The following is a 58,514-nucleotide window of genomic DNA, read 5'->3' as shown; positions in this document are numbered from 1 at the left end:
GATTGGACTGAAGAATCTGTCTCACATTTTTTAGGCTCTGCTGAAAGCAAAGAATTTAGAATAATGTCACAAACAAGTTAAAGATAAAGCAGGATAGTCAGAGCCAGAAAACGGGACGTGTATCACCCATCTCCAAGTTCAGGGGAAGTTTCAAGGCAGGCAGGGTTAATCAGTGCACAGAAGTGAAAAAACATGCAGCTGATTTTTAAGGAAAACTGTTAAACATATGAGTAAGATTATAAAGTCTCTTTAATTCTTTCAACACTGGATAGGTCATTTTCTTACTGGAAAACAATAAGGATCCCAAAAAGAAAAAATTAATAAAATGTGCACAGGATACACGTTTAAGAAAAGTTACTGGCAGAATGAAGGTAAGAAATTTAAATTTGAGTGTATGCATATATTTCCATTAAAAAAAAAAATTGTTTCCATGCAAGAAATTAGCTCTTAAGAGCTAATAAGTGCCTTTAGGTGCCTAAAACCTACTTTCCAATGTATCTGGTAATCACTCAACAAAGCAAAGCATTTTTCCTTTTGGTTCACTTCCTTATGACGAAATTACTGCACACAACATTAAACTCTTTAAGTACTGTTGCAAATAATGATATATTCAAAATGTGCTACATGACAGGTATTCCCACCTGTCCACAGCCTTTTATCATGCATGTGTTTTGGAAAAACACTGGGGTTTGAGCCTTTTTTGTCTGAATACCTTTGAGCTCTTTACCAGTACTGCCCTAAAATCTGTGGCTATGGCTTGTAATGTCAAAAGAAAGAGAGATTTTTTTAATAGATGAAAAATACCCAGTAGTTCAGTCCATCTCAACTGCTTAATAAGAAGCTTTTGTCTAGGGTATAGTCAAGCAAACTTAGAACAGAAATAGCCTACAATGCTACCTGGATTGTCAGCTGTTTCTTCACCCGTTGTTTCCATATCTAGATTTTCCTGTTTAAAAGAAACAGGAAAAATCAGACACAAACATGCAGAAAACCTGTGGGCATATCTGGTGCCTTTAGAGTATCATTTTCAAGGTACTCCATAAATACAAAAGATTAAATTAACACACAGAAATATACAATAGGACCACCACTGTGGAACTCAGGACTAATAACAAGGATTTCTACTCTAAAATAGGGTTTAGTAGATGGGAAACTTGAAACACTTGGCCAGATATAAAACTGACTGTAACAATAAGTCACAGATTAAGTATCCAGGAGTGTGATAAAACCCAGGACAAAGCAATTCTTAGTAAAAAAAAAATCATACTGGCATTTTAGTGATGATTTAGAAAGTACAATTGTCAATTCTGGTTGAAACAAAACAAAAAGGAATTCATATCTGACCAAAAACAACTATGAAAGCAGGCTATGGATATGTTTAAAATACAAAGTACCTGGCATTCAAGAGGACAGTGGACTAACTTGATTTCAGTTAATTGAAAATTTATTTAATTAGCAAAATTTGCTAATTTGATTTAATTCAGAAAAGCCAAGTCAGAGGAAATATGATTGATTACTGTCTATAATTTTACTGTGAGTTCCGCCTGGGACAGGGGACTACTTGAGCTCACAGGCAAGGCTGGCACAAGAATAAACACAGATAAAGCAGGTATCAGTGAATTCACTTTTTAGTAAGATTTGAATGAAAACCCAAGCCCTGAGACAGCTCTTGGTAAAATGCTGGGGGTTTTATTTATCCATTCAAAAATCCTAAGGCAATTCAGCAAGCATAGTATATGATGTGTTTCAGCATATCACTACTCTTTCATGTCTTCTGAAGATGGTATTTCCTCCACCTTAGAATGTAGCTGTGGCATGACTGTAACAGTAAGATGTTAAATTACAATTAGAGAGCATGAATAAAATATTAGTTTAGACTACACTATGCTTTGGAAAAAGGGGTTTTTTTCCAAATTAAATTAAAATGATAACTAAGTAATTTCTTTACAGTATGTACTTCTTCTGCGCCGTGGAACACCCCACAGTTTCCCATTCTTTGCTGTCTAGGTGTCTTTTCCATGTCATCCCTTTTTTTTGCAAGACTGCTTCTGCAATACTAAGACACAAAGTTGACGTGTAAGAGCAAAGACAGGTGAGTACAAAAAAACCCCACTGAAAACAACATACATAGTCAGCATGTTATTTTAATATAGTGTGCACAAAGCAAGTCATGGACACTTTGCCAGGTTTTTCAACACTAAGTAAAAATTGGGTCAAATGTCTAGTTTTTTATATAGAGGATTAAAAACAAGTGTTTGAGGATTTGCAAACATACATTGTTTTCAGTTAATTTTCCCTTCTTGCTAAACACACAGTACAAAAAGAATTTAATTTAGTAGGAAAAAAAAAGAATTTGGAAAATCACAGGAAGATAACAAAAAGAAATTATGGCAGTTTTTCATAGCACTTAAGTTGCTCAGCATGATGGCATTAAGTGATTTTTAGTTCACAGCCATCCTCAGACAACAGGTTGCTTAGTCTTCTCTTAAATGGAATTAAGGTCTCATGCTGATCTTCCATGAATATGTGTTAGAAAAAAAAAATATCTCCCTGCTGATATACTTTGAAAACCTTTCAGAAAACAGTATCAGTTTGGGCTTCAGTTTGGGCAGAGAGAATTAAGTCACAGACACACAAGCAGAAAGGCTAAGACTGCTTCACTTTGCTTGTATCCAACTTTCTGCCATTTCATTACAGGACATTATAAAATTATTCACAAGCATGAAAGATAAGTTAATTAAACATGAAGGCAATTCTTGTGCCAAGAAGATCAATTTAGAGGGCAAGTTAAATCTACTGAAAGTCACAACATGAAATGATCATTTCAGTTCACAAGGAGCCAGCCCATATATAAAAGATGCCCTGGCGTGAAGATCTCTCTACAACTGACAATCCCAAAAGGAAGACACCCATGGCCAATTTAAACATTGGCTGTGTCCAAAATCTTTACATGTGAAGCACCTGAAAAATACATCCTCCTGTGCACAGTCTTTGAATTGTAAATCTTTAGCCAAACCACAAGCAGAAGACCAACCTCACCACCTAACCAACTGCAGTGGAATGTTTATGGAGTGTTTGTCAGGTTGCTCAGCAGTGTCCCCTCAAAGTTCCAAGCTTGATCACGTTCAACCCCCAAGTGAGACTCTAGTGTGGAGGGCACCTGATGCCCAACACTTGGCAATCACAAAATGGCCTGGGTTAGAAGGGACCTCTAGCGACCATTTAGTTCAACACCCCTGCCATGGATAAGGACACCATCCACTAGGCCAGGCTGCTCCCAGCCTCATTCAGCCTGGCCTTAACACTTCCACAGGTGGGGCATCCACAAGTTTCCTGGACAACCTTATCACCCTCACAACAAGGACTTATACATAGTGGCACGTAGGGAGGTCTCAGCCCAAACAAAGCATGTGTTTACCACTTGCTGCCAGGAGCAAAAACATCTACCTCTGCTGACAAAAGGAAGTCTCGAGCCAATATTATGCCTGGCACAAAGGCATGCTAATAAGGCTCATTTTAGTACCTCTTCATGATGAAAAAAAACCTCAACTTACTTTGCTCTGCAATTGCAAAACAAAATAGACTGATTTATAGTGGTGTAAAATTTCGTTGAAGTCTACAGCTTCAATTGATCCCTACATCCTGATTTTCTTCATCCTTTTAGCAACCAGTATTACAGAAAATATAATGTGAAGATGGTTTGATAGGATTATATAGTGGGTTGATCTTGGCCAGAAGCCAGGTGCCCACCAAGCTACTCCCTGGGTGACAGGGCAGAGAAAATACGATGGGAAACAATTAGTAGCTTGAGATAAGACCGTTTACCAAAGCAAAAAAAGAAAAGCTAAAGTTTGTGCAGCTCAGCAGTAGCCAAAGCACAGGTGTGACTGCTGTGGAAAAATAAACTCTATCTCAGCTAGACCCAATACAGATTACTTTCCATAAACACAAATGAATTTGCATTAATTCTGCTATTCACTTTTAATCATTTATTGATTAGTTTCATATTAGCTGTTGCATTATTTTTCCAAGTATTTTTTTATTTCTTCTGTACAGTGGCTGGGCTTTGCCTATGATTTTTTTTTTGTTTTTATAAAGCAGTCAACACACATGGAGTTAACATGATGTATAACTGAAAGTAATTTTTAAAAATAGGCCTGATAATAAAACTTTTTTTAAGCTGTGTTTTTAAGGAGACAAAAAACAAAAGAAAGGTAATGCAGACACACATACAAATATTGTGACAGGAAACAAAAAAAAACAGCAGCTAGGGAGGTTACATGTCAAACTGGGCCAGTACAGTACTGAAAAAAAAAATCCACACTTTATCTTTATTTGTTGTGTAGTTGAACTTATAAAATATGCAAAATATTGAAATAATATATATAAATACATAAAACATAAATATAAAAACATAATATATAAATATATAAAAATGAAAATATGCAAAATAATTAAAATATTATTAAGTCACAGGAAAAAATAATTAAAAATATAAATTAATGTCTGATGTATTCTAGAACTAAAATAGTCACATTTTTATATAATATTTTCTGCAGTATGTTCAAAGCAGCTGAGATCCACTAGTGTCACTGAAACAAGCTGTAATATTAAAATATTGAAATGCCCTTGGCTACAGTAGTTAATATTAGTTAAAATATTGAATTCTGTTCTTCATAATTAGTGTTTGAAAATCTGGAATGATCCAGGAATAGGAAAACTTTATAAATTAAATTCTGCATTTGCTTCTTTGCGATTTCACATTCAAAAAAAAACTCATGCCAAAGAAAGGCTGCATTAAGAGAGTATCAGTGACTCATTCAGGAGATTAGAAATATCTGAGATTGCTTTTATTATGTTAATTAATGTCAGTTGTATGAATATCTTTTCAGGTCATTTAATGAGAGGGATTTTTTTAGAAGATTCCCATCTCACTTAGATCATGGAATAAGTGAACAGTTTGTGCTGAAGAAGACACTAAATGTGAGGTAGCCAATCCCTCATTTGCTTTAGATGAGTAATCTGATATAATGAATAAGGTAGGATTTACAGAAAAGTTGTCAGATTAAGGAATTTGAGTACTGCCAAGAAAAATTCAAACTTCTCTTTCTCTATAAAATCCAAGACCATACTGGAATAATTTAAATCATTATTTTTAAAAATTGTCATTAATTCTGTTTTCCTCATTTTCTATACCCTGTTTTAAATCCTCCCAGCTTGGGTTGTGGAAATTTAAAATCTCGTTGTTGTAATTTAACATTTCATACACTTTAGATCATAAAGGAATTGCAGCTATCCACAGTCAGAAGTTGAGCTCTAGGATACCTGCTCTTCATCTAAACCAAACTGACTGAGATAACTTGTCCTTCTTTCCTCTTTTAGTACTCTTGGAACTTAATTCTAGAGGACTATAAACAATCTAAAGTTATGAACCACTATGAAGTACCAAGGCATGGTATTTCATACCTTGAAATAGGCAAGGCTATGGTCCAAGGCATCCAAAGTCAGTGAATAATTATGGCTATACTTCCTTTGTTTCCATCTAAAACAGCATGGATGGATCCATGAATACACTTTATTTTGTATTACATTTTATTGGGACTTTCTAGTTCCCTCATATGTTTAAACTGCTAAATCTCTCAATTCAAAGTTTGTAGGTTTAACAGATACATGCTCCAATTACCCAAACATACCCCAACATATGTATTCACTAGGTACTGAACAGTTCACAGAACTAGTGTATAAACAAGCTCAATCAGATAAAGAAACTGCACATCCAGTTGAGCAACTTTCCCCTGATGCTTGCTTTTTCTACAGCACAATATTATTGTCACATACACTTTTTGTTCCTTATGAATTTCATTTCTATTTCCATGTTAATATACGTGCTTGAATAAATTATTTCATAAAGATCACCTGAAAATCTGTGGTGCTGCTAAGCACCATCTGCATTTATAAATCCCTGGTAGGTGCTTTGGTCACAATAAAATCTCTCCTTGATTTTATTACTCAGTAGAATTCAATTCTTAAAATATTACTGCTGGAAAACTTTGTTGAGTCCTGTGATTTTTTTAATTTAAATAGCAAGAGAAATGTTTTTTCCAATAGCAATATTGAAGGAAATTACAGATTGATTCTTATCCTGCTTTTAGCAGGATCCAATCTCCAGCTCAGCTTCTCACTTGTACAGACTTTACTCCCTACAGAATTTTAAATGTTCTAAATTTCACTTCAAATTTTCATTCTGTGTGCATTACCACCTGTGAGAAAAGGCATTTTCTTCTCGTACTTGTTTTCATTTGTGCTAAGTCAAATCTCCTTAAATGTTCAGTTTAATGTTCAGTTCGTTCCCAGCTTTACAGAACAGTACCCAATAATTTGGGCAGCTATGAATAAAGTCTTTATCCATCATTCTTATCCTTATTTTCTTATACATCAGTGCATTGAATGTTCTAGCAAGAACTTTTCCACCAATCCAGCAAACCAGAGCACCACTGTGTAAGGAAGATGTTAGGCTGGGGCCACCTACTGGTTGTATTGCTGAGCTTTCATCGACAAATTTGAAAAACTGCTTTACACATGTAATTCTATTACAGTTATAAAAACAACAGCATATATTAATAGATTAATCACCTAAAGTATGTGATGTTTCTTGTGCAATGGCTCTTTGCTTTTAAGATTAAATACTGCATGAACTTAATATGGCCCAATTATCAAAAGAAAAAAGAATTTATTGTGCTTCCATAAACAAAATAAAACAGGGAGGAAAAGGGGCCTCCTACTTCCCAATAACACCAAAAATAAAATGAAGAATAAAGTAACATTAATGCTAATATTTAAACAATTTAGTAAAGTAATCCACATATCTTTGGTAGTATTGCTATGATGAAGAGGGCAAGTCATTCTTATTGCCTTATTTAATGCTGTGTAAAATTTCATCCTGAATTTGTATATGTTGTTCTGAAATAGCTAAATGCTAAAATGCATATTTTTGGTGGATTAAAAAAAGATCTGTCATTTTTATGATGTTCCTTAAAGATTCTTACTAAAAATAAATTCAAACCAAAAAAAATTTAGCAGATGAACACTTTAGAAGACTAAAGCTTTTTAAACTGGAATTTCTAATGAATGAACCAAGAATAATCCAGACTATTGAGTCTGGAGACTAAGTCTATTGATATAATGATGCTGTTAAGTATGTATTAACTCATTTATTATTTTATAATACTGATAATTATTTGTGTTGTAATTTAGTCTTATTTCAACTGTCTTCAGGAGCAAGAGACAGCATTTTACAGATTTTACAAGTTTGAGTCAGACTCTTTGTACTTATTAAATTGCTACATATATACATTTATATATAGGTATGTATACACAGAGACAAAAATATAAACATACTAACTCCCTATGCCAAAGCCCATATAAATATATAAATATAATGGCTATATAAGTGTATAGATATATATGTATATAGGTATGCAATACATGTACATTGTATCTATATATATACATATGCATGCACACCTATGTATCACATATAGCTTGTATCTTTTATACTCTCAGTTAAACAAAATCCTCAGTTGGCTCTTAGTTATACTGGGATTAAACACCATTCACATTTGCCCTCTGCAAATCCATGAGCAGAAGAGGTTTCTAGCAGGAGCTCTGAGTAGCAAATAATTTTATCAAGAAATGCAAAGTGCAATATAAAATGTATAAAAGGCAGATAAACAATAACAATTCCCAGCATAAAAAGGAAAGTAAACGTGTTGCAGGCTTGGATACCAGGCTACTGGAGGTAAAACTGGGAAGAAAAATATTGCCACCATCACAGACAGAACTGGTAGAAACACCTGCAAGAGAAAGAAAAAAACTGGTTTAGGAATTACCTACTGTGATTTTAAACCTCATTCATAAGAATAAAACAATTTTTACCACACTAGAGTACCATTTCTCATGCTGCTGCAAGCTCACCCAGCACAAAAGTCATCTGACCTCAAAATACCTACAAGATAGGCATCTTTCCTAAAATACTTCTTCAGGCTTCTTCTATTGTCAAGGGGAAGAGATAAGCAGTACCTGAAATCCATTTGCTCACATATTATGGGCTCCTCAAGGATACTCAGGGCTGGGTGCTGTGCTGGCTTTGGTTGGGCCAGAGTTAGTTTTCTTCACAGTGGCTTGGTAAGGAGCTATGTTTCGGATTTGTGCTGAACACAGGGATGATAACAAAGATGATTTTGTTAGTACTGAGCAGACAGCACTTTACACTCAGCTACCTTGTCCTGCTGCTGTTTATCATGGTAATTTTCAAGCTCTGATCCACCTTCCTGTCAGTTTCTACTACAAAATTCATAAAATGCCTGCTCAATTAAACATTAATGCATAATAATCTATTTTTTCTGTCTACCTGGCTCATGTCAAACACTAAGAATTTTGATTCCTGAAATTATCAGCAGCAAGCTGTCACAATCTCATTCAAAGCGAAAATCTAAGTCTTGCACTCTATTAATACAGCTGCCCAAATAGAATAGTCTTTTAAGTTAAATTATGTGTTTTCTTGTCTCTGACCTCAATTTATTAATGCCACAACAAGACTGCTGTGGGTGCAATTTAACCTGAGCACAGGAGTCAAAGGAGGTAAAGGCCCCGCAGCTAATAACTCCTGCTCTCTGATACCACACTGTTCCTCCCTGGAGTGAAATAAAGCTCAGATTAAAGCCTTTCACCAGATCTACCACGGCATTGCTTGACCCTCCGTCATATCTCTGAGAGGAAAACTGTTCTGTACTTCCACACCTGCCTTAAATTCAGCCCTTCAGAGACTACCTTCTTCCTCCCTGGGTTTTACATTTTAACATGTACAAGTTGCCTTCTCAGATAGACACACTCCAGCTATTACCATCCCTCTTCACTTTCCAGCTTGGGCTTTGTTGCCAAGTCAAAGCTCAGACTTTGCAGTTTTTCCAGGTTCCTCCCTCCCTCCCTCCCTCCCTCCCTCCCGCAAAACACCCACGTTTCGCCTTTTTCTCTTCGGGAAGCGCGGGAGACCGCAGCTCTCAAAGCCACCGCTCCATATGGGACCGCAATCCCTCAACTTTCCCCCTCCGGCACCCAAAAGCATCTGGGGACCAAAACAACCGCGCGGCGACAACGACCTAGGCCGTGAGGGGGGGGCGGCGCTGATTGGTTGCACCTCGGGGAGGAGGGCGGGGCCTGGCGTAAAGGCTGTGTTGATTGGATACAGAGCAGGGCAGGGCGGAGCGATCTCTCTGATTGGCTGCGGAGCACTGAAAGTCAGTGCTGGCAGCCGTTGGCGCGCGGTTTGAAGATGGCGATGGCGGCCCAGGGTGAGCCGGGAGCGGCGGCCGGCGGCGGCAGCAGCTCCGTCAGTCCGGCCCCGCCTGCGGCCGTGGAGGCCGTGGCCGCGGAGTGGATGCTGGAGTTCGCCTGCTCCTGCCTGTGCCGGCATTTCGCGGAGCAGAGCGGGGTGGAGTTCTGGCGGTGGAGGGACGTTGCGCAGGGTGAGCAGCGGTGGCGCCGGTTCGGGGCTCTGGCACAGCCGCTCCCGGGACGGCCTGAGGAGGGCTCGAGTGGTATCGGCAGCACTCGCACACTGTGATAGTACAGCAGTGCTAGAAATACTTCAGAGACCTAGAGTCTATCAGAGATGAGATGAAATGAAATCTGGTGGCTGGATTTTGAATGGAAAAACATATTTAAAAAGAGAAATAAACTTTAGAGTGAGAATGGTTGGCAACTGGAAGTAAATGTGTAAGTCTCAGATGAATTTGATGGATTTATGATATTTTCATCTGTAAAAAGCAATTTAACTGAGGATACCAGGTTAGAGCTTTGGGGGATATTTTATCTTTGTATATGTTCTCAACTCAAGTGAACAGAGTAGTATGACTTGTTTAAACTTCTGCAAAAAATGGAATACAAAGGCATGCAGAATGATTATTAAAGAGATTGATATGGGATATGGTAAGAGATAAGAAATCAAACGATAACCCAATAAAGTGCTTTGAATGGGGGGCTGCTAGATTAAATTATTTTCGTTGCTTCTCGATGGCCTTTGCACTGCTACTCAGAGGGAGAATTGTTCTGAAGTTTCTTGAAGGTGGGAAGCAGAGACACTGTCAATGCAAAAGCAGATTGAAAATATCTCCTGAGAAGAACTGGGAGAACTGAGTATATCAGTAGAAACTATTAATTAAATTGTACAGAATTCAAGACCGTATGGAAATTAGAAGTAATAGCAAATTTTGAACTTGTTCCTACTCTGTTTTGCAACAGAGGAAAGAGTTTGGCAGTGTAAGATTATAAAGTCAATATTGCAAAAGTCTATGGGAAAAGGTAAGCACAGCCACAAGACTAAGAGAAAAGTGGGTGTGTTTTTTTCATAAAAACACAGAGCAATTACTCTTGCGTGCATCAAAGGGAGACCCTGCAGAAATAATGATTGTCAACAAGAAACTCAATTCAAACTGAAGCAATTGCAGAAAGATAGGAAGGTAGTGGTTCCAGATGATACCCAGTGGCTCCTTCGAACCCCAACAATTCTGTGATTCACTTTTCACTTTGAATGGTTCTGTATTATGGTGTGAAGATGAATTACTATAATCCAGCACATTAGCATAAGAAATTCACAGTTACCTTCGTGATGGGAATAAACTCATTATCGCTCCCATTTTAAAATATGTAATAATCCTTGTGACCTTCCAGCCTTGCACGGAGGATTTCCCTTGTAAATTTACATTTCTGAGTAAGCTTTCCCTGTCGTTTTTACTGCCATAGTAAGTTGCTATAGCAACATGTGCTACCAGTCTGCCTGTGGCTCATATTTTGTGGGCATTCTCTGGAAGTGTTCCTTGGAGCAGACAGCTGTCTTTTGTAGTAACGTACATCCCAAAAAAATCCCTAAATTTGATACTACGGTCTTTGAATTGGATGACTATAAACTGTGAATAATTCTGCTGTTTCTTCTGGAAAGGATATCTTCTTCTGGTCAAGCTCTTAAATATAATAAAATATAATTAAATATAATAAAGTTATTTTAGCATGGGAGAATACTAATTAAGTGTGCTTCATTGGTTTCTTAAGAAATTCAAAATTTGGTGAAATCTGATAACACACTGTCTAGTATATGTCTAACCACACTGTGGCAGTGTGGGAGCAATACTCACTTAACTTTTCTTTTCCAGCTCTTATTAATGGCCTCCCCCAAATACCTCCGCATCAGAAAAAAACAGTATACCTCTGCCAGCTTTTGATAAGAATTGCACAAGGAAAAAGCCTTGGTAAATACTCAGGTTCTTTTCTTCATTTGTTTAAAAATAGTTGCATGAACTTTTACAGAGGTGTATTAGATATGCTTAAACATAGCCTTTTCTGTGCATATCAATATATGTATATATTTATATAGATATGTCTATATATAAATTAATTGAATAAATTTCACATTCTGGACTGCCTTTATTACACATGTGACTGAGCTGTCTGCAGGACTGGTGTTATTCTCTGCTGACTGACTTAGCTGCATGGAGTTTGAACAATCATATACTTCTTAAATTACATGGGGGTTTTTTGTCAGAGTAGTATTGACAAAAGAAATACACTGGAAAGAACTGACTAGCTCTTAGTGAGCAATACTTGCAACTCAGGATATGGGTTAGAACTCAGGATATGTGTTCTTTTCCGCACATTTAACTTTAGAGGTTAAAGTAGGACAGACAGCAGGAATGAGAACATGGATGAAAAGGATAACTGCCCATGTTTCCTACAGAAGACTGTAAGACTTCCAGCTGGCAGCAAGTCCTTGGGGCTCTTATTCACTACCATACCTTCTCTTTGGCTATATTTGCAATTTATTGGTTTAGCCAAGATGATTTTGTTTGAGTTTCTGTAAGGCAAGGCATTAACTTTTTTTTTTTCACTGTTTGATAAAACTTTTTGGAATTTAAGGACTTCAGAAGCAGTCTTGAAAGCCTGAGCATGGGAAAAAAAAGTGTATTCTAGCCTAGCAATGTCACAAAGTCTTGTTTTTAGACAATTAAATTTCCTATGTTGCTTATGAGTATGAGTATTACGTCATCCTGATTTAATTTAGCTTGAGAATCAAATTCTAACATTTAAAATAGTTCATCAAATTATTTAAAATAGTATACAAACTATGATTTTTTTGTGCTAATGCTCTAAATTATTGTATATAACACTTGAGAATATGCATTCATTCATTCTGTTTTTATCTTATCAGTAGAGAATGATCTGTGTGGTGAGGAAGATTGCATGTGTGTAGTAGGTATTGCATCAGGTGTAGCTGTACAATGTACATCGAAAGCTAATATATGGTAGCTTTCCTATTTTTTCTAGTTATTAAAATATTTGATCTATGCTGATCACACAGAGTAGGCTGTTTCAACTCTAAGAGCTAAATACTTCGGTTTTACACTATTAAAATGAAAAATATGAAGTGTCATGTTACTTGGTTAAGACAATAATTAGAGAAAGATGTGTTTTTGTTTTAGTTGTGTGTATATATATGTACATAATCCTGTTTGAAATGTCGTTGTTTGACATTGTAGCAGGTATAAAATAATTTTTCTCTCTACATTGAGCAAATTGTTTACCTTCTGTCTGAAAAATACTTAGTGAAAGTAATAAGTTAAGAGAGATTCTGCCAATGCCATAAAATGAAGGCATAAGTTCAGTGAATATCTTGAATTAAGCTAGCAAAAAAGCACTTGTGCACCTGCCAGCTCCTCCTGCATCTGTTACATTGGCACAGCCACTTGTGCAGGTGTGCAGGGACCAGACTGGGAAACTGCTTGAGGGTGTTGAGGGGATAAATATTTGGCTAGGCTAGATTTCTGCCACTACTGGTCACTGAACCTTTGCTGGGAGTTTGGACAAGCCTTGGTGCTGGCACAGCAGTACCCTGGTGTGGGAGGCTGCTTCTGCTTTTTCAGTGACACTCATGTACATCTGAGTTTCCCTCTCAGTTTGAACACTTCAAATACAACAAAAAAGTTAAGACATGGAAATACTGGTAGACTCAGGGAAAATAATAAACCTACTTAGCATGGTGATTATATAACAAAATCAATAGTATCAGTATCAAATGTTGTGATATCTGATGCTAAGTTTAATGTATCATTAGTGCCAGCCCAAATACCTAATTGCAAGTGGTACTTTAAGGGAACAATGATTAGCTGACATAATACCCCCTGAAAATGCAGCAGTAATGTTATTAGCAAGGGTAGGAAGAACCAGTCTCTCTGAAAAGAAGACAATTGCTTCAGGTTTCTTAAACACACCTGAAAATTGAGGGAAAAGGAATTGAAATTGTGTACTACGTATCACTTTACTGCATATAAATAATATAATCTGTTTAACTTTATTCTTTAACTTTTATAAGTACTTTGGTTTTTTCCTCCTCTAAGGATTACATTTTGAAAATGATCAAAGAATTTCACCTTTGGAATCTGCTCTGTCTTTCTGGACTTTACTTGAAAGGGAAGAAATGAAACTGGAAAAGCTTCATGAAGATATTCGTCGTTTGATTCAAATTCAGGTCTGTGCAACTTACTCATAATGCTTCAGGATGCTACCTACTCATTGGGAATGAGTAGCTGGAATGCTGCCTGGCAGGAAAGGACCTGGGGGTGCTGGTCAACAGCAGCTAAACAACAGCCAGAATGTGCCCAGGTGGCCAAGAAAGCAAATTACATCCTGGCTTATATCCAGAACAGTGTGGCCAACAGGACCAGGGCAGTGAATATCTGCTATGCTCAGCATTGATGAGGCCACACCTTGAATCCTGTGTTCAGTTCTGGGCCCCTCAGGAAAAGAAAGACTTTGAGGTGCTGGAGAGTGTCCAGAGAAGGGCAACAGAGTCTGGAGCATGAGCCCTACAAGGAGCAGCTGAGGGAGCTAGGAGTTGTTTAGCCTGGAGAAAAGGAGGCTCAGGGGGGACCTTATCACACTCTACAACTGCCTGAAAGGAAGCTGTAGGGGCAGTGGTGGTGGGGGTTGTTCTCTTCTCCCAGGTGACCAGTGACAGGATGAGAGGAAATGGCCTCAAGTTGTGTCAGGGGAGGTTTAGATTTGGCATAAGGAAAAGCTTTTACACACAAATGGTTGCACAACATTGGAACAGGCTGCCCAGGGAAGTGGTGGAGACACTATCCCTAGAAGTGTTTGAAAAAAACATGGATATGGCACTTGAGGACATGGTTTAATGGTGAATATGGTGGTGGGTGCTAGGTTTGTGGTTGGACTTGATGACTTTAAAGGTCTTTTCCAACCTTAAAAATTCTAGTCTATCCTGCTAAAACAGAGCCCTTTTTACAAAAAGCTTGGGCTATTAGCACACTGAATGGAATTTTCAGTTTTAGTACAGAGTAAATTGATCTGCACAGGGGACCTTTTTCTATCTCATATGGTTCCTGTTTGTACCAGTTCGAATTTGTTTCAAAAGCTGCCAATCTGAAAAAGATGTCAATTGAAATAAATTCCAAAACCAATTTCAGAATTGTTAGAAGTAGATAAGTGTCAGTAACCCTTAAATATATAATCATCTGAATTTTGGGAGTCATAGAAAACTGTAGAATTGTGAATTCTCTTGTTTTTTCTGAATCTCAGGTGGAAAGTATTTAATCATACCTTGTAATTATGTTTCTTGTAGATTGTAGCAGTCCATATGGAAAACAGATACTTCAAGGAAGCTGCTGAGGTTCTTGAAAGGCTGTTCACAGACTCTGAATCAGATAAGGTAGTAACTTGCTTAAATTGCATTAAAAGCTCTTGATTTTCAGAGGAGAAAGAGGGGAGTCAGTTTTCAAAGCTAGCAAATCCTACCTGCATAACTTCAATCTCATTATTGTCTATGCAGTCACTTTCACACTTTTGTCACTTTAAAATATAAAAGGAAATTTCTGTCTAGGAGACAGATAGAAATACTGGATAATTTGTGGGAGTAAAATGTTTTTAGCAGCAGCTGTTCTTCATCCCCTCTCCCACTTCATATGAGGAGTGAGATGGCACTACAAATTCTGGGAATTTGATAGTGCTGGCTATTAACAGCCAGTTTGCTGATTTCTATTGTAGTGGACTCTGTTACCTCTGATTAGTGTTCTATGTACCAAAGCATCCCAGGGAAGGAAAACTCATTAGCTTCTGTAGTATAGACTGAATGCTATTATGCCTCTGCCTGGAAAAGTCAACATATATGTCAGTCTGCCTCCTGGTTTGAAGTTGACTGTATCATTCAGAAAGTTACAAGCTTGAGTGAATATCTCTTTAATATAACAGTTAGTGCACACACTTGAGTTTGCTAAGGCAGAGAAAAGAGCAATAGAAGAGCTGCAGGTGAAAAGAAGTTAAAAATGCTGCCTATATCTTCAGCTGGAATATTAGGACACGTGTTCTTCGTAAGTAGTAGCCTGTGTATAACTTACTCTTCAGATACGTTTCCATTCAGAGGATTTGGAGGTTTGGAAAATCTAGATTGTAGTAATAGTACTCAAGTTCATAAATAAAAATGCAGCCTCTACACAGCTATATTGGCTTTGGTAAAATTCAGAGGGATTGGTAGACAAAATGTGAATTTCTGATTATCAGCATTGATGTGTCCTTAATGCTGCTGTACTAAGTTATCCTTTTCCTGAACGCTGTACGCCCCTTCCAATGGCAGTCTTTTTTGAGGCAGCAAATGAGAAGAGAGAACTGAGTAATGGGTGACTTCATCTGTGTGTTTTTCCTCCACTGAGAAGCCTGCTTTCAGTGTTATCTGTAAAGGAAATGAACCTGTGAATCTCTGGTCAGTTACATTTCACCATTTACTGAGAACATAAAGTAAATAGCTGGTATTATGCCTAGTTGACTCCAGAACTCTTTCAAACTGTAGCATGAAGCTGTATAGGGATATTCAGGAAACTATATAATCATCATATTTAGCTTTCTGTATTTCCTGTTTAACATAGATACCAAGTTTACTGTAGGATTTGTGTTGTATAAAGCTGTGCTTTTCTTAGCCTTTAAGGGTGAAGCTGGCAACTGTAATTAAAACCAAGGATCCATATGTTCCTCTTCTCCAAAGCTTCAGTTACAGTCTTTTGATAAGTAAAATCAAGTCTTACATTGAACTTTTCATGAAAGAAAATGAAACTAACTTCTTAATACAGGTATGTTGAAAATATTTTAAAAACTCTTGAAAAAACTTACCTGATACAATTAAATAGATTTATCCTTTGAAGGGAGCTGTTTAGGCAATATTACATTACTGTATTAGATAAAAAGGAAACTTTGCCTTCCTTTGGATTGTCTTATATTCAACATTTTTGTTTTAAGTACTATGTCTTGGAGAAAGTTAGTAGGAAAGAGAGACTCCTCTAAAGTATCTTCTATGAATGTTTTACCCACAACTGTTTTGATTAGAAAAATAGTTAGGAAAATAGTGTAATTAAAACAAGATCGGTTTAAGGGAAGCAGTTCTGATATTGGACTCCTTAAAAAACGTAGCTTTATATATAATGCTTATTTTATTTAAGCCTACATGACTTCTCATATTAAAAATAAAATCAAGACCTGTTAATCTGGCTAAAAGTTTTAGGAATGTCAGGAGTTAGGAAATAGAAAACTATTATTACTGTCTTCCTGTAAATAAATGCTCCTTACAAACCGTCTTGTTCAAAAGTGATTTAAAATTGGCAAGAACAACATTCCTTCTTCAGTTCATCTTCAAGAGGATTGTAAAGAATTTCTCTTATGTTTACTTCATATAAAAGAATATTGAATTATTCAATTACAAAAGCACAGACATCTAAAGGTAATAAGAAGCAAATTTTAAATAAACAATCCTGAAGTTCCTCTGTGTTTTTTATTTTCTTACCAGAGAGACAACTTATTAAACGCAGTCAAAGTATAATACAAGGAATACCTTTTAATGGTTTCACATGACTGTCAGTTTTCAAGTTTATTTTCCAAGGCTCTCTCTTTGAGTCTAAGAGGAAGTGAGGCTTTGAGGTGTCAGAGAAGGCCCAGAACTCCATAGTAGCATGCCTAAGGTCCTTACTGCCTGCACACTTGTCCTACTGTCTGCACCCACATTGCAAATCTTACTTTGAACAGAGTTGTTCTGGCACATGGAGGGGACAACTTCGTGAAGAATTCCCACTCCTGTGCAGCACACAGGTTTCCCAGCAGGGTACCCTGACTCCTCTGCAGAAGAACACTCTAGCTTTAACTGTTAATTTCTCTTATCTTTCTTCTAGTGCCATGTGTAGAAGTATAATCATAGAATAGTTTGGATTGGAAGGAACCTTTAAAGGTAGTTTAGTCCAACCTCCTTGCAATAAGCAGGGACATCTTCAATTAGATCAGGTTGTTTTGAGCCCATTCAACCTGGCCTTGAAGGTTTTCAGGGATCAGGCATCCAAACATCTTGCTGGGCAGCTCATTCCATGTTTTGCCACTCTCATCACAAACAAAACAAAATTCTTCCTTATATCTAGTCCAAATCTACCCTCTTTTAGTTTAAAACCATTAACTCTTGTCCTACCACTACAGGCCCTGCTAAGGAGTTTGTCCCAACTTTATTCAGTGTAGGAGGCCCCTTTTAGGTACTCTATAAGGAGTAATGAATTACTACTTCCTTCTCTTGGCAATAAAAGAGAAATAATCATGGTTTGTAGCTGAAAGTTTGAGCAGGATATTAGAAATATTTTTTGCCAGTGGAAAAAAGATTACAAGCCTAAGGTCTGTTTAGACATGTCTTTTGAACGTGTTACATGTATGCTTTGTCCTGCCATATGCTACAGAACTAGATAAACTTGACATCTGTCAGTTTTAGCTTCTAACCTAGTTATAAAAACCAAACTTTGGAGTACTTTGATAGATTTTGCAGTCAGTTAAGCTCTGCAATTTACTTCACACATTTTTAAGTTCATTCATTATGCAACTATTTGTTGTATTTCTTTGTGTCCATATAAAAATCAGTTGCAGCTATGACTAAAATTTCTCCAAGTTATCAGTTGATAAAGATCGTTATGGATTTCAACTAAGCATGCTAAAGTTGTTTTGAAACTACTTAGCTTAGTTTACTTACTTAGTTTAATGTTAATACCTTTGAAATGTCTGTCAAATAAGCACTGCTAGTTCTAATAAAAATTATACATATTAATCTTAGTGCAAACTCCTATCTAGGTATTGCCTGACTTTAATTTTAAGGTATCAATTCCATTTCTCACAGGAAGCCACAAAACACGTAGCATCTAAAGGGTTGGGAGCAATAGCATTGCAAAAGAAACCTGTGGAAGTTAATGAAAATGACAAAAGTGATTTGGAAACAAAACAAAGGTTTGTATTATTATACTGCTAAGGGATATGTTTGGACAGTAACATGAAACTTGTAGACCAAAGAGTAGGTAGAAGCAGGGATGTTAAATTCCAAACTGTTGTCCTATAGAAAATTAGCGACAAGCACATTGCCTATTTTTTTTTTGTGCTCTTCTGTGGTTGTTACTTTTGGCATTTACATCAAATAGCTTGTCATTAAGTTTAATTATTTGTGAGGTTGCACAATTTGTAGTTTAAACAGCTGTCAGTCTATAATAATAAAAGCACAAAAATACTTTGCTTTTTTAATGTTTGATTGAACCCTTTAGTTCTAATTTCAGGCCATAGATCATCTCAAGAAGAAAAAGAATAAGGAAATGGAATCAATCTTGCATTTTTCTTACCGCTGACCCCTTAATCATGCTAGCGTGAAGGGAAATATTTATGTTGCTTCATGATTCTGACAGTGCAAACCTTCAGAACAATTACATGATTATTTTGGAAAATACTCATATTATAGGTTTATCACCACTTGTTTTTCAGGGAGAATAAGTTGCAGTCTTTAGCTGGGATAGTCTGTATTTCTTAATTTTTGTACTAGGAATGCTTGGTATTATTTAGTTAAGAAAATTGGCTGATGCAGACAGTATAGAGGAAGACAAGTCTTAAGATTTTTCAGTTTACTTTTTTAGAAGGGCAACTCCTGATGCATCTGAGAGATATGATGAAAGTCTCATTGAAAAAAAACTATGGAAATAATTCCTGATGAAAAATAGAAGTGCAAAATGCCTCTTATCTTCAGCTTAAAGGTCTTGGGAACAGGCTACCCAAAGGAAGTTGTCACAGCACCAAATCTGACAGTTCAAGAACCCTTTGCACAGTGGTCTCAGGCACATGGTGTGACTTCTGGGGATGCCTTTGCAGGCATCCCCAGAAGCTGAACTCAGTGAACCTTGTGGGTCCCTTCCAACTCAGCAGATTTTGTATTTCCTTTCCAGGTGTAGGGAGGCAAGGTTAAGAGAATGAATGCATTGATGCAGTTAGTGATTTTATACCACTTCTGAGAAGTCTTAGGATTTTCTTTTGTTTAAATATTGTTGAATCATATAAAAGGCAAGTTGCTGCCTAGGAAATAACTTTTTTTGTCTTTTCATTTTAAGATTGATGAAAGAGGAGCGGTATATCAGAAATCAGTCATCTGGAAACATAAAAAAGCCCACAGTAAGGTAAAAAAATTTGTTGTTGCTCTGATCACAGACTTTTCGTCAAGTTCTTTGTATTTTGATTTCAGATTTGTGTTCTTTGCAGGAGAAGTTCAGGACAGAAACCCAAAGAGAGCAGAGCTCTTCAGAGTGAGTATTTCAATGCAGTCATGTCAAACACTTATTTCTAACTGCTATGAAATGTGATTGGATTAATGCAGAAATGATTGTGGTGGATAAAAACACTCCAAGTTGTATGCAGTTTCTGCACAAATGCAGAATATATGCATATTTAGGAAGCTGTGAAGTGGCTTAAGGTTCTCTAGCAATTAATTTTGCAAAATCATTCACTATTTTCTAGTTTGCTTGGTTGTTTTATGGTCCTTAGGGTTCTTTTGTGCAAAAGAAAACTGACAGCGGAGTACTGAAATTAATTTCTTTCTGAATTCTGTGCTAGATAACTTGATTTGGAAGGGACTAATGAAGTTCGCTAATGGGAAAAGCAAATTGTACTCTAAAATGCACGAAGCAGGATATTTGTGCATTTTCCTGGTATTACTTCTTAAAAACCTAAAAACAGAGATAATATAATACTTATAAGTTCTTAAGACCATTAGCACTCTCTTACCACAGAGAGATGATGATATAGTTCCTGCACGTGTCCATGTGTTGCACATGGAAGGACAAACTCTTATGATGCCCTGAATGCTTGCCACAGTTAAAACCTGATACACTTACTTGGAAATGATGGGATTTGTATACAAAGAATCATAGCTCTGATTGTTACTTCTCATTCTATGTAAAATGAGACTAGTGCATATAGTAAAAATGTTTTTATCAAAATGCAATGTTTTATTATTAGGTACTAATTTTTACCTAAGTGTATAAAATATAATTCTTCTGTAAGCTCTACTGTATAGAAAATACAGTGGGTTTTTTGAATAGCTTATTTTTTTAAGCCCTTGGATTATGGCAAGATATCAAAGTATACTTGTATGTAAACAGACACTGAAACTTTCCCAGTCTGTCAAAGCAAATCAAAATAGTGTACATTCTTGTCACTTGTAAATGGTAAAATGCAAAACTGCTTCCTTGATGTTGACTCCTCATCATTCTGGACTTATATTAACTGTCTTCTAGGTCTTAACAACATGCAAAATGTGGGAAAAAATGGAGTTTCTTTTGTAGCTGAATGTAGCCGAAGAAGACAGGTTTGTATTCTCTTTTCTATTCTCTCTCTATTCTATTCTCTTTTCTAAATGTAGATAGAATGAATCTGAACGCACTGATTTTTTTTTCTCAGCTTTATTCAATCTAATTTTTAAATCTAGTGCTTAGATTTTAGGTTCTGTAGATTACTCAAGTGCTACAGCTCCTGAAATAGTTACAGTCCTTTTCTTTTCAAAGACAGGAAATAAAACATATTTTTGCTGTTTCAAATATTGTTGCTAATGCTTCCAAGCCTTTTATTTGTTGAACTACACTGTTACCAAAGCTTACTGTGATACAAAATATTCTTTCCACAGTTTTGATAAAAGAATTCAGGATGTCATTTGCCTGTGAGAATTTTGGCCAAATATCAGAGGCAATTTGTTTTCCAGTTTAGGAGGTTAAAGATTTAGCAATTTTATAATTCAATTCTTTGTTTATGTGATGTAAAAATATATTTACTTGGGAAACTACTCTATAGTTTTATAAACCAAATGGTAGGGTCTTCTTACAATGCTACATTTCAAATGATCCTGTGCTCTCTTCGTGGGTAAGCCTACTTCACTGAATTATATTAAAATAACTCTACTGTGTTCACTAATGCTGGAATTCCCATTGGTGGGAAATGCAGAAGTGTATACCTTAATAGAATGCAATTTGAAGCTGATTTGATGTCGGGGTCTTTCAAGCTAATTTTTTCTTATAGCAAATTTTCTCTCATAAGTATTCAGCATTTTATCATGATAAGTGAAAAAATTAACATTAAATAAATGTATTGCCATTGTTGGATTCCTCTTCATAATATATTTTAGGAAGCAATGTGGAGTCTTTCTGTTTAGATAATAGTGCAAGTTATAGTCGTATATCCATTTTGATGTGAGCTGTTTAATTTTTCTGGTTCATTTTGATATTTCATTTTCATATGACAGGGAAGACCAAATTGATGTATGTTTGGTTTTGGTTTTTTTCTAGAAGAGAGTTGTACTTACTCCTGTTTCTTTAAGCATTTTTACTGAAGTTGAAGTACTGGTTAAATCTTCAGTTACATGCTGTCTTCAAATTGGTTGAGGTCCTAATTATACCTCATCTATCCTTGAAATTTGAGCCTCTAAAAAGAGTTTTTCACTTTCTCACAAATCTCAGGAATGGTTAAATCACTGACAACCTCTTTAAAAGCTGCAGATAAAACCAGAGTCCTAAAAAAAAAAGCAGCCCTTACTGGATTTGCTTTTTGCCTTTAAAGACATAATTACTTTATTCCAGTATATACTTGGATAGGTACCTTTTTAGCCAATTGCTGGTAAGCATGAACATTTCCATTGAGTTTATCAACATCCAGAATTAAACTATTTGGACCACAGTGACACAGAGGTAATGAAAGCTTTGTATTCACATATTTTAATGCTGAGCTAGTTTGTTATGGGGTCACCTACAAGCACTGTGTCTAGGTCTAGGGCTTACATACACATCTTGTTAGAAAAAAAAATAGGAGTTGTTTGCTTAATTATGTTCTTATAGTTCAACCTTAATTGAAATATAAAGACTAAATTTGTAGAGAATGAATCTGACAGTGGCATTGAAAATTTTAAAAGAACTTAAATGAAGCTTAAGATTCAAAACTGTGTTTCTTTCAACACTTAGAAAAGTTGTAGGCATTTTCTCCCTCTGTAATATTTATGCCTTACTCCCTACCACTGAAACGTCATAAATGTTTTATGGAAAGCAATGATAATTGGCCTTTTAAACAATAAATCTGCTTCTCTGCTTAATCATCTGGGTTATAAAATTGTCCACATGCTTGAAAGAATGCAATGAATGTCAGAGCTGTTGACTTCTAGAACTTCCTTTTCCATGTAGTCCCTCATTCAATGTTGGCATTGTTTGCTCTTGTTTTGTAAATGGCATTTCATTGCAATGGTTCAGTGCCCATTTTCAGCTTTTCATTGCAGTGTTTTCAGTTAGCATAGAACAATCTGCAGTGCTATTGAAAGGACACATACTTTATTTTCTCATTCCTAAATTAGGGGATGCAAGTGTCACAGAATTTAGGGAAGAATTTGTGCTCAATTTTATACCCAGTAAGTATATGGCAAGTCCTTTGAGTTGTCTAAAATGTGGATGATACTTTATTTAAATTAAACAATATGTCTGAAAATCTGAGTGTTCAGAATTTAGTCAGACTTTTATGGAAAAAAAAATACATATATTTAAAGCTAAAGGAGAAAACTCTGCTTGAGCAGAGTCCCATAATGCATAAAGGAAGACAGATTACTAGAGCAGAACCAACTCTAAGGAACAGCAAGATCTTTTGATATGTGAGGGGGTGTCTTCACATTCTGCCTGGCAAACTCAAGTTTGCTCTGCTGGTGTTCAGAGCTGGCCAGATGTCACATTGCTGTGGACCAGGCACTGTGCTGATGTGAGCTCAAGCGTAGTGCTGCTTTATGTCCAGGCTTTCAACCAGTCTTGTAACAGTGCAAAGTGGACATCTACATAAATTGTGTCCCAGAGAGGATGACAGCTTGTCAGTGAGTGGGGCAGGGAGCAAGTTACAGTGAAAAGAAAATTAATCTGTCCCTGATTTACCTGTAAAGCAGGCCCTCATTTATACAATAAATGGAAGAAATTTATTTTTTAAAAAAGGTCAATGTAAGTAATTAAAAATCAAAACAGGCTAAAAACAACCTTTTTAACAGCAAATATAATTAATCATTGCAAGTAATATGGGTTGTGATCGTCTCTTTTGATGAAAGTATTTGAATTATCTGGTGTTGTAGGTCAAGCATAACTGTGTTACTTGAATAAAGATTTTATTTAGGAAAGTTTTCTGGCATGCTCTGAAATGACATGAACTACATGATTCCAATGGAATCTCTGGCCTTTTAGTATAGCAGAAAAAAAAGCTATTCACTGCTAATATTGCAAAAGATCTGTGGAACAGGAAGACTCAGAAAAAGTATTTTTGATAAAGGTTATACTACTTTAGAGAAGTTTTAGGTTCCTAACTGTTTAGAAATACAGTTGAATGACTATTACTTGTAATTCTTTCACTGCTTAGTGAAGTTTGTCAGTGATCAAAGTTTACTGAAGAGGCCCTGATACTTGCATTAAGCTGGAATAAATTCAACTTTGAGATGTGAAGCTTGGTCTTTACATACCTCAGCTTGGACTTTGTGTAGATGCCACATTTTCCCTTTTTGGAGAATAACCAGGATACAGTTTTCATCTGTCACAGTTTTGAGGCTGAATATTATGTAAGCTTGTTTCCCATCAGAGACTTCCCCCCATCTTTCATTTCTGAGCCCTGCTGCAACTTTTAGAAACTTAAATTTAACAGAAGGGTGGAACCATGCAGAATAGCACTCAAAATTGTCACCTGGCCAGAGACTGAACTGATGATACTTACAAGAGCAGAATCTTTTAAAGATCCCAGAAGGATTCCACATCATTAAGAAATAAATTTATTTTTTCTTCTTATTTCCATGGATGTGGGTTCTTGTGCCACTGACCATTGTATTGACTGGGTGTTCCTGCTGCTCATCCTCCTTTGTGCGCAAGCAGGAGGATATGCATTTGTGTAATGACAGCAGCCATAAGATTTACATTTCCATTGGGTACATTGTTTTCATAGTTAAGTGATGTTTGTTCCCCCGTAATTCACATTTCCTTGCACTTATCAGATCTACTAGTTGCCTTTAAGCTGAGCCTATTCCTTTGCACCTGCATTTCCCTTTCTGCCCAGTTCTTTACAATTTTGAAGCTTTCAGTTGTAAAGGTGAGCCATAACATGATTCTCTAATGTTCCCTTCTGCTTTATAGCAAACACCATTTATCTACTTAATAGTTGGGAGTGATCTGTTACTTACAGAAGGAGGTTTTATTCATATTCTGGGAAACCAACCTTTCTTTTATTCCACCAAGATATAAATTTTAGGCCTTGGATTTATCCATTTACAATTCTTATGGCTCTTGTAATTCTATAAACATCTTTTACTTCCAATCCAGTTACTCCAATTAACCCAAGGTTTTATTAACACAGGTCCCCTTTGTGAGCCCCCATAAAGTTCTATTTGTTCAGTTACCAATTTATCATTTATCTCTAGTTTCAAGATACGGTGCTTAAAGAAAAGCCCTCTGACAACTGTATTCTAATAACTAGAGAGCTGTTTGAAAACTTGCTTTTATATTTGCTATAATCGCTGATATTAATATCTTCCTCTGTTCATTTTTCTGGTATTTGTCTCTGCTCTTGCCCTAGCGATGGACTCACAAAGAAGACTTGGAGCTGAAATTGGGAGTAAGGGAGTTTGGAGTGGGTAACTGGGCTAAAATTTTAGTCCATGGTAACTTCAACAACCGAACAAGTGTCATGTTGAAAGACCGGTGGAGAACATTGAACAAGATGAAGCAAAACTGATTTGGACTACAGGAAACAACTCTTCTTGACCTTTCAATACATGAGGACGTTCTCTGTTACTTTCAGTCAGACATTATTTTCAGAATAACATCTTATTTTAGTCTCAGTGTCCAGCAGTGTTGCTGTCATAAAACATTAAACAGAATACTAATTGGTATAGAACACTCATGTAAGCTCATTTGCTCTGGTAATGATGACTTAAATGTAAAGTCTGGCCGTTTTTGCTATATGCAATAATAGATGGCCTAGATTCTGAAATGTGAAAATGTTTGCAGTGATTTAGGAAATGTCTGTTATGTAAATGGGTGTATTAGATCTGAATGGTGACATCTTTAGTTTGATGGAGGCTATAAAAGGTCAAATGTTCTGTATTTTAAAGGGCTGTATCTCTTTTTAGATTGACCTTTTCATCATTTTACTTCCTGCCATATAATCCATTCTAATCTGTTTTGCTTGACTTTGAAATTTTGGTCAGACTTGTCATCTCTGTAAGTTATACCAAAAAGTATGTATGTATTAGTATTGCTGATTTTATGAGCTGATGGTTTGTTGTTTGTTTCTGCAGTTAAAAATGTGTAAATTCATATACTGTTGTAAGTAACAAAGGGACTGGTTTATTTTTTACATGGACAGGAGCACTATTATACTAGCACTTAGCATCTCTTGGTTAGCTTGTGCCACCTACCTTGTCATGACAAGTGACTTCTTCCAGACCAGCAGGAAAGGGAAAGTTCAATAACACATGGCAAAGTGGGGATCAGTAACGAGTCTACACTGTCAGTGACAGCAAAGATACACTTTGGGGGTCACTATCAAGGTCTCTGCTGGCCACTGCAACCTCCTGCTCATGGGAGATTGGAACAGATGGATGATGGCACTAGCCGGTCTCTCTGGATTCAGATCATTTGGAAGAGACTTCCACAATCTCAGGAAACTCACGCTTTCCATACTGGTGTGAATCTAGTGACTTGAACTAACATAATACAGCATTCTTTTAAAAGTGAAATCCCCTGAATTCATATTTTTTGTGCCTTTTTTTCTTGGCTAAGGTTTTTATTTTCCAATAACCTTACAAGAAAAAGCAGCTGTCTGAATTGGTCATAATAAAACAAAGCTCTCTGAGACAATTTTCCCCATTAAAAAGGAAAACATTCTTGAAGTCTGCAATGTTCAGAAAGCATTAAAATAATCTGTTTTCTGTTTTGGAGGCCTGCTTTCATTACGATAAAATAGTAAAATACAGTTCAAAGGTTTGTGCCACAACACATTCTTGACAGAACCTCAAGCAGATCACCTTCCTCATTCTTGCCAAGAAACCACTATGATTTCTTCTAGGAAGTCTTAATGTTGCATGGGGATACTGCCTGTCTTAACAGGAAATTTTCTCAACCTGCACAGTAGTCTTGTCAGAGCTCAGATGTTGCAGGTTCTATGCTCATCATTGTAGCTGAGCATTTTTAACTAGTAATAAGTAATTTTTTTACCTTAGTCACAAAGTCTTGCCTAGGTTCACCTGCCAGGAAAGTTACTTTAATACTTTGTATTATTGACATGAAGTTCTGAGGAGACCAATTCTTTAATAGTACTAAGTATGTCTTCATGAAGGTGGCTGAACATGTAAACTGCAGTGTAGAGGAAGAATACTTATGCAGATGTAGTGTAAAAAGTTGTCTAGATGATACTGGAGAAGAACAAAGGACCTAAACTGAAATTGGTTTTAGCTCTCAAAATTTAATTTTTATTCACCCTTGCTCTTAAATGCTGACAGTCACTATTCTCAGACTTGAAAATACTTGGCTGTCTCGCTACTTAGGAGCAGTGCCTATAGACTGGGCTGTGGCCAGTAAAGATGGAAAACTTCAGGAAAAGTAACAACTATGGTTAGAAACATTAGCTCTTTAATTACAAAAGGCAAACATGGAAACATGCTTCTAGTGTTCTGATAGAGATCAGTCTTTGCATTTTGTATTAAGGCAGAGAGCATTTCCTGAAATGCTTCTGCCAAAGGTCTGATTCATGTAAAATTGAAGGCTCCAGAAAATGCATCAGAAATATGTTGGTTTCTTGGCATTGTTGTTAGTTTTCTTATTCTTTTTGTTGCCATTTTAAAGGTCTTTTAAACTTTTATGTAAAAATAAAACTATGCACCAGGGGACAGGAACAGTGTTCTAGTTGCCGGATCTTCTTCCAGGTTCCTTGGCACTGAGAGTTGCCAATTGCTTCCCAGTGTAAGATTTTATCTCTGAAATGAGACAATAAATGAGAAATTAGACAAGTAAAAGCTGTGAATTTAGTATTATCGAATGGTGTTGTATAAAATGTCAGAAGATTGGATTTGTTTAATCATGTAAGATCTTATTAAACTCATCTAGCTCTTAAAATTCTTTCTGGAGCAGACATATTCCTGTGTGGAGTATCCAGGATGGTGGGTTGCGTAGCTGGTTGTACAGGTATTTAGTATGCATATTAATAAATGTATGAATCAAATAAAAATCAGTTCTGAATACTAAATATTTACTTTCACAATTACTTTTCTTAAAAAACAGGTATACAGGCTTGAGGGAAGTACCAATCCACCACTGTTAAATCTGCAATCAGATTTGGACTACGGCAGGAAATACCATTTTTAAGTAGAAGTGCCATAGCTGTAATAAGTCCTCTTCCACTACACAAATTCCATCACTTCACAATTGTGAATAAAGCATGCAAAGCACTGAACTCCTATACTGAAATTATTTTCCGATTTTATCTATGTTTTAAAAGCAATTTCTGCGAGAACTGAAAGGGTAAAACCTGAGCTCTCTACAAGTGATTTGAGCTGTTCCATTTTTTAGGTACAAAAAATGCAGCTTTTAATGAGATCTTGAGAAGTTTTAACTCTTTTTGGGTTTTGGTTTACCCGTGTGCATTATGGCCATCTCCGGAGCAGCGCTGCGTGGCCGTGCTCATGGCCGGGGGCTGGCAGGCGACACACACGGTGTGTCCCTCGCGCAGGTACTGCATCCAGCGCGCGTGCGGACGCGTCTCCAGAGCGCAGTGCTGGGAAAGAGATTCTGTCCTGAACTCCACACAGTATCTGCTCAGAAGGAAAAGTACCAAATTATGAGAAAGCATGATCTAAGTAGGCGCTTTGAATGGACTTGCATATCGTAAGGGTGATGTTTGTGAAGTGCAAGTCAGACATTGTCATTGCTAACAAATCTCTTTTTGACCCTAACCCAGTCAGTGGATTCTTAAAAGCATTACGTAAACTATTTCTCATTCTATGCCCCAGTCCAGTAATTTATGTATAATCTCACTTTCTGGTAGTGTTCTGTATTATTAAATTATTTTGAAAAACTGATCTCAGTAACTCATATTTTTTTCTCCCATGCTGCTGAAAGAAATTGGAAGAGACTTTAAGAATATCAATGAGTTTTATTATTCTAGAAAAAAATAGCACAGGACAAAGCATTATGAGCATTACAGACCCAGTAATAGCCTAATTTAAACTTCATTGCTATCTCTACTGGTAACTAAACAAAATTTCTTACTGCTTGTGTCAAATAGTTTAATAAAAAAAGGTCTCCTGTGACCAATCCCATTCAGCCCATTTTGTTCAGAGACCTACATCTAAGTTCTCAGACTTACACTTAGGATACATTCATCTTTGTTTCAGCATTATTTACTGTTGGCTTTCAAAAGCAGCTGTCATCAGATTTGCAATGATCCCAATGTCTAATTCAGGACAATTAGCAAGTAATAAAAAAAACCATCTAGAACATGCAAATGAGCTGCAGGAAAGAAAATCAGTACAAGCTATAGCTTATTGTTTAATGATTGCAAATTTAATTATATTTTTCTCTCTAGCCAGCTGTTTTCTACTGAACAAGATGACCCACATACATATGATAAATAGATTACCCTGCTGCCTCTTTGTCTGAAGGCCAGAGAGAAGATGCTGCTCTTCTTTTTCTTTCTTTACCGTATTCAGAGGTAGTTATGAAAGCAGGGACTGGGGAAAAAAACAGTTATGGTAAACAGCAAGGCACAGCTGAGTCATAGTTCAATTACTGTAACAGTGGGTGAATGAATCAGGAGCTTGTGGATGGCGATGCTGGCTCACTTTATTGAAAAACTGATAAAATGTTGCCAACATTGGACCTCAACCCCATCCCCTACAGCTAATCTCTCTCTTTATTCAGGAGAAAAATATCTAACAATGCATGCCATCTAGTCAGTGAGGAAATAGGATGTGCTGGAATCCCACAAGGAGTACTGTTTCCTGTTTCATACTGAATTTGTGTTCTAACTTTGCATAGAGACAATTTGATACTTACATTCAGCTGAAGGAATGCACACAGCTTAGTTGTTTGCTTAATAGAAATTAAGAAAAGACAGAGCAGGAAAACAAATTATTGAATGAAAATCAATATGACGGTAGAAAGTAAACTTCTAAATTATAATTTTAACCAGATAACTGTAGATGGATGCTTGGTTTTTTTACTGTTCATTGACATCAGTAAAATTTATGATGGCTGTAATGGACACAATGTAAGCAGAGAGATGAAATTGAGAATACCATGTTCATGGCCACATTCCTCCCCCTGGTAAGTGAGATATTCCAGGCAGCCAGCCTTTTCCTCCAGAGCTGGACACGGTTCCCCACCGTTTTTAGGTTCCTGGTGTACATAGCGCCTACGGATCCGCAGCCCAGGATGACACTGCTCTGCACAGCCACTCCAATGACTCCACTCCCCCACAACACAGGGAATAGCTGCAAAGCAGTATTAAAACATTATTAATAGTCAAGACTTCAGTTTTATCTAATTGCTCTCAAAAGCTTAAGATAATAAGATTATACTGAGGGGCTTTTTGTTTGGTTTGGGTGTTTTTACTTTCTACCTTTATTTATATGGGTTTAAACCATTCTTCCAGGATTTTGCATATTCAAATTGCAAATTCAAACCTGCCTGCAATGCTTGGCTCACTATCCCATCCCTTGTCCACAAAGAAACAGCCCCTCAACCAAGACCTTTCTCTACAGCTGTGAAGTTCTTCCGTACCCTCTTCTGAAGCATAAAACATTAGCCTCAAAGGAGACCAGCTCATGGATTATCTACACCAGACTGGTCTGACCTTCCTTGGCAGCTCCTATACCACTGGATTTTGTTTAAAGGCTGGAACATTAAGTAGCAGTATGCTTGATTCCCTTCAGATCAATTTCTAACTCCTTTTTCCTCAACATTAAACTGTATCCACTGCCACTGCTTTGCTTCCCTGTTTTAACAAAGGTCCTGCTCATTTCCAATTACAGAACAGTCCACTGGATATTTGAATTTCAGTTTTCAGGGATCACAAATTTCCTCTGAACTTAATCAAAAATTTTGGGAAAAGTACCATTATTTTTAAAGTAAACTTTGAGTCATAAGAAACTGCATTTCCCTTGAGTAGGGGAAGAAAAGGTTCTGTGATGTCATTCTCAGAATACAAATCAGGTGATAGATACATTATTCCTGAGTGAGAAGCCACATAACAGAGAAGTCTTCACTTTATTTTTCCATTAAAACAATATGCAACTGTAAAGAACACACAGCCATTTCAAATCTCCATTAAACTGATTTCCTCAGCCTCATCTCCAGAAACACCAAGTCCCTGTTTTTGAAAACTGTATGACCTAAAAATTTTCTCTTTAGCAGTTAGAATGAATACTACAGCTTTTCAAAATTGTACTGCAAGCTGAGCCCTGAGGGGTTGGAGTAGGATGATCTCTGGATGCTCACTGATGGAACAAACACAACCCCTCTACCCGGGAACTTCAAATCTGCACAGCCTTGGCAGGAGGAGCAGTGAGAGAGCAATAAGAAAAATGTCTCACACACGGGCATCCATCAAGTAGAAGAATTCTCTGAGGATAAGCAATCATTTCCCTACATGTGTCATCCACAATTTGTGGCCTACAAGGACATTTAATCCGAGTGGCAGTCCATTTCCGGTAGCCTTTTTTCCTGGAGGCCACCTGGTAGGTAAGTTAGAAAATGGTACAAAATGCACATTTTCATCAATGGGTGGGCTACCTTAACCTGGTTCTGGATTGTTTTGAGTCATGCTTCCTGTTACCTAGTTAAATAAAACTTTTTAATTTCCTATGTGTACTATTTCTCATTAGCTTATAATGGAACATATCACATGCTTTCAATTTTTTTTCCACATTTCTGGATTACAATTTAAATCCCCAAGAAGCTTTACTGCTTAACCACTAGTTACATCCTTGCATCAGCTTTGCAGGAAAGTGATGGGACCAAACTAGTCTTTCAGGAAAATAATTTATACCCTCTGGGATTCTGCCAGTACAAGACATTGGGAAGAAAGAGTAAAATGTGATAACCTCCTTGGGATTTGTAACTCTTCTCATAAAACATAGAAATGGCACTGTTTGCTCTGTCATTACATCTCTAATTTCTTGGACTACTACCAATATCATAGAGCAGATAAAACCTCTGAAAGAGGCTGCTTGGCAGATGTCCTTACCAATCTATTAAAATTCCCTTCCTCTGTTCTCACTGCGCACCAGCTGTTCTGACCAAACCCGCCCACTTTTGAGTGTCCTGACAGCACCAGGTGTATTGTGGCTGAGGACGCTGCATCCCACGCCCTAAGGAATTTCACTGAAACAGAACCACAGGGCTGCCCCAGGTGTTGGGCCACCAGTTGTCCATCCTGCTCAGAGAATTAGTATTCTCTGCTGTTTTCCTCTACCTACTGATAAACACCTTCCTAGTCAGCTCCCAAGTATGATTTGTAGAACAGTGCCGGAAAGTCACAGAAAAAGCTCCCTTTGCCTCATGCAGACACCTGACACTGCACCACCAGGCACTGCCCTCAGACACATCCAGGTACCCCAAAGTACATGACACAACCTCTGTGGCTGTCAAGGCACCACACTGACATGTTGCAGTGCAGCCCAGACTGTTTGTTCCAAGAACAGTGAACTAGAAAAGAAAACCAGTGACAGTAAAATTGTTTTAGACCCTACCATGGGATAGCCAGGCCAAGTGCTAAACGCAGCATGAACCTCACGATTTTTGCCACCAAAGGGTCCAAACACAGTCCTCAACCCCACTTGATTTAATGGTACAAGCACAGACTTCAATGCCTGATCAAATGCCTGATCGCACATCTTAGTTCTACCCAAGTACCCAAAGGACAGTAAGCATCTTTCTAGCCTGTTTCCTTATCTATTGATTCTCTTCCAAGCTGGCTGTATGAATGACCTGCATAAATAAGAATTTCCAAAGAACTTTAATCCCATATTAGCACCTTGATATGCAGATAACATCAAGTCTAATATCACATTTTCCATGAAGAAACTCCCAAAGGGACTGAGTAACTGCATAACAAATACAGTGATGATTCATGTCTTACTGGAATCAAACCAAGCCAACAGTTAAATATTGGTCATCTGCAGAAATACATGGTAATTTTATGGTTATGAAGATTTAGAATAAGAAGGATGAATTGCCCTAGACATGTGGAAAAATAAGAATATTGGGTTGCTAGAATGGAATTTAGGCAAGTGGGATAATAATGTCGCTTTTGCAGTCAGTACCCAACAGCTATTAACGGACAGTAGATCGATTCTGTGCCTTGTTGGAAAGATGTCAAATTCCCCAGCATGACAGACACTGGGTCCATGAGCTGACATAAAAGGAACAGTGCCATTTCTTGACACATAAAAAAAAAAAGTATCAGGGATCCATAGCTACATCTTGATGGATCCCTCTCTATGTTGGTATTTGCTCAGCTTAGTTCACACGATATTAAATGATGATTCATTGAAACAATGAAGAGGATGCAAGTCAAAGGAAACTGCAGGATGGGATTTGTTCTCCGGTACCTACCAAAATGTGGAAGCTAACGAGAGACTTGGAATTTCAAAAATACACAGAAAAATTACATTGCTAATTTATGAAAGACAGCTTGAGTAGCCAAAGCTTTTTTATCTTCTGTTTGCAGCACTATGAAACACAAATCCTTATTTCTGATTCAAACTATTTAATTTTTCTTTTCATTTCTGGAAAAAGAAAAATGGAGAATTGTAGTATGTTCATTGTACAACATATATTGTAATGTATAGGGATCTCCAGATTTTCCCATAGTAACCACTTTGATTCAAATGGTGAGCTGATTCCTTTCTCAGGCTCTCACTGGACAGTAGTTCCTATTTAAAATACTATGTACAAAAATATTCTTTCTTCCAAAATAGTCTTTATTTATTCAAAAATATTCTTCAGTGTTAGAACTACAAGGAACTTTATTTAAAAACTCTTGAACTTGGGTTCAGCAGTCCATGAGCTTCTGCTGAGCCATCTATTTATAAAGTACCAAACCTACAGTGATTTTTAGGCATGACAGAATTCAACCCTGCTGCTGGCAGCTTTAGTGGTTTCTTTCAGTGGTTTCTTTTATTTTGGAGCATTGTTTTTGTATGATTCCTAACATCTCTTGCATCCTAGCATCTCTTGATTACTTACACTTGGGGCACTTTACACTTTCCCCTAGGGAAAAGTAATATTTTGGGAAAAGTCCCCAGAAGAAGTCATTTCTCCAGGTGCTGAAATCATGAGCTGTGAAAAGGTTGATACACAAGGTGTAGCATGAGAACCATTGATCACCTTTCTTCACATCTCTATATTAAAATTTTCAACTCTACATTCAAAACAGTGAACTATGCCAGTGAACACCCCTGGTGCCATTAAACACTTAGATTTTAGCAAGACTCAACAGGGAGACCTCAACATCCAATATGACCAAAAAACCTCTAAAATTTTCAGCTATACTTGTGTAAATTGATACAAACTTCCACTGGAACTATTTAGAATTTCTCTTTATACAGAACACAAGTCAATGACTGCTTGCCATAGAGAGTATATATGATCATTTACCTTTTAAATAATGACCTCTTACAAATTTAGCTTTTGGATGTGTGAGTTCTAGGACCACCTTGCCAAGGTGCCAAAATTCTGCCCTCCCATGCTACACCCATCAATGCAAAACGTGCTGTATGTAACCTCTGTGTTTGCACTGGTACTCGCACAAGTGGGCAGTGAGGCAGTGCAGGGAGTCAAACCAGGCAGAAACAGGCAATAAAAACCAGAAATAGTTCCCTGTGTGTTTAGTTCATTGAGACTCCATCTTCCTGACTGGAAGTTAGGGCACTGGAAATCTAGGGCACCCACCACCCACACAGGCTACAAGAGTGGTGTGCTTATATTGTAGACATATAATGCCTTTTGAGGCAATCACCATTGAGCCTGAGACAAAAAATACCATCTTGATAACAGCAGGGCATCACCAGGTGCCAGAAGTCACCCCAGAAGTCATGCTAATGAAAGTGTTTAAACTAGAACTTCTCAAACACAATCTTGAGCTTCTTTCTGAAGGATTTCAGCTCTGGGTTTTTTTGTGCATATTTATCAGCTATCCCCTTTTATGCTTGAATATTAAAAATCACTTGATTTACTGAAAATATGCAATATGTTGTGGTTGTATGATTAACACCTTGCCAGTTCTCCCTCTATGGATTTTACTGAATGCAAGAACAATGTATTTTAAATATGCTAATTTCAAAAATGCAACTTTCTGTCAGACTTTGTGGTGCATTTTTTTCCCCTTCTTTTACTCTGAGAAGATTATTTAGCTATGGGAGAGTTGACCATGTTTCTTCTAGAGACCTGGGGTCATAGTTCTGCTCTGCTGAGTTCTTCTGTGCAGTTTTACATCCCTTAGGATGGGTCTTCACCATCCGAGAGTTGTACTCCCCCTTCCCAATCCAGACAGGTGTAAGCCAACTTGGGTCACAAAGCTTGGTGGCTATGTCAGCATGGCACTGAGCCTGCTAAATACACGCTAATTAGCAGGACTGTACAACAGAGGCTCATAACTTTTTGGCTGTAGGCTGGCATGCATCCAGCCAGATGGGAAGAGACATTAGGCTGACCTAGTACTAGTACTGCACCTGCAAAGCAAGGTCTGTGTACTGCATCCCAGGCACAGAGAGGTCGGTCAAATTGTGAAGACTGCAAAGGGTACAAATCCCACAGAAATAGGCGCTGTGAATACCTACAAAACAGATACTCAGTGTGGTAGAACTGGGCTGCTTTCCCCTCCTTGCCATTGCCCACTGGCAAGCAGTGCCATCCCCCGAGGGCTGGCAGAGGACCCTCCCACTCATACTCCTACGCTTATTTTAAAGCCTTTGCTTTCACAGTAAATTCTTGCGGATTCATGCTCCTAAACAAAACCTCACCGTGGGGACTTCCACAATTATTTAATTGATATTTGTTTGTCAGGATGTGAGGAATCAGCTGAAAGACACAGGCAGTGCTAAATTAATCTCCCTGCTGTCTCTGTAATGGGACAGCCCCCCTGCAATCAGTCTGTACTTGGGACTTGCCTGAGTGAAAAGTAAGTAACATAATATTTTAGAGGGAAAGTTCAGACTGTCACTGTACTACAGCTGACCCCGAAACCTTTTCTCTCTAGTGAGAGAAAAGTCTGTCTCCCTTCCTGAGCCTGCCGCTGCCCCAGCCTGGTGCCTACTCATGCCCTCGCCCCGGGGCTGCGGAGGGAGGGAGGGATCTGCCCCTCTCGCAGCCCATGCCCGCACGCCCCAGCTCGGAACCCAGCGAAAACTCCATGCCGCGAAGCCCGTGCCGGCAGCTCCTGTACCGGGAGAGAGCGCCGGGGGCGCGGGGTCCCGCCGGCCCCTCCACCCGCGCCCCGCTCGCCAAGGGCCGGACCAACCTACCCGGGCACGCCTGGCTGTGGTCGTGGCAGCAGTCCCCGGCTCGCCGGCAGCCTGCGTCGCAGTAGCAGGTCCCATAGCCACCTCCCTCCCTCCATCCCTCGCCGACGCAGGCGGCATCCCGGCCCTGGCAGCACCTTCCCTGGCAGCTGCCCCCGGCCCCGCTGCCGGCCCACAGCAGCCCCAGCCACAGCGCTCCCGACAGCGCCGTGCCGCCCATCGCCGCCGCGCCGCCCCGACGTGAGGGCCTGAGGGCTCCGGCACCCGGCGGAGCGGAGCGGAGCGGGCTGGGCGGGCGGCGGGGGCGGGGGGCGGCCCGGCCGGCCCGGCCCTGCCCTGCCCTGCCCTGCCCTGCCCTGCCCGGTCGGGCAGCGGCACAGCTGCCGTGACAAAGCTTCGGGGTGCGGGGGTAGCGGCAGCTGGGGCGGGTACGTGTCCCCGGGGGTGCCCTGCCAGGTGCTGGGTGTTTCCCGCGGGGTCCGCATGACAGGACAGCTGGCGATGTCCCAAGCAGCGATGGTCTGTATCAGGATGTCCTGCACAGCAGGAACCATGTCCCACACTGCAGGACCCCCACAGGTATAAGTCTCTTAGTGTGTCCTGCACAAGGATGGCCTGCACACCGTGACTCACGCTGCCACCCCCCACAATGCAGCGACTTACACAGGACCTTCCATGTCCTCCCATGACAGTGTCTCCCACATGGTGACGACTCTTACAGCAGTGTCCCACTCAACCGTGTCCCACACTCCAGTGACCCCCACACCAATGTCTTACATGATGATGTCCCTCTCACAGAGCCATGTCCTGTGCAGCAGTGTCCCAGGCAGTGATGAGCCACAGAGCAATGTCCTTCACAGTGGTGGCACACAGCCATGTCCTGCGCAGGACCGATCTGCACGGCAGTGCCCCAGCCAGCAGTGTCCTGCACAGCTGTGAACGGGCCAGCTGTACCCTGTACAGTGGTGACTCACATCACAGTGACCCAGAGCTGTCCCAGAGCATCCCCAGCCATCTCCACACAGCCCTGTGGGTGGGAACAATCTGGTGCCACTAGCCGTGGTTTATTGGTACAGGCACTTTCCCATTTCAGGGCATGTCCTACAAAGCGTTTGTGTGTCTTATGTTTCTCATTTTCATTCTTTTTCTTTTTTTTTTTATATTTTATTTTATTTTTAAAATTTGTTTCCAGAACAAACAAAAAAAGCTGTACTTGCAGGTGCACAAGAAAAGCAAGGTGGATTCCCATGTAACTAGTTAGTAACAAGAGGTTTGAATTCTTGTTTTCAGTTCACTTCAGTGCTAAGAGGTTTTCAGATTAATGGAACCTGATAATTTTAGCCAAAAGTCAAATCCCAAAAGTAAGTAGTGAGGTGACTGTAAAAATATGTTAGCTTTGCACACTTCAATTTGCAGATAGCTACTAAAGCAAGAGACATCTGGTCTCCCAAAGCTGCCTATGAGGGGAGGTAATAGCTTATTATATTATCTACTACATGTGGGTACTTGGACCCCCTGAGACAGCTCAGGCCAGACAGAGTTTAATTTCTTCTAGCCATCAAATGTTACTGTGAAAATGTTTAAATCCCTGAGGATTTGGTCTGGTCTATTATCCAGTGTGCCACTAATGAATTTACTGGCATTCTGCCAGCCTAAAACTTGAACCCCTAAATAGCAAATGTTGGGGGAGTTCCTGGGATTGGTGAGAGAAGAACAAGACTTGCAGCCTGCCTTGGTAAAAGCAGTGAGAGAAGGAACGCCTCTGTATGTTTTCCTTTCCTTTATTGTATTCCTATGCTTCACCTGAAAGGCAAGATATCAGCAAATAGTAGTAGAAACTACCTTTGTAGGTGGATAAATCATGTACAGGTGACTTATGCTGAAATGATAAGTCAATAAAACTTGAATGAGTCCAGAACAGGTCAAAGAAGGGCTTTCTCTTAGTGGATGTTTACAGAAAAAACAAGAAAATATGTCTGCAATAGTCTAGTAAAAGAAAACAGAATACAAATGAAAAATTTTATAATTTCTACTAGACATAATAAAGCAGATTCTTCAGAGCAACCAGGAAAAAAAGAATCTTAATTAAAGGAGAGAACAAGATCACCTAGTTTGTTCCAGCAAATACTTTTGTTTTTTTTTCTTTTAGTTAATTCCTTTCTTTTAGAAGTAGCACTAGGTATCTAAGAAGGACAAAGCAACACAGTGATGTGTTCTTGGCAGTGGCTCAACATATAAACCCTTACAGGCAATTCTAGCAAAACAGGCAGAGATTTCTTTCCAGTCTAACATGAGATGGTCCACAGAAAGTAGGTGTTGTGCAGTACCTGCTGTTGGTTATCTTTTTGTCACACAAATAACTTTACAAGAAAAGCAGAGATTTAAAATGCACGTGTAGGTAAGCTTAGGGAACATGCAGAGTCTTTGCTCTTTCTTGTAAGCCACAGAGGTGCATTGCATGGAGCAGAGGTCATCAGGCATCTGTTCCACATGTGCACTTCATGCCAAAATATTTCTTAATCCCAGAGGTGAGGAGAAATCTAAGGACTGTATTGTAGTCCTCTCAAAAGCAGGTGTTGCTGCTGGCTCTGAGATTTTGAAAACCATGATTGAGCTCAAGTTGTCAGCCATTTTTTTCTCTGTTTCTGCCCTATTTTAGCTTTGGAATCTCTGAACTCAGATTCCCAAACTAAAACTTGCAGTATTATATGGTGAGGGGAAAAGAAACCAAGACTGTGAAATTTTTTTTTAAACTAATTTTTCAAAGATGTATACAGTTCCAATGAGTTTTGATTCATTGTTTTATTTCCAACCCAAATGTGCCTATTGCCTTACATGGAGTTCTTCCCGGTTTAAAATACCACAAAGACAAAACTGAGCCAAGTGTGTTCCAACAGTAAATTAGAATGAGAACTGGTGCCTGTTATTTACCATGCTTACCAGTATTATTATTTACCATGACTGTTTGTGCTTTCTCTATATAAAGAATGTAAAGCAGAGCCAATCTTGTACTCTCCATCCATTCCTGTGGCACACATCTACCCATAGTACTATGGAGAAGACTGAAAGCATCACCAGTTGGGAAAAGCTTCAGGCTGGGTAGAAAATATATGTTTGATAGTAAAATACCTTTCTTATTTTTTCAAGTTGAACTTACAGCAACAGTGATTCTGAGCACCTGATGTAAGGTCTATTCAACTCAGCTTCAAAGTCTTTTTTCAAATATATTATCTGTCAGCCAGCAGCATTCCACATGCCCACACCTCCTCATGAGCAAACTCTCTGGAAGGTCCAAACTTGCACAAATAGATCTAACTTTCCTTTGCTGATAGGAAGCTAATCCAATGACATCAAACTGAGAGGACTTCAAAAATCCCGCAGGACATTTCTTTCTCTTTCAGACTCATGTTTGCACACAGCTTTATTTATTTGAGAGAAATACCCTTCCAAAAGCAACCTGCTTGCATTTTATATTGAGACAACATGGTGACTGATGTGACTACAAAGGCTGCAGGCTGTCTCTATCCTGCTGCACAGGGCCAAGCTTCCCAAGAACCCCACAGTCAGCTACAACTTGATTTGTCATATGAGGCCCTTGTTCCCATTGTTCTGAAAAAGTAGACTTTCTCCTGATAAGAAATAATCCCTGTTAATGTGGATAACCAAATCATGGTGTTTGCTAGTGTAGCTGACAGCTTAAAGCAATAGCAACATATTGAATGTAAGAGAAATGAGAAGTAGTTTGCCTTCACTAATGATCAACCAGTAAAGAAACACAGTAGAAGATACATAAAAGAGGTTTTCTAGAGTTTCATGGCCCATGATGTTATACAGAAAGCATGATATTGTTTCAATGAGTAGCTTGAGCTGTTCTACATTGAATCACTCCTAAGAGAGCAGGCTGAATACCTGGCTGTATTTGAGGGAGGTAATTTGCTGTGCACCCACTTTGCCTTGGCGGTCCTGTCAGGCACAAGCCTGTCATGGGTCATGGGAGATGCACTGGCTCGCTGCGTCTCAATTACAACCATTGATTTTAGTTGGTTGGTAATGATGCACAAAATTTCTTGAATTGGAGAGGCTAATGGAAATAAAGAAAAGCTATCTATCAGGATATTTTTAGCTGATTTTTAAAGGCCTTCATCTCCCCTGCAAGTTACTGAAGGAATGTCCAAGTAGCACAATGAACACAGAGCTGCTGTCCATTCCATGCAGAAAAATTCGGGCAAATCTCTGTGTGCAGCCTAAGCATATAAGGACTGGAAAACATTCTTTTCCTGTATTTTCCCCCGAATTTCTCATTTTCAGACTCAGGTAGCCAAAAGGAAATGGAGCACCTGAGCCAGCATATGGAAGGGGAGGTAACCCAGGGCAGAATAGGCAAAAAGCTGCAGGACTTCTCCACCAGCAGCAATTAAAGATGACAATGGTTCAGCTGGTGCACATGGTAGAACATCCCCCTTTCTCTATTAGGCTACAACTACATCTCCTGTCTGAATTAACAGCCTGTGGCTTATGGAATAGTACTATTGCATTAATAAGTACATTTTCTTATGTTAGTTTTTATTTCATCTTAATTCTAAACGCTGTATAATCTAACAGTGTTACTGATGTTCCAATTTTCATTTGTCTTAGTAATTTTGAGAACAATATCCCCCTAGGGGTCACTCACAAGGTAACATGGTGATACCTGGCTATATTTGAAGAGCCAGTGATGTGTTTTTGAACTCCTGATCCTGGAAAGTCAGCCTGTTATTCAGACAATCTGTTCTGGTTCTTCAGGCCAAATAGGACACCAGTGCTTTCAAAGGCTTTTCTGAGATGTGAAGGCATCTATTCATTATGTGTGAGGAACACAGTCCACTTGACTCCTGTTTGTTTGCTATCTTCCTGCAGGGTTTACCAGGTAGCTTTACATTTTAAAGGAACATGATCAGCCAGAGCAAGAGAGGGTGGCAGTTTAACACTTCCTGAAACAGAACTGCCTCTTACAAAATTAGCATCCCAGGATGTTATTTCACACACTTGCCTGTTTCCCCTGCTTTGGGGTTATTTTCTTTAGTATTTACAGACCTCCTCTTTTCTGCAACCATCACTAAATCAATTCTTTTCCTTCCCGATGTAGGAATAGTTGTTATTGTTTTAAAGACAGGATAAAAAGATACTGAGAGATTAGGGCACCTATCCAGCAAAACACTTAAGCACTTGCATAACCCAAGGCACATAATAACACCACCATAGGATTGTTCACTTGTTCCAGGTTGTGAAATCTTGAAGGATTTTCTGAGCTGGGGCCTCCCACTGTGCCAGAGGGCTCTGAGGCTCAGCTCCCTCACTCTGAGCTGTATGCTGCAGCCACCATGCACTACCTCTGAGCAGCCACGTCATTCTACCAGATCTAGAGCAAACATTAGCCCTGATTTGTGCCCAGTCAGCTGCCCAGTCAGCTCCTTTTTCATCAGCATATAAAGCCAAAGAGATGAATGGCTCATCCTCAAATTTACTGTTAAAATTTGTGCAAAAAGTGGCTAAGACTGTTTATTTCTCATTAAATCCAAATCAGATTTTCCCCGCTGTTTAAAACTGTAATCAATATTAGTGTAGTCCAAAACTCAGTCAGTTTCTTTCTTTGTCAGTTATCACATCCAGCAGCAAATATTCTGCATCTTGGATTTATTGGATGTTTTTTATGATTGTGCATTTTGCAGAGAATGCAGCTCCCCCTCCTGCAGCTGATGAGCTAGCAGGAATAAACACATATTTCTGTCAGTGAAGAAAGCAGGAATAACTATGAGTTTATGAAATTAGGGCACTGAACTGTTGAGAAAAGAGTAACTTTTTTCTTATCATAATCCCACTTTTGAGAATCTCTGCCAATCTTTCCACTGGACTGATGAAAAGATGGATTCTGCTGACTTGAATAATTTGAAAGTAAATGATGATTCTGGTGTACACTGGCTGGCAGAGGGAACTGTTTATATAATTCTGTGCTTGCTAATAACCCTCTTCATAGCTAGAAATGGTGCCAGGAAAGCTGCTGGCTATGTAAAAATGCTCTCCCATTTCCTTGCCTTTATTATTTTCTGTCACAGCTTGTTTTTTTTTAATTAGTACTTGAACTATTTTTAGCGTTTGGAGACAAAAATGTATTGTTCAGACTGAAATGAGGCCAGGTACCATGAAAATATTTTCAGGGAAAAATATTTGCAGCCAGTTTATCCTTGGCTGTGTGCAGTGAAAGTTTGCCTGTTTAGTCCAATTAGTTACAGCCATGTCACTTCACGTAAATGAATGTAGCTGTGTCAGTGTACAGGGCAGATTTTGGCTTTCATTCTGCAGAGGAATACCACACACAGCTAGAATCTGTAGCATCTAGAGCATTCTGAATTATTTTTTCCATACAAATTCCACACATATCTTGTTGAAAGAATTAAACTTTTCAGTCCAATGATGACTTTGGCAAATGTGACTTTTGTGAAGGCACCTCTTTGCAACTCATCTAATCTTCTCTAAGAGATCCTAAAATCCCTGCACTGTAGACAGACTAGCTACACTGAGCTCTACCCATGTGTGTACCATGCAGGTAAAGGTGCAGCGAGATTTTGTGACCCACTAATTCAGCCTGGAAGAAATAGAAAAAACTCTTCCATATGCAACAGTCTCAGCCGAGACAAAATGTGAAGCCCAGCCATAGCAGTTCCCTGCAGAATTTCAAATCAAGCTCAGTCTTGACCATTTTCTTTATGGTTGCCCAGAGGCTAGTCCTACACTATTCGACCATTAAATTTCTCTAATGTAATAAAGGCTCCATTGCCAGGGGAAAGCTTATCTGTGTGGAAGGATTATCCATAACGGGAATCAGAGGAGAAATCCACAGAAAAATTAACAGTTCTTCCAAAGAACCAAGTGCCTCCTGTACTCCAAATACTACTGCATTCTTTGATTTTAACTAATTAAAAATAAACATATGTATTTACCAAAAAGACTGACAAAATCTACCAAAATATGTCACTCCAGTGTACACACTTGCACTTCTAAAAATGACAACTAATACTTGTGTTGTTAAACACATCCATGAAACACTAGGGTGACCAGAAAAGCAAGACATGTTTGTTTGGAATCTGTCCTAGCTGCATATATGAAATGGGTCCCGACAGTATTTTCATTAAAAGAAACCAAGTATTTCAGAAAAATATATTATCTCCAGGCACTTGTCATCAGTGCAATGCAGGCTTTTAGCATTTCACCAGTTAGTTCCCTTGCAGAGGAAGATGACTTGCAGTTAAAGTAGCTCTACTTTACAAGTAGCAGGCATTTTCAATATTTTCTGGGTGGAGTCCCTAAAATACTCCGTTAGATGCACTGACCTCTGCAGAAAGAGCTTTAATTTAGAGACCAAAAATAATGGAGAAGTCACCAGATCCTACAATAATCCCAGCAGTTGTGTTTTTTATGTGTCCAGCTGCGTTTTCAGCCTCCCATCTTTGGATCCTGCCAGCAGCATAACTACCAAAGCTGTTGTAATACACTGGTGACCTTCAGCCAAAATGGGACAGGGCTGCATAGAGAGAAGAGAGGGTGAGGGGATGAGCTTGGCTCAGCTGGAGGATCTGCTTTAGATCTGCCACAGCTGACTCTGGTCTTTCAATACCACAGGATTAGAGTATCCTTTTCTGCCTGCAAGTTCCAGGGCCAGGACCTGAAGCTCCTCAGGGGATGTGTCTCAGCAGTAGAGAGAAGCTCAGAAATAATGCAGTTAGTCCAATTGTTAACGCTTTTTCTTGTGTTCAAACCTGTCTTGATAGCAATAGCTTTTGACTAAGCTGCCACAGAACCACAATACATGCATGTGGTAAAAAAAGAGCCTCACCAGACAAAAAAACCAGTTAACCTTGCAGACTTGCATCAAGAGGAAGATCTAGTCTAGGAAGATCCCTCCATTACCACCAATACTTCAAGGCTTCCTTCCGGAAATTCCCTGCAGGTGTCCTTGAGACTGCTTCACCTACCAAACAGCCTCCTACCACCTTCTCCACTTGGCTGCTTCTTTCTATGGTGTGTCTAGGCACCACCTTAACAGCCATGGGCATTCACTGCCCTTGCACAACCTGATGGGTTTGTGATATGTGGGAAATTCAGCTGGAGGCAGCCAGCTGGCTTGGGAAAAATTTTCTGCAGAAACCCTTAATGACTTTTCAGCTGGTACACTCCCATCTCCTTCTTTTATGACTGTCCTTGCCGAGCTAAGTGGCCTCTCCTGGACTCACAGGGGAGGGCATGTGAAGGGCCTGAGAGTGGGTTAGTGTTTTCTTAGCACTAACCTCATTGAGAGGACTATTCAGTGCTTCCTTCATTTGAGCTATATCCTTATTTGTAGAAACATTCACTTGGACTGCAGGCAGGAGTAGTGATCACAGAATCAAAAGTCCCTCCTGCCACAATATAAATATTCTTGAGTGCTCTGCAGCTCCACTCACAAACCCCCATGCATTGTTTTAAAGACAAATAATGTAAGATTTATATAAGAGGTCAATCCGAAGTCTCAGCTGGCATCACTCCATGTAATTTACATAGAAATATGAAATTTTACACAGAGATCTGCCTTTTCATGTTTTGCCTAATTCACATGCTCAGAAATTTCTGGAGTGTTCTGCACTTCATAAAATAGCCTTAAATTAATCTGTGTTTCTTCCTGATGTGTAATACCTGCATGTCCTCTCCCTTTTTCAAAAGGTTTTTTCAAATGAAAGTGATTTGGAGGAACCTTCTTCCCAAGTGACAGCAGAAAGAGGTGAGGAAATGAAAGTGCCAATTGGGGACAAAGAGTGAGAAATAATCTTTTTCTACTGAGGTGCTGAATTTGGCTCCAATTCAAACTCTGAACTCGGGATGGGTTCATGAATTTTTGTTCTTCAGTAATAACACCACCAAGCCTGGCCTGATGTAGATGCAGCCTGGGTACATCTTTGCCACCTAAAATGGAGATTACCCAGAATGTACAGAAGGTTTATAAAGCATAGAACAGTGCTAAAGAGCACAGTTTATGCAGCCTGAGCCAAATTCTTCCCAAGACAAATTTACTATTGTGCCATTTTTGAAACTTTTATTCTTTGTATCACACACCAGCAGGTTGCAGTTTGAATGCAAACATTTGACAATTCATTTACTTCAAGGATACTTCAGATAGAATCTAAGATGGTAGAAATTACTTTCCCTGCTTATTAGGAGAGTCTAAGACTTAGTTGCTACCACTGCATAGTTGGAAGACAGAGCTGATAAATGCGGCCAGGCTTTACATTCTATTGGGGTAAATGCATGGTAAGGGCATCTGCACTGAACTCAAGATGACTCAGCTCAGCTTTGCCTGTAACAAATGAAACAGAACAGCTGGTGCTTACAAGTGTGAGGGCTTTTCCCACCTGGGAAACCCACTTATCCATGACCCTGAATTTATCTCAGTAGCCCTGAGTTTAAATGTACATATCATATGTGTAACTGAATAATATATAAATAGATTATTAATTTTGGGCTACATTGTGTCTTGATTTGTTTGTATCTTTCTCTTAAATGCCTGATTTTGCTATCTAGCTTGAATATGTGAGTACTTCAGTTGTATTTCTGTCTCTCTCTGGATTCCAATATTGGCTTAGCTACAAAGCAGAGGTCTCTAGGGCAGAGGATGCCTGCAGTTAGGCCTCTCTGTCTGAAACATATTTATCAATTCTTTGCACAATTATCTGTGCATTATTTTAATTGCAGACCAGCAGAATATGCCTACAAATTTGATGTTGAAATTTTTTACATTGTTTTTTTGTTCAGCTAGAGCTATATCCATGGAGACCAAAACTAGATATACTGCACTTAGAGAACAGAGAAGCTTATATTTCAGAAAGCAGAGAAATTTCTTTTCTCAAGAGATCACATTCCAGCTTTATCCACCACTCATGAAACTAGCAGAACTGTCCTCCTGCTGACTGAATGTATATCAATACAGAATGGGCCACCAGCAACCTGAGAGTGAATTTAAATTAAATTGAAGAATTACATTTTTATACACTTAGACGTCATTAGCTCCAATGAGAATATACTGTAGATACCTTTGGTGTGACTTCTGAAGATTCTGAACACCGACATTAACCAGGCTACCCATTCACAACTATTCTTTCTGGCAGACAACAAGAAGTCTTGGAGAGATCCTTTTGTTCATCCAAAGCAATCAAAAATATTGCAGCCACTCATATGGAAAAAAAAAAAAAAAGCCCTACACCCATTTTGAATGCCTTCAGATTTTCAACATTAGGAAAATGTTTGACAGCACCAAGCGTTTAATCTACACTAGGGAAGGGATTATAGCTATCTTCACAGCATGCACACATCATTAATGTTAATGGGAACTGCAAGACTCACCCTAAAAGGCGGGCTGTAAACTGCATCTCAGTAGGATAATTAAAAGTCTGGTAGAAATACAGCAAGTTCTAACAAACATTTTCTCCCCAGGGATCAGAGTATTTGAAGTTGAAAAATATAATTATCAGTTTGCCCAAGAAAGGTAACATATTTGTTTTACAAACAAGCTCACACACAACAGCTTTTTCCAACTTGGAGTACAATTTTAGTTGGTAAATTTTGTTGTATTTTTCTTAGCCTATTTGTTTTTTCCTTCATTTCTGTAATCCTACTTTAGTTGAAGTTCAACACTGGGCTATGTTTGCAGTCATTATTGTATCAGGATTGCCAATTCTCATTTCTATTTCTTGCACGCTAACTACTGGGAAAGATTATCAAAACTCTTAGCAGAATTACATCTTTTTTCTCTCATTTATTTCTTCTTAGGCTTAACAGAAAACCACATTTCACGACTGGATGTAATTTCTGGAATAGAGTATGTCAAAATTAACTATCTTCTAAAATTATAGGGGCATCAGCTGATAAGTACAAAACTGACCTGTCTCATCTTCTTATTCTGCAGATTGATGATGAAGGTAAAGCTAGGAGTGAAATAGAAATAATCATCTGATACCCCATGAGGTCCAAATTACACTGTCAGAAGGAAATATCCTAGAGCCTCTAGATTGCTTGTAACGTCCCATATGTTAACCAATATTGAGATGACAGTGCTTGCCTATGGAGAAAAGCAAGCCGTGGGAATGGTTTTCCTAATCCACAGAGGTTTTAAAGTTTCTAGGAAACATTATAGGTCTTGACACACTTTCAGCTGATCTAAGATGTTCATACAGAGGCTCAGAGCTTATTCAGTAACCTTTGAATCTCTATCACTGACATCAAGATGCTTCAGACTTAGTCTCCACCATTCCCTTTTCCTGGCCTCAGAGAAAAAAATCTCCCAGCACATTCCTGTATGTACATGTTTAAATGTGTACATGAGATGAGTGCTTTAGTACAGGATATAAAATGTTTCAAACAAAACTGAACTTGATTGTTTATGAGGAAAAGAAAACCGGTTCAGAACTTTGGAAGTTATGCCACAGGCAGCATCTGATTGTGCTGCAAAACACAAAGCCTTAATCAAATTTTGCTGCAGTTTTTCTAGAGATAAAAAAACCACAATTTCTTAAAGTGGATATTTTCAGCAAGCATTTCTGCAAACTTTTAAAGGAAAAAAAGACTTTTTCTTTGTTTTGTCGCTTGGTTTCTTGACCTCCTTACAAATCAATTCACATTCTCTTTGGAACTTTCTTGATAAAACAAGTGGTGAGCACTTTCCTGGAACAGATGTTTGTTTACAGAATAGCACTTACTGTACACAAAACACAGATTAATCACTGGTACTACTCTATTGAAATCAACAGGCACTCAGTGAGGAATTGAATAAAAAAAAATTACAAAAATGGTGTTCAACTTCTTTATACAACATCAGATTTAAAAGCGTAAGTCTAGTACTGCCCTGCACAGCTCAGTTAAAGCAGTGGGATTAAACTGATCCCCTGAACAAGTAATAGATGGCTCTGTGGAGGACACAGAGAAAACATAACACAAGGCAATTCCAACTTCTATTTGTGCCCTAAGGCAAGGAGTCAGCGTGTTTGTTAATAGGACTGAATTATTATCGCTGGTAAAAATGAAGCTGCTAACCAGCAGAGAACCTCAGGTCCATAGTGCTGCTGCTGCAGCATAGTGTCAGGGAAAGATCTCTGCAACAAAGCTGATGCAGTGTTGGAGAGTCAGAAAAGCCTGCAGTCTGACTAAAAAGGAAACAGTGCAGTTCCCTGGAGTGGTTTGTCAAGCCTCATCACACCTTGGGTGGCTCTACAGTATTTCTGTGCTAGGGAGAATACTGTAAATGGCCTTTTTCTGTATTCAGTCCACATTAACAAGGGGTTTTATGAATGTTGCAATGTCTGTGCAAGTGCTTTACACAACCTTCATGTCAGTGTGAGCTACAGAAATGGCTAGTTTCCATTTTGACCGCAAGATGAAGTGACCTCCAACAGATCTTCACCTTCAAAAGAATACAGGCAAAAACTACCAGCATTTTTGTCTTACTCGTGAACCCAGATATCATCCTCCAGCTCTGCACAGCTCCAGTTCTGCTACCACCCAGTCAGTGACCCAAATGACCTCACAACCCTGGGAGCCATCTTCTTCATGTCTCTGGTGCCACCTGTCCCTCCAGCATCCTGCCCAGCACACGTGCTGCCCCTCTTCTTCAGTCTAAGGCTTCATGCAATCCCTTCTTTTTCTGGACTGAATTTCTGGAGAAGAACAGACACATTCCTCCTCAAAGTGAGAGTGGTGAAACACTGGAAGTGATTGTTCAAAGAGGCTGTAGTGTAACCACCATCTTTGGAGAGCCACAAAATTAGTTTGGACAAGACCACAGGCAACCTAATGTAACTTTGAACCTGGCCATGCTTTGGGCTAGATCTCTGGATGTCCTGTTAGACTAATATTACTTTATAATTTTAAATACAGCTCTCTTCTTAACCAAGTCAATGCAACATGTCTGTAATGGTAGGAACTGAGGAGAACCCCTTTCAGAGCTTTAAAGACCTTGAATATACTGTCTGTTTCAGAGTCATCAGAACTCAGTCAAAAGAATGGTGTTTACATGTTGCTTGGCCTTGCACAGTACACACTGAGGGTTTACTGAGATTAAATGGAGATATTTAGAATTCACTCACATTGCTCCTTTGGATTGCACACTGCATGAAAAGAAACAGGCAAAGCAGGGAGACAGGAGCCTGCTATACAGTGAAGAAGGACAGAAACTACAGATACACCATATTTCCTTTCTGTGTTCTCTAGGTAAGTATTAAGTTAGCAAAGGATTTGTCATGGAAGGGATTTTAATTGCTTAGTTGTTATCAAGTATATGATTTCATTCTGATGAGAAAAAAACAAAACAGCTGTTTTCTCTCTAGTAATTCTGAACTGCTGTGTATTTGGTTGTTCACATCAAACAGTTGTATATCTGGACTTGACAAGTCACTTACAGCATACAGTTAATTTTTACTTCACTGCACCCATTTTGTTCCTGGCAAAGTGGCAAAGTGACAGACACAGCACTGCTCATTAGGCATTTGCTTGTGCTAATAATCAATGTCCTTGTGTTCCACCAAAGAGTGTCATGTTACATTGTAAAATTTTCTTCATCCTTAATTTTTTAAGCACTGATTTTTTTGTTTGGTCTTAAGCAACACAGTGGGGAATTTTTTCTGGGACATGGAAACTCTTAATGGCTTAAGATTTTCAGTGAAGTATATTCAACTCCCTGCTACAGTAAGTAACAAAACCATGTGTTGGTAGCTATTTCAGCCTATTACTTTGATTCCTAATAGAAATCATGTCTTTAGCATAAAATTAATTTGATTTAGGCAGGGGGAAATGAAGCAAAGAGTAAATGATCACCTAAAATCTCATAGATATAGATGGAAATTTGATGTTCTGCACTCTGGTAGTATGCAAACATTATTATGATTGCATTAATTTTGACTATGGTAGGACAAAATAGGCATAAGGAAGAAAAATTAATGCAGCCCTCGGACTTTCTACTTAGTGCATGGTGGAGTGATTTAAACCTGCAGAAAGTAGACAGAATACACTACCCATGGAGAAATATCAGTTCACCTGCCCTGGTTTTGAAGCCCAGGTTGGAAGGGTTTCCTAATGTAATGAAAGTTAGTGAAAAGGCAGCACAATTAGAATGGGACAGACCTTGTTACCCTGAGCAAATTCATAATGTAGAGGTCCAATTTAAAGAATAGCTTGAGATTTTTCTAAGACCATGCTTTTGTGGAAAGGGTAATCCTGCCTTCCCAGTGCCACTGCTGCCCCCATGTCTGCTCTTTAGGATGAATGGAGAGCCAAGTCAGCTTACTGATTCAGCTAAATGTTAACTTCTTTTTCTTTTTTTGCATGGCTATTTTCAGGCAGCTGTGCAAGCAGATCCAACATTTCTGAGATCGCGTAATAGCCAGTGCTAATGAGAAAAACGTGGTAGGCACAGAGCTGAAGGACAGATGATTGCACAGGCATTTTTTGATGGCAATATGGCCTTGAACTGGATGAAGAAACCACCTTTAAAAGCATGTTGTGATGCTGAGTATGACTTGGCACTAGCATTGCCATAAAGTTTTAAAGATAATGAGTATACAGCTTTACATGCTTGTTTATCATGGTGACATATTTGCCCTTATACTTAGGCTATTATATCCCTTACCCAACGGACTCACTTCAACTTCTAAGTTAAACATTTAACTTAGCTTGATAAATACAGCTTTTGTTAAAAATAAACAGAAGCACAGTATTCAGTATAACTTTTCAATATTTCATAGCAAAGCCAGTAGCAGAAATTCATATTGGTAAGGAGGAAATAAAAAAGTATCTGTGTCTGTCTGCCAGCTTCTAGAGAGCTACAGGCTTATCAAGCTGAAGAATATCCAAATTTCCATTTGGTAGCAGAGTACCCTCTCTTCCCTTGAAGAACTCCTTAAGTGAGCAAACTATTTCAACACTGGAGTCAGTGAGAGCTGATTCTGCAATTTGACTTCACTGGAACTCCTAGCAGACCTTTTACAAGATGCTCGTCTTTCATTTCAGGGGAAAAGCTGACTGGGCAAGACTATTTCCTGCTGGTTTATCACTTTTTGCACCAGAAGTATGGTTTTGGCATTTTTCATGTCAGCTTCAATGAAAATGAAGAACAAACTTGATTGAGGTGTTGCCAGCTCTCACAATTTCATCACAAGTCTCACTACTTATGTGTTTTCTTAAAGCCTCAAGATTCTGGCTGAAAGAAAACTAAAACTTTTCAATTTCATGGGACTCTTCCCCTGCATTCAAAGCAAAGCTTCTGTCTTTTTTACTTGCAGACAAAGTATGAAGAATGTGAGACAATTATAGTTTCAGGGCAGAAAAGTCCCAAGTCAGCTATGAATAGCCCACTTTCTTTTTCTTCTTCATGACTTTTACACCATTTAAAGGCTATGGGGATTACATTCTTGTTTTCTTTAAGTTTGCAGTTGGCAGCACTGCAAATGTATCAGGAAAAACATAGGCATCTTTTATCAGTTTTCAGTGTGACCTATCAAATTGAAAAAAATAGGACTGGGACTTACAGTGCTGACTCCAAGCTAATAAAAATGAAAGGAAATGGTGCAGATGAATGAAATTCATTTTCTGTCAAGGGAAACATGATGTTTAAGTAATACCCAAGTTGTTGATATTTTTAGTTTATTTCAGTCCAATATTCTTTTTAACACTAGGTCATCAAGGTTGGTAATCTATAAATACTACAAAGAGGTTTTTTGAAAGTACTAGCTTTTCAAAAATTAAACATTGCTGTTTGTTCTGTCAAAGGTACTTCATATGATAGTAAAATTTCCATATTCAGTGAATCATCTGGAAATATCATATGTAACAATGTATATAAATAAAAGATAATCCTATCCTACCTGTGGCAAACTTAGTCACTGAAATATTAATATTTGGGGGAAATCCTCAGAAATTTTATTTTTTTTATTATGTTATCAAAGACAATGTACAATTCACAGGCTGCATTAGCATTCAGGTTTTAACATCTGAATCATGCACAAAACAGGCATAAGCACAAGCCAAAAGTGAAAAACCAATATTTTGAACATTCTCCACTGTTATTTCCCCCATCAGTTTCACCTGTTTATAGAGCAACCCACAGCCTGGCAAAGAATAAAAGTTTCCTGTCTTTGAGTATTCCCTATAACTTATGCAGCACAAAAATCCAAGCAGCAATTTGTTTATCTAGTAAACAGATAAATTCTTGTTAGAGCATTTTACATGGCTGTTATGAGATACAGGTTTTCACTGCCACTTAATTTATACTAAATGAACACAAAGAAAAGTAAATGACACAGTTATTCAACCAAGCTAAAACTTATTAATCAAATGCAATTTTTTTTTAATTTCTACAACAAAATTTGCTACAGAAAGTTCAGAGTTCATTTGTTTAATTCAGGGTCTTTAACTCAGTCATAAATATGAAACTCAACACACACAGTAACAGCTCAAAAGAAAATTGGTTTATGAAGCTGAACATGTCCAGTTTAATGAAAACCTGACGATTGTGATTCTGTTGTAATTTCAGATTTTTAGCCTTTAAAAGTCAGGAACTGAAAATGTGGATCATTCAGGCTTGACTCCACCTGCTTTGTAGTGCCATGGTTTGTGTCTATAAAAAAAGATATTCCAGAGGAACAAAATGGCCTAGTTCTCTCAAACAGAAAATAGCACAAGCCACACCTGAGGGAGGCAGTTCTGCCCTCTCCATAGTCTGAGCACCTGCTTTTACTTCCTGCATTGTCCCCACCTCTGCACCACCCCAAAATGTCTTGAAATTACAGTAGAAAGTCCTGATCCCACTGCCTAAGCCCATTAATAACAACCCACATGCATTGGTCATCCACCATGTTGAAAGGACCATTTCCACTGAAAGTCAGGGGTTATGGAAATTTTGGTCCAGGACTTTTGAGGAATTTGTTAATTTATAAACAAAATACAGTGAAACAGTCAATCACAAATGAAGTCTGGTGCAGCAGGGGTGGAGAGAAGCAGTGAGAGGAAAGCTTCAACCAGCTGTCTTTTCATCTCACTGGGAGGGGCCTGAGCTGAAATCCTAAGACTCTCAAGCAACAAGGCCAGCCATTGCTCCCTGGTTGCAGAGGGACTGCTCCCCTCAGCCCTAGACTGCCCAAGAAATATTTTTCTTGAGAAACTACAGAAAGGGCCTGAAACCCCTTCTTATATCTATCCCCACTAAAGCTTCATTAGGTCCACCAGCCCCAGAAAGAGCATGGATCTGCTTCAGCTTCCTCCCTCAGTACAGTGTTTCAGAGCATGTTCCATTCCCTTTGTTTTTTTATAGCTTTCTTAGAGGCAATAAACTGAATTGGATTTCCTCCTACAGGAGAATCAATCAAACCTGCATTTTTAAGCACTCTGGAGCCTGCAGAACTGGAACATGTAGAACAAAATATATCTCGCTTTTCTGGGAGGTCAACATCTCTTGTTTCCACAGGCTGGACATATCTCTGAGACTAACAGGATTTGTGCCCTGTCCTCCTGGGCGTGCAATATCATTCGGTCCAACGCAGCCTGTACTTTATTTTTATTGAAGATTGGAATGGGATTCATATAAATAAACTATATTTCGTTTAACCTTCTTGGAACAGGTGCTCATGAAAGAGTAGAGGTTTTCATAACATTTACTCAAAATATTTATTTAAACTTTGGAGGCCTTCAGCACATACAGTTTTACTGTTAACATTTCACAAATATTATCTGTAGATCAACTATGTTAATTTTATCAGTTCACACCATATGTGGTATGATATTGGGGCTTTTCCAGGCTGTTGCCCATTTTTATGTATTTTCACCACTGGTAAAGTCAAGTCATTTTATTTGTATGGTTGCCTCCACTAAAAGATCTTGCTTTTTATTAATTGTTTTGTCCATACAAGGAAATGTTGAAGGCTTTAACTCTGAGACCAAAAATAGAGGGAAGGAAAAAGGGTGCCAAAGTTGTGACCCACTTTTTCCTTCACTCCATTTATATTGCTATCCCCATAAATGAATGAGAAAAGCTATGCAGCTCTTTTGATTAAGCTACATAAACCAGATTCAGAAGCCTGTGGAGTTAACTCTAGATTTCCATTAGTATAAAGGAATTTTGAGCTGAGAGTTCATGTTGTATGTAACATATGTCCTTCATATGAAGAAAAAAATCCAGCTTGATGCCTGCTCAAAAAGGCTGTAAATGAGATTCCAGACCACCTCTTGAAATACTCTTGAAAATTCATGTGCCAATAATGTTGCTATTTCTCTTCTGAATAGCAATTAATATCTTTTTTCCAACCTTATTTTGGCATATTTTTTTTTGTGCTAGAGTGTCCTGGATCCAGTTGATATACATGAATCCTCTTAGTCCGGAGGCAAATACCTTCCAGGAACAGTGAATGGTTCCCTGCAAGGATTAAAAATGGGCAAAACATTCCCACTGTGCTTGATTCTAGTGCAGCAGACCTTTGGAAAAAAGTGCTCACTCAGTCCAGCTAAGAGTGGACCTCATAATAGCCCACTTTCTTCCCAGCAGGTTTCTGGCATGTTTTCTATAGCCCTAGTCCTTCCTAGGGCATCACAGGGGACCAATGTCTGCTTCCTCCTCAAAATATATCCATTTCTATATTCCTCTGCCAGCAGCAGAAGGCTTCCCCAATATCTTGAAAATTAGTTTGGAAAGCTTAAAAGAAAAGTGGCAGAACACACTTCTTAATTTTGGAAATGACGAAGAAACACTGAGGGTTTCCCAGCTGCAGTTCTAAAGTCACTTTCATGGGGCGGGCCTGCTGGACTTTGGCCAGGCTGAAGCTGATGGCCAAATCACAAAACTATGGACAAAGAACTTGCAATTTCTTTGCTATAAATTATTGAACATCTTGCATTGACACTGCATTTAATTTTAATTACATTTTCATTGAACCGAAGGAATATACTTCTGCCAATTTTGATTTGAAAATAAAAAGTGGGGAGAAATCTTCCAAATGTTTCAGATAAAAGTGTTAAATGTTGAAATGCATTTTTCCATCATTACACAGTAACACGAATAACTGAGGAGAACATTTCTGACAACTTCAAGGTATATTTTGGTAAGACAGTTTGACAAAGAGATGGAGATTTTTCATATATTTGAAAAACTAAACATTTGTTTGAAGAGAGGGAGAGAAGCCTTCAATACATTTAGTACCGGTAAGATCTGGGAAAATCAGCAGATGAATAGAAAGACCAAAATAATCCCCCTAACAAGGAAAGGCAGTTTTAACACAGTTGTTTCTACTCTGGTACAGCATCCATTTAATCAATGCACCCTGCTACTTCTTGTTCAGTTAAAGAGGATAACAAAGGAGCTGATTATACTGCAGTGAGGAGAGGGGCCTGAGAGAATGAAGACATGTAACATGCAAATCTTTAGGAAACTAAGCTTTATTTGTTCAGCTAAATATAAAATAATTTTTGTTTGCAATATGTTAGGGTTATTACTTGCATGGATACGTTTAATGATTCCTTTCTAATTTATTTGTTGAAGTGTGTTGAGGGGTTCATTCAGTGCTAATAAAAATACTATAATACAGCATTAACTGCCAAAATGCTTATTTGAAAAGGACCTTCCAGTTGCTTTCAGGTAGAGTATTTGTCAGCAGAGAAAAAGATTTAGCTATTACTCAGTAAAGTAGTGCTTGAAAATTTTCCTGAAACGCAATATTGAAACATGTTTGAATTTTCAATTATGCTGTTACTGCTCAAATATACCTTTCTGAATGCATTCAAACAATTTTATATCTTGCATTCAAAATTGCCTTCAATTAAGCAAAAGTTGTACTGATTTCAGGTAGAACAAGAGATGGTCTAGTTTACTGACAGACTTACACTTCTGGGTGTGGAACACTGAAAGCAGTGAAACATCCTTCCTTCAGGAAGGAGTAGGAGGCTACAGTGCTGTGTTTAGAGGTGGTTAAATGCTGCTGAACTGGGGCATCTTTATTCTACTGTGTCAAATTTGTATTAAATGGGAGTTTCTTGCTGTTCAACAGGCAGCCATTTTGTTCACATTACGTGAATCACAGATTCACAAAATATTCTGAGTTGGGAGGGACCCACAAGGATAAATCCAACTCCTTAGTGAATGCCCATACAGAGATTCAACCCACAACCTCAGCATTTTTAGCACCAGGCTTTGATCAACTGATCTGATCTCAAAGGATGGAAACATGATTTGACAAAGCCACATAAGACGAAGAAGATATCAGAATAGCATACTTTGTGAGAAATGTTACCTTAAAAGGGACTTGGTTCAGATCTGGAGATACCAGGGGGGATAAGATTAGCCCTTAAGATCTACAAATTTGTTCCTGTGCAATGTTCACTATTCTACTTTTTTCTTGGGCTTAGAGAAATACAACAGAAAGAATATCTGCACAAAGCTTTGAGGATGGGCATGAGCTCACACTACCTAGTGAACAAGAATTATGTGGCTATGCTAAATGCATCCCTAAGCCATCACTATAATACCCTGTCTGTCAGCTCTCTTAACTACGGGATTTATGCCAGGTGAGAGGACAGGGAGAAAGAGCTCATGTTTGTTTCCAAAATACTTTTTAAATAGTGGTAGCTATAGGTAGATATTGTCACAGTTAGAAACGCAAACTATTAGTTTTGACATCCTTTCTCTACATTTCCTTACAAGGGGAAGAAGAGGGAATTGCTCAGACACCGAACTCTTCTCTCTGGCAACCAGTGACAGAACCCAAGAGAATGGCCTGAAGTTGTGTCAGGGAAGGTTTAGTCTGGATATTAGAAAAGGGCTCTTCACCTTTGGAGTGTTTGGGCTGTTTGGGCACTGGAAGGAGGCCTCCAGACATGTAGTCACAGCACCAAAACTGACCGAGTTCAAGAGTTTGGACAATACTCTCGGACATACGATGTGATTCTTGTGATTCTGGGCAGGGCCAGGAGTTGGACTTTGAAGACAGATCCTTGTGGGTCCCTTCCAACTCAGGATATTCTATGATTCAATGAATATAATATTATTATATTTAGTAATATTCCAGTCAGATCACAGAATGTTTGTCTTTTAATGAAATTATGTTGGTTAGCATTTAACAAAAAATAAACAATCAGGTTGTACTTTTTGCAGATGCATAGGCAGAAGTTCCAAAAGTAACTGTGATGAAGGAGGTTTGACCATGAAGAAGAGAGATGCACGCATAATGCCAAAATACAATATTAGCTTTGAACACAATTATGTGCCAATAATTCTTAACATTAGTAGATACTGTATCCTAAATAAGCAAGATCATTTCATGGGAAAGAGCCTTTTTATAGCTAAAACTATTTGCAGGAAGAAATGTATGCTCAGTTGATCTCTACTTTCACCAGCCTCAGCGGCCCACTGTGCTGTCTGGTGTCTAACCAAGTCACTGGGGAGTAGAGCCAGACTGCTGTTCTGAGCACTTGGATACTCCTTTTATTCCTGCGTGGAGAACACCCACAAGTGTCTTTTATCTTTCAGATTGCTGTCTCTGGTCTTTGTAGGAGTACCCATCTCTTACTTCAGTGGCATTACTGTATCTTGGTTTTATGAATGACATCACTTTTTCTTAAACCTGTTAACAACATCATTCTCATGTGAGCCAGCTGTCTCCTGCAGCTCTTTCTCTCACATTGTGCTGAGGGTTGGACCATCTACATTCACAAGACCATTGCTCTTCAGCCAGATCATACAGATTGTGGCTCTTTAATACCATGCACCAACTCTCCCTGCATTTTGCAGGCACAGTGCTCATACATTCTTATTAACCTTACAGTGGTTCCAACAGGCCAAACAATTTACAGGGAGCCACCTGGGCAAGAAATAATTATTGATTATACAGGGAAGTTTTTTGTTGGCATAGTATTTCTCTGTTTAGAAGCTCTTCAGCTCTTTCCCTTTATAATCTCGAGTAGTCACAACTTTATTAAATCATGATATCCTATTTGAAGTTATCTGATTACATGTTATATAAACAGGGGAGTGGGAATAGCTTCTTTAAACACAATCCTGATGTTTTTGTGGCTTTGCTTCATTCCAGAACAGGTGGTGAGCTGGTCCTTAAGACATAGTATCATCTGTAGTTTTGAATATTTCTCTACAAGCAGCTGATTTTAGGTCAATTCTTTGTGTATTTTCACCAGTTCTCTGCCTTTAGTTACTTCATTTGTGGGTTTGGTAGACACTGACAGCAGTTACTGAGTTCCTCTGAGGTTGTATATCCTAGCTGGGTGGAGCTACAGAGGATAACATTTATTAGGATTACATAGCATTTTTTTATTTGAATATATTTTTAATAAGATAATATAGTCCAGTCAAAGGATTCTTGTGGCTGAGTGATTTAAACAGAAAAGCTTAGAGAAACAATCCTTCCCTCTGCAAAGTATTTCCAGTAAGCCCTCTGTATCCTCAGGAAATGTGAATCAATGTGGTACTGCAGAATTCTGTAAGGTAGCATGCCAGCTGAGAATCTGTCTTGTAGTC

The 58,514-nt window shown here is 38.5% G+C and overlaps 2 protein-coding genes and 1 long non-coding RNA gene across 3 annotated transcripts; 1 reads left to right on the top strand and 2 right to left on the bottom strand.

The window, feature by feature from the left end:
• Positions 1-7,421: 7,421 nt before the first annotated feature.
• LOC148185036 (uncharacterized) lies at positions 7,422-9,112 on the bottom strand. Its single transcript, XR_015774573.1, has 3 exons — positions 9,017-9,112; positions 8,080-8,210; positions 7,422-7,853 (listed from the first exon to the last, which is right to left on the bottom strand). It is a non-coding gene; the product is annotated as an uncharacterized LOC148185036 (long non-coding RNA).
• A 219-nt stretch (positions 9,113-9,331) lies between these two features.
• TERF1 (telomeric repeat binding factor 1) lies at positions 9,332-25,772 on the top strand. Its single transcript, XM_014253285.2, has 10 exons — positions 9,332-9,524; positions 11,208-11,303; positions 13,446-13,576; positions 14,690-14,776; positions 16,038-16,187; positions 18,254-18,360; positions 19,500-19,565; positions 19,648-19,691; positions 20,682-20,752; positions 25,009-25,772. Exons 1-10 carry the CDS (start codon positions 9,332-9,334, stop codon positions 25,165-25,167), a joined length of 1,104 nt encoding a protein of 367 aa, XP_014108760.2. The 3' UTR covers positions 25,168-25,772.
• A 1,275-nt stretch (positions 25,773-27,047) lies between these two features.
• On the bottom strand, positions 27,048-36,173 carry SBSPON (somatomedin B and thrombospondin type 1 domain containing). The gene is made up of 5 exons (XM_005517095.3): positions 35,957-36,173; positions 29,729-29,923; positions 29,071-29,161; positions 28,067-28,243; positions 27,048-27,409 (listed from the first exon to the last, which is right to left on the bottom strand). Exons 1-5 carry the CDS (start codon positions 36,171-36,173, stop codon positions 27,292-27,294), a joined length of 798 nt encoding a protein of 265 aa, XP_005517152.2. The 3' UTR covers positions 27,048-27,291.
• Positions 36,174-58,514: the final 22,341 nt, after the last annotated feature.

Source organism: Pseudopodoces humilis, chromosome 1, assembly GCF_049639895.1.
Source record: "Pseudopodoces humilis isolate 2021_Gansu_Grassland_sample_001 chromosome 1, ASM4963989v1, whole genome shotgun sequence".
NCBI lineage: Eukaryota > Metazoa > Chordata > Aves > Passeriformes > Paridae > Pseudopodoces > Pseudopodoces humilis.
The sequence above is the reverse complement of the archived record's forward strand: the minus strand, read 5'-3'. Positions and strand labels throughout refer to the sequence as shown.

Excerpts from the sequence above, each read along its gene's own strand:
- TERF1 (XM_014253285.2), top strand. The coding sequence starts at position 9,332 with ATGGCGATGGCGGCCCAGGGTGAGCCGGGAGCGGCGGCCGGCGGCGGC. Across the intron at positions 16,188-18,253 it reads AAACTAACTTCTTAATACAG|GAAGCCACAAAACACGTAGC; the intron begins GTATGTTGAAAA and ends CATTTCTCACAG. Across the intron at positions 18,361-19,499 it reads GATTTGGAAACAAAACAAAG|ATTGATGAAAGAGGAGCGGT; the intron begins GTTTGTATTATT and ends TTTCATTTTAAG.
- SBSPON (XM_005517095.3), bottom strand. The coding sequence starts at position 36,173 with ATGGGCGGCACGGCGCTGTCGGGAGCGCTGTGGCTGGGGCTGCTGTGG. Across the intron at positions 29,924-35,956 it reads CCACAGCCAGGCGTGCCCGG|CTATTCCCTGTGTTGTGGGG; the intron begins GTAGGTTGGTCC and ends ACTGCTTTGCAG. Across the intron at positions 27,410-28,066 it reads GATGGCCATAATGCACACGG|AGATAAAATCTTACACTGGG; the intron begins GTAAACCAAAAC and ends GTCTCATTTCAG.